General features: G+C 44.3%; 2 protein-coding genes across 5 annotated transcripts in view; both read right to left on the bottom strand.

Annotated features, from left to right (window-relative positions):
- Positions 1 to 6796, bottom strand: part of LOC116896626 (protein argonaute-3) — a 68993-nt gene extending 62197 nt beyond the window's left edge. Inside the window, exon 1 of the mRNA XM_032897913.1 lies at positions 6624 to 6796. Coding sequence (XP_032753804.1) covers positions 6624 to 6642 — 19 coding nt within the window. The 5' untranslated portion in view covers positions 6643 to 6796. The remainder of the gene's footprint in view (positions 1 to 6623) is intronic.
- An 8109-nt stretch (positions 6797 to 14905) lies between these two features.
- LOC116896612 (protein argonaute-1) lies at positions 14906 to 49656 on the bottom strand. Of its 4 annotated transcripts, none has more exons than XM_032897871.1 (19): positions 49376 to 49656; positions 44422 to 44605; positions 42877 to 42997; positions 42306 to 42487; positions 41768 to 41904; positions 41414 to 41548; positions 41193 to 41280; positions 40427 to 40574; positions 36115 to 36234; positions 35607 to 35738; positions 35349 to 35482; positions 30215 to 30399; positions 23542 to 23701; positions 23307 to 23397; positions 22316 to 22510; positions 21529 to 21663; positions 20899 to 21000; positions 19851 to 20050; positions 14906 to 19603 (listed from the first exon to the last, which is right to left on the bottom strand). In XM_032897871.1, exons 1-19 carry the CDS (start codon positions 49398 to 49400, stop codon positions 19495 to 19497), a joined length of 2583 nt encoding a protein of 860 aa, XP_032753762.1. In that variant the 5' UTR covers positions 49401 to 49656; the 3' UTR covers positions 14906 to 19494. The 4 variants fall into 4 exon arrangements, with proteins under 4 accessions (XP_032753762.1, XP_032753770.1, XP_032753778.1 ...); XM_032897879.1 differs by having other exon boundaries at positions 35616 to 35738; positions 49376 to 49655; XM_032897887.1 differs by lacking the exons at positions 42877 to 42997; positions 44422 to 44605; positions 49376 to 49656 and having other exon boundaries at positions 41768 to 41986; positions 42306 to 42410.
- Positions 49657 to 67321: the final 17665 nt, after the last annotated feature.

The following is a 67321-nucleotide window of genomic DNA, read 5'->3' as shown; positions in this document are numbered from 1 at the left end:
TCGGTCCCCAGCTCCAAAAAAAAAAAAAAAAAAAAAAAAAAATGTGCATTAAAAATCCAATAAATAAGTACATAAATAAATAAATAAATAATAAATAAAATAAGAGTAAATATTAAGTAACCCATTTTGCAATCTATTCATTAACTATTTTTAAAATCCAAATAAATACTATACATAACTTATGTTGTCAAATTTAGAAATCAGAAGTATATCAAAATTGTATTATTAAAACTAAAATAGCAAAAACAAACCCAAAATGTTTCATTTATCCATGTTTATATCATATAAATAATTTATGATTTCCCAAGAATTTGAAAATCATAAAAAGAATAAGTATATGATATAAAATGAATACTTCAAGATTATTTTATTAAGCTGATATTCAACAAATGTATGAACCAAACTGCAAAATTGATTTAAATATAAATTAATATATATAAAAATAAACTAATATATTAATACCAACATATCAAGCAAAATTAAAGGAAATGGCATCTATTTCTTTTCATTCATTTTAACTGTTAATCAATCCACAGAAATCCACATTTATAACGTTAAGAGAAAGCATTAGTTGTTTGAATCTCAATAGTCTTTTTTTAAAGCATTGCCTAACCAAAGAAAGTCATTAATATTAACATAGATAATGGCAGAAACCACAGAAACTCCAAACACAGAAAGGCTGTTCATGCATCCTAACAGCATAATCATTATGGTAGAAAAACACACAATATTCTTTCTCACATCTGTTTTGTTAATGAGCCAAGAATGAGGGTCTGTGAGTATTCCAGACAAGTGAATTAGAAAGTAGGAATGTTTGGGAAATGTTGTTCGTCCCGGCACTCTGAAATTAAAAAGCGCTAAAACCAAGTCAGTTGTGAATAAATGTTTAGTTTTACTTTCCTGAAAACAGATCTATAACTTTAGCCTTTTTTCTCGTATGTATTAACTATTTAAAACAAGTTACCTTTTAAGGTTTAAGCACTATAAGAAATGGATTTGTTTCCAGCTTCTGGCTATGACAAATAAGATATCTATATTATAACGTAAAATACTTTTCAGCTAGAATCCAAGAGCTAGACAATTTGGCAAGAATCTCTCTCTGAGCTAGGGCTTTCCATACACCAGAGAGAACACTTCCAGAATCTCTCGCCTTTATAGGGCCCCAGGCCTCTTGGCGTGCTGTTTGGCCAGGCTTACAGAACCAAACGCAGTGTTCCCAATGAAAAATATAAACTGACCTATACGATACCAACTTATTAGGCAAAATTTACCCAAAGAATAAAAGGAAATAACACCTATTTATCTTTTCATCCATTTTAGCTGTTTTTCAAGGCAGCTTTGTTATGGTTGATTAGTTTCTAACTTGATTTTTTTTAAAGTAAAAATTGGTCGTGTCAGAGTGACAGGCTCCCGGGTGTTTTTAAATATTTTCATCATGTTTATAAGACTTCGTTTTGGGGTTGGGGATTTAGCTCAGAGGTAGAGCGCTTGTCTAGGAAGCATAAAGGCCCTGGGTTCGATCCCCAGCTCAAAAAAAAAAAAAAAAAAAGAACCAAAAAAAAAAAAAAAAAAAAAGACTTCGTTTTAAGTTAAATGTTTCATTTTTACCTCTTCTTTAAAGTGTTCTACATTTTTTTTGAGGCAGGATCTCACTCTGTCTATAGTCCTGACAGACCTGAAACTCACGATATGAACCATGCAGCACGAAACCCAGAGAACCTGCCTCTGCCTTCTGAGTACTGGTCACCACACTGGGCCCTAAATTCTCTAAGAGAAAAAAGTGGGTGATTATATTCAAAGCATGTTATATACATATATAAAATGTTACAATATAATCAACTATCTTACATATTACAACATAATTTCTTTAAAAGAAAAAGAAAAGTGATGTTTGTCTCCTTTTAATAGTCTCTCAGGGTACCCTATCCTATCACTCATAGAAAAATTAAATTCTCAAACAATAATCAAAATAGCCTTGTATGGTTTTTGTCATTCAAGCTGACAGTCTTAAGTAGCAAATTCTAAAATGTTATAATGGCCATTTCAGAAAGCAGTAACGAGACAAAATTTTAAGTGATAATACAGTAGGAAAAAAAATGTACTTCCAAATTCACAAACACCACACAAAGGGGCAATATGACATTGTTCCCCTCAAAACAAGCTATAAATATAACATTTTAATAATAATGAATAGTTCCCAAAGTGATAGGTCGTTTTAAATAATAACCTGAGAATCTGATGGCACTGTGCATGTCAGTTATTATGAATCTCTAAGTCTCAACCTCTGCTTCAAATCCTCCCTTTTATTTTGAGATGGAGTCTCACTATGTAGCCCAAGACTTCAAGTGACATTTCTCTCCCAGGCTTTCAGAATGCTGCTGAGACCACAGGAGTACCTATCATGCCAGATTCCGAGTCTCATTCTTGATTTACTTCCAGTTTCCTTTACATCCAGATTTTGTTCTGAAATTTGGTCCCAAATGAGTTTTGTTTCCCCTCCTGACACTGTTTGTTTGTTTGTTTGTTTGTTTGTTTGTTTATTGTGTGTGTGTGTGTGTAGATGGGATGACTTTTAGGGGTCAGTTCTCTCCTTGTATATGAAATTCGGATCAGGCTAAGTTACAAGTGCCTTTACATTTACCCACTAAGCCAGCATCTTGCTGGTTTCTGACTCAAATATGTTTTCATGAATAAAAGAAATACAAGGCTCTAAGACAACTATGTTCAGTTAATTAAAACTTTAACTTAAGGGAGCTGGAGAGATGGGTCAGCAGTTAGAGAACTTCCTGCTCTTCAAGAGGACCAAGGTTTGGTTCCCAGCACTCACACATGGCTACTAACTCCAGCCCCAGGGGACTCAATGCCCTCTTCAGGCCTCTTTGAGCACAAGGCACACACATGGTACAAATGATACATACATGCAATCAAGCACTCACAAGGTAAAAGTAAATAAACCTTAAAAAAAGGAAGTTTCACTAAGAGTCTACTCTTTTTGCAAGGTTGAATAAAACTATCAGCCAGGACAAATCTACTCACGTATGAATAATTTATGATAAGAACAAACTGTTTCCCACCATGAGCCTTTTCCCCTCCAAGGCTGGGGATGGAATTTCGAGTACACTAGGAAAGCAATCCATAACTGAAACATCCAGTCTTCGCATAGATTATTAGAGAATATTTACATTTAAGTATAATTCTGTTCTGAAAAAATGTAAACTAGAGTTCTAGGGTTCAGAAATAGGTAGTGTTTAAACGAACATTACCTGATTCTCCTGTTCTCATTTTATTTAGAAAGAAAGCATAGCCCATATTTTTTAGCTCAGTCGTAATTAGACCAAAAATTAGTTTCATCAGATGTACCCTTAAGGAATCATAGACATAAATGCCAAGTTATTATTTAAAAAGAAATGATCCCAATTTTTTTTTTGTTAAGTCAAAGTTCAGGTGGTACTAAATTAGTGGACTGTGTAGGACAAACTGAAAAGAGCCTTACAGAGAGAGCTAGGCACGATGCATACACATTAATCTACACGAGGAGACCTAGTTTCATGAATAACCCTTGCAATATTTCATGCTAACAGAAAAGGAAGAATAAATACTTTTAGTGAGCAATGTTCCATCATTGAATTATTACATGATATTTGCACTTGATGTCCTTTATTGCACTAAATAAAAGAAAAACAGAATTTGGGAGCCAAAATTTCAGTATTAACCTAATAGACTGTTAGAAAGCATCTATATCTAAATTTTTTTCAAATTTAAGATTTATCTTGTTGTTTTATGTGTATGAGTGTTTGACAAGTCGTGTATGCAAGAACACCATATGCATCCCTGATGGTCAGGAGAGGGCATCAGATCCTCTGGGATTGGAGTTACAGTTTTGAGTCACCTCATGGTGCTAGGATCCAAACCTGGTTCCTCTGCTGGGACAGCAAGGGCTCTTAATTGCCAAGTCATCTCTCCAGCCCACATATCTAAAGGATGTGACACCAAATCCTATGGGTCAAATCTGAATTTAAAATCTAGTTGTCCATTTTCCTAAATATGATTTAATTTCACATTCACTGTAAGGATTACATAAAAGATGCAAGAAACTCTTCTCTCTCTCTCTCTCTCTCTCTCTCTCTCTCTCTCTCTCTCTCTCTCTGAACTCCCCATCTTCAAACACACAGAGATCCTTCCAGGTGCTGGGGTTAAAGGAATGGGTCACCACACCCAGCCAGAGAATCATTTTGATAACAACCTTGAGCCTGATTGTAAACAGCCAGTCACACATTAACTTCACTGAAGAACACATTTTATGTTTTCAAGATGGCCAAGCACGGATGGTTGTTTGTTTGTTTAGACAGGGTCTTACTATGTAGCCCTGGCTGGCCTGGAATGCTCTATGTAGACGAGGCTGGCCTTCAACTTACAGAGATTGAACCATGTCAGCCTCCGAACACTGGGACCAAAGGTGTAAGCCACTGAAGGACCCTAGTACTTACTGAAGTGTAAGAGCTATTAAGAAGTTTGGCCTGGTAGAAAGTAAGTAGGTTACAGGGTTCCTGTGAAAGATCCTAAGGGCCAACCTTCCACCCACCGCCTCAGGTCAAGATTAGGCCATGTACAGCTTCCTGCCTCAAGTCAAGGCTAGGCCAAGTTCCATTCTGCACCCACAGTTCTCTAGAGGAGCAGGGACATTCTTGAAAAACCACAGAATGTACTGATAGTCACCTGACCCTCTGGTCCCAGATAGAGTTTGAATGCATGTCCTATGCTTACTAGCCAATAGATTCAAAGGTCAGTATGCTTAGCCAGTAAGTTTAAACTGTAATCTTGCTCATATAACCTGTACCCCCTTAAAGTATAAAAGCTGCTTGTTATAGCCATTCAGGGTCGCCTTCTAGTCACTCACCATGAGGGGCTGATTAAAGGTTGACCCCAATGAGTCAGAAAATAAATGTCTTGGGTTTGCATCGAACTCCATTCTCATGTCTCATTTGGGGGGGTTTAACGGTAGTAAGACTCATTTCCAGCCTTACCCCACCATTGCCAAGCTAGTTGGTAAATCTTAACTATACCTACCCTGATGTGAAGTCATATCAATTGCTCTATATTTGTCAAAGCAAAATCCCCAAAAGAAAAGGTACATTTTATCTTCTGAATCATGCTTCGCTCATTGTATCAACTGACTAGGTGGCCTGATATCACAAGTAATCAATACATGTCAGTATTTTCATATGAAAAGCCCAAATTGGGGGGGGGGGAATATGGTCAAAAGCTTTTAGTTGATGATTAAGAAAACCTTTAATTTCATATATAGTTTTCCAGGCTTGACAACAGGGTAGCTATGTAAAAGCCAGGCAGCTGGAAATAATCAGATGACTTAATCAAGTAAGAGCAGTACAAATAGAATGTAAAATTTTAAAACATGGAAAACACAGTCTGGAAAAGCACAATGTGATAATGAGAGTCTAAAGCTTCACAGTCTAGACAAATTTCACTGTTAAGAAAATAAGAGGAGGGGTTGGGGATTTAGCTCAGTGGTAGAGCGCTTGCCTAGCAAGCGCAAGGCCCTGCTCGTCCCCAGCTCCAAAAAAAAAAAAAAAAAAAAAAAAAAAGAAAATAAGAAAAAAATGGACCATAAAAAGGAAAAATGGTAGAAATGGAGTAGAAAGAAAGACTATGCAATAAAGGAAATGCCCTTTTGTATTCCTTCCACAATTATGTCCTCAACCTATTTGAAGGCTGTCTACATTGCTAGTTTTAGGGTTTTTTTCCTCATATTTGGGGACCTTTTGAATTGGCAAGATGAGATATGAAATCCAGGGACTTGCTAGAAGAGAATAACAAGACAATTCCCCAAATATATGAAAAGGATACATTACTGGTCTTATGGATGAAGAGAACTTTCAAACTAAAGAACAGAGTGACTGCTGGGTAAGCAGACCATTATGTAACACCTATTTCACATTACTCTATCAATTACTTTAGAGTCGCTGACTACTTTTTCCTTTTTAAAGACAAGCAAGTACTGTCCAGGTTGGCTTTCTTTCTCAAGACCTCCATTTTTTTCCCCCCTCAAAAGACAAATCTTAAATTTCACATTTCCAGGTAGATGGAGACTGCTGTAATAGGGAGTAGAAAACTGGGGGAAACAGTGTCAGCATTTTGAAGATCTGCCTACATAAGCAGTGATCCAGACCATAGGACATCTCCAAGCTCCTCAGAAACTACACACCATACAACCACAAACACTGAGAACCAGGGTGGAAGCAATGGCATCTAAGGGTGATGACTGACTTGTCCTGCATCCATGGGACACACGTCTCGCTTAAAGGACAAGCGCACCCTTTACATTTCCAACAAGAATTACAAAAGCAAGGGCAAACTCCTCTACATCCTCAGGGAACTCACGCTAGGGGGACTTCAACATCTAGATAACCCCAAACGTAATCCCTCCTTGTAGTTTCGCCAATTCAGTGACCCCCAAGAGAGTAGGTGCCGGGCTGTCGGGGAGGCCACCCACGTTGGGCCTGAAAACCAGCAACTGACAGCACCTGAAGTGGAAGGAGCAAGGATGCTCAGGGGACAACCTCGGGGTAACGACCCCACCTGCCCTGTCTAGCAGCTCCACTCACCTGCGGAGCCGATTTCCATTCATGGAGCTGTGGGGAGTGCTTCACAAGAGAAAGGTGCCACCACAGAGGTGAGGAGCGGACGCCCTCTGAAAGCTCCAGGCAGAAGAGGCACTGTCCGGAGACAGTCAGCAGCAAGGTAAGAGCGGCGACAGTCCTGAGGTGAGGACGCTGAAGCCGGGTCCGGAACTTGCGTCGCCTACAGCTGCTGACGCGCGCACCTCCGGGACCCTCCAGCCGCCCCGCCGCCGCCGCTGTTCGCTCTCCCGGGTCGCCCCCGGAAGCCCGTCCGCGTCAGTTCCGCTCTCCGGATCGCGCCCGGCTCTCCCGGTCTGCAGTTCGCCTCAAGCAAAAGCCCTGCGGGAGCAACCTTTAAGGAGCGGTGGGAGGGTGAGCCGGTGCCTGGCCGGGGCGGAGCCGCGGATGCGCGGCCGCCCTGCACCCGCTGTGCCTGACGGTGACAATCCCGAGCGAGAGGCCAGCTTTCCCGGTGCCAGCCACCCGGGTGGGGACTGCTGCCTGAGGCGATGTCGCTGCCAGCCCGCGGAGCTTACCTGAGGTACAACCTACCTGAGAGTGGCGGGTGACCGACCAGCCAAGGGCATCCTCCCTCCCTCCCACCTCCATCTGCCACACCCGCCTGGAGCACAAGCACTAGGCGGTGACTACAAGTTCAATATAGTTTATAAACAGATGAATAAGAAACGGGTATTCATGTTACATGAATACCCGGTGGGTTTATTTTTATGTTTAAACAGCTTCTCAATAGTCTTGAGAAACCTACACGACTTTCTGGTGTTAAAACACCTGCTAAGGGGCCCTAGCCTTTCTCTTCTCGGGACTCCTTAAGACATTTACAACTAAACTGGTCAGCCTCCAGTTTCCCTATACGGTCTTCTGCTGACTTGGAACCTTTGGGAGACTAGATCCATCTCATTATCAGGCAAATAGTACATCCTTTTAAAAACACTTGGCTTCGTGAAACCAGATACTACTAAATGCAGGCTTACCAATGATTCATTATTCATTATTTTTTTGCTGTGTCCCAATGAACCAGTGATGTTTTGACATATATTCCTTTTTTTTTTTTTTTTTTAGAGAAAATCGAGAATGATTTTATTTTCAATGTCCCTTCCCTCGCCATTGTGGGTTTTGGATTAGTCACTTTATCGTTGGACTTTAGTTTTCCTCGTCAGAAAAACTGAAAGGCCATGTACAACGCACAGGAAAAAAAAAAAAAAAACAAAACCTCCCAAACAAATGTTAGTAACAAAAATATTTATAGTTACAATTTTGAAGCACTTAATGAATGTGCTGAGTATATAATAAATGGAAGGGACTCCAAGCCACATCTGACACACCAATTCTGTCTCACTTTCTTTCTGCTGACTGAAAAGAAATATTCGTCCAACTTTAAAATACCAAATCCCCAGATGAATTAGCACATCTTAAAAGTCATGTTCAAACTCTGATTATCTACCATCCGTATCTTGATCTAAGCCCTAAGGGTTAAATCTCAAACTTGTGCAAGGACTTATCATACCCTCATCTCTTGATGATTGAACTAGTTCTTTGAATGAATGCAAAGGTCAGTTAGCTTCCAGAAAACACGGTGTGATGACAAATAGCGTGGTTCTGTTTGTTTTAAAATGTAGGGGGTGGTGTCTGGTCTATGCGTGTGGGAGTTTGGTGTCCACAGAGGCCAGAGGAGGGTGGCAGATCCCTGGACTGGAGTTAAGACAGTTGTGAACAATCATGTGGGTGCTGGGAATCACTTAGGTTCTCTGGAAGAGCAGCCAGGACTCTTAAACCACTGATCCATTACTGCGAAAGGTGCTGTCTTTTTTAACTGGAGGAAGATTTGGGCTCTTAGAATCAATAAAATCCAACAAATGTCTATGATGGGTTGCTATTCAGAACCACACCCTTTTAGAGTAAGCCCACATGAGAAGCTCATGAATTCCCAGCAGAGACGTTGTTCTCTGGTTAAGTCTTCTGAAGAGCATTTTGAGCAAGCACAGCAGGCTTAGAAAGGAAAAATATAAAATATATGGTCAAATATTAAACGAGCCCCAGGAAGTGAAATGGAACTGAATCCTATGTTCTAGGAAATAACAGATTAAGGGAGTGGGGCTTTTCAGGAAGATCCTACTCAGCTAAATTTAGATCCAGGCATGGTGGTACACATCTTTAATCCCAGCAGATAAAGCTGAGGAGGTCTCTGAGTTCAAAGCCAGCCCCGGACAGATCAAGTTCTAGGTGAAGAAAAGCTTAAGTCCAGGTGTGGTAGTACACACCTTTAATCCCAGGACAGCAAAGCTTAGGCAGTGGGATTGGAAAACAGGAGCTAGTGATAATGTACTAGAACAAGGGGGCCAATTTTTAGTTCCTGCAAGCAGCAGAACTCGGCAGTTTTGGCCACATGCTCTGGCTCTAGAGTCCAGAATAGAAGGGATGACTGGGACAATTGATGCTGGTTAGCTGGAGCTAAGAAATTAGTGGTGATTAAGAAGATGCCACCAGGGTTTGGGGATTTAGCTCAGTGGTAGCGCTTGCCTGGAAGTGCAAGGCCCTGGGTTGGTCCCCAGCTTCGAAAAAAGAACCAAAAAAAAAAAAAAAAAAAAAAAAGATACCACCATCACTGAGGTGAAATCTTCTGAGAAGTGTTTTCTGAGAGCACAAAGAAGCTGTGTTCCAGAGATAGCCAAATCTCCTGCAGCAGCTGTATTTGATAATGTGTAAGAGTCACCCAGGTGACTCTTTGACGGCATGAAGGCATCATGAAGAACAGCTAAGGCTTGGCACTGTAAGAAGCTATGGAAGGCCATTGGTGAAGGTGCAGTCCCAGTTGTAGTTGACAGCCCAGGACTGAAGGGGTCATGCAAAGGATTTGAGGCTTGCCACCACGAAAGAGCCTATTGGTGAAGCCTAGTTGCAGTGGAAGACCCCAGTGTATTGGAGATGCCAGAACCATGGGATCAACACCAAGAACAGTAGCAGCAGTGGAGTGGATCGACCTGAGCTTAGAGTGCTACAGAGGGCAGAGCTGGAGAAGTGACGATAGCCTTTAGTATGAGCCCAGAGATTATGTGGAATCCCAGACATTGAAACATGAAGCTGTAACATTGAAATTGCCTTGAAGACCCAAAGATGTTAAAGATGCCAGAGTGGTGAGGAAAGCAGCTAACAGGGAGTGGAGGAGAAAGAAGTTTGTTGCAGTCAACAAAGATGAGAAAGGAGTAGAGATCTGAAGACCACTTTGATATCAGACACGGAGATGTTTGGAGTTTGCCCAGCTGGTTTCCTGTCTTGCTTTGGGGATTACAGTTAAGTGATTGGATGAATCTGAGAGGAGACTTTAACTTTGGACTTTTAACATTGTTGAGATTGCTGTATTCTAAGGGGACTTTGGAAGTTGGACTAAATGTGATTTTTTTATTATGCTACGTTTAGGTATGGCCCCATATACTCATGTGTTTGAACAAGCCTGTGAGGGCCAGGGAATGGAATGTGATGGTTTGTTTATGCTCGGCCCAGGGAGTGGCACTATTAGAAGGTGTGGTCCGGTTAGAGTAGGTGTGTCGCTGTGGGTGTGGGCTATAAGACCCTCACCCTAGTTGCCTGGAAGTCAGTCTTCCACTAGCAGCCTTCAGATGAAGATGCAGAACTCTCAGCTCCTCCTGCACCATGCCTGCCTGGATGCTGCTATGTTCCTGCCTTGATGATAATGGACTGAACATCTGAACCTATAAGACAACCCCAATTAAATGTTGTCATTGATAAGAGTTGCCTTGGTATTGGTGTCTGTTCACAGCACTAAAACCCTAAGTCAGGGGTGACGGTTGAGAAGATTTGAGGCTTAGCAAAAATCAAAGATTCAGGGGAAACCCTAGGATTTTGTCTCAGTCACTTTTCAATTGCTGGAGCACTACTCCATGACTAAGGCGACTTATAGAAGAATTTATTGGGGCTTACATTTCAGGGAATAAGTCCATGACCATCATGTCTGGGAGCATGGCTGCAAGCAGGCAGGCAGGCATGATGCTAGATCATTAGCTAAGAGCTTACATCCTTATCCATAAACATGAGGCAAGAAAGAGCTAACTGGGAATAGCCTGGGATTTTGAAACCTTACAGCTCACCCCCAGTGTCACACCTCCTCCAACAAAGACACACCTCCTAATCTTTCCCAAATGGTTGTACCAACTAGAAACTGAGCATTCAGATACAAACCTGTGAGAGCCATTCTTATTCAAACCATTACAGGGTTTTAGTCCAGAGCTAAACTATATCATGCTATAACTTTTAGTTCTCCCCACCTTTATTATAAATATTAAACATTCGAAAAATAAGAAAAAAAAGCTCATGAATTAAAAAAGTCGGGAGGCAAAAATGTCTAGAAGACTCTTGCCAATGAAAAGTTGTATCAGGCTTTCTCCTGACCAAATACTGTTTGGTGTAACTGATTTCCAAATGGGTCTAATCCTCAGGACATAAAGTATATTTTGTTATCTGCCACACTTTCAGTACCCAGAGTAATGCTTGTTGCTGTCTTGTAAGAGCACATTAAGTAACTATTTGTTGAACGGATAGATGGATGGATGGATGGATGGATGGATGGATGGATGGATGGATGGATGGTTTTCAAGAACAGGGCTCAAGAAGTAGGATAAAACTCTGCCCTTATCCCTGATGGTTTTGCTTGTTCTCAGAAGGAAGAACTATAAATTAGTACAAAATCTCAGGTGCAGAGGAATGAGTGTGCACTGAGCGCTGAGCACCCCAGCAGCCATCTCAGCCAGACAATGCAAATTTTCTTTAAATACTACAAAAAAAGGCATGAACTAGAAAAGTCAGAAAGGCAATAAATTTAATTTTAATAAATTGGACATAACAATGAAAGTTTTTTCCTACTTAAAATGAAGAGGTAAGCCATGGGTTAGGAAAAATTATTTTATACACACATGTGTGTATGTGCATATATACACATCTCTCCAACAAAGAACTTATTTCTTGAACTTTATATGCTTTTATAGCTCATTAAGACAACCAGATTTTAAAATGAGTAAACTATATGAGCAACTTAATGAAAATATCAGGAGAGCAAATAGGTACATGGATACATGACACAAAGAGCAAAGCACGTTAAAATAGCAAGTACTCTGTATTCCAAGGATAGAACGCTAAACTTCCTACTTGAACGTGGTAAGACCTTGAGGCCTACAAGTGAGACCCGGGGGATTTAAGAGTGCTCACTTTCCTTCCCAATTGCCACTATCATTCTATGGCCCTTAGTGGTTCTGTCATCTACTTCCTGTGTTAGGTAAGACACATCACTAAAAAATGACAGCCCCCACCAGTCGTTTCTGCAATGACTTGTACTTGCAGCATTTGCAAGGAACACCATAGAAAACAGAGGGGGTTGGGCATTTAGCTCAATGGTAGAGCGCTTGCCTAGCAAGCGCAAGGCCCTGGGTTCGATCCTCAGCTCCGGGGGGTGGGGGGAATGCTAGTCATAGCAATATAAGAAAACAGGGCATATAAGCACACATGGAGCCAAGACTGCCGGCCCTCTGCTACTCACCGGAAGCCAGGGTATCCAAGCAGCAGCCTTTACCTGCTTCTGACTTGTTAGGCACAATTAGCCTTCCTTGTCCTTATGATTCAGAGGATCAAGTCTTACAAAAGCTGACTTTGCATTGCCAGTGGTGTGAGAACATGAGCCAATGACACATGAAGCCTGAATGGCAAGGGCCTCCAGAGGGAGATTTCCTTGTTTTAGAATGAAACACTGCAGGGGCTTGTGTGTGTGTGTGTGTGTGTGTGTGTGTGTGTGTGTGTGTGTGTGTGTGTGTGTTCCTTCTAACTTCTGACGTGGCTGCTTTGAAGGATTGCTTCTTTCATGTTTTCTGCATTTCTTCCCAAGCTTGTGAGCCTTCCTCAGCCTATAGCCAAAAGAATGTCTGAGAAAAGAGAAACAGTATAGTATTCTAATGAACTAATACTGGAGTGATCCTTACAGCAGCCTGGTAAAGCATGGCCGAGGCTTAGAACTTCTCAGTAATGTCTTTCACCATAACCTTAGCCTCCAAACCTTAACTGCTGGAAGATTCCAAGACAGGACATAGCCACAATATCCTTCCTTCCTTTGCCTCACGGTACATCATATGCCACATCATATTTTTACTAATAAGGCAAGAGGGAAGGTTGTTCAACTAGTACTGAAAAGACTTTAGTCACAACGTGGGGCTCCAGGGTATGACAGTTAAGTCATGTTAGGTGTGTCTGAGAAGGAACCAACTTAGTCTTTCAAAATAGAAAAACAAAATAGCAAAAACAAAAAAACAAAACAAAAAAATTTGTCACCGGGTGGTGGTGGTGCACACCTTTAATCTCAGCGCAGAGTTCAGAATTCAAGGCCAAGGTGGTCTACAAAGCCAGTCCAGGACAGTTAGGAATCTGGTACACAGAGAAACCCTATCTCAAAAAACCCAAATAAAATAAGTCTATCTTATTTCAACCAGGACTATGTTGTTCAACCAATTTCCTTTAAGCTTTGCAGCTGGAAGGATCACAGTGTCTAGGTGGCCACATCCCAAAGGAATTTGACAGGTGGTAGCCACAGGCTTAGTGTTATAATTTGCAAAGTCATAATACTTGGCCTCCAGAGGACTACTAGACCTATTATATGTACACTGTCTACCAGCGATAATTCCTCCGTGGGCTCTTTGCCAGAATCCTCTGAACTATCTTCCCCAGGGTTGAGGAATCAGTGTGCTAGCAGAACTGGGAAGATACAAGATCCTTCAAGCTGAACAACTATGCCCCCAGCTTAAGGTACAAACCCAAGAAACCCCTGAAGTTGGGAGTGAAAATATTTGAAAAGATAATATGCTAACACCAAGAGATCTGTTCCTACTCTGCTTACCTGAAGATGGAGGAACATTCTATTTTGGCTTACATAAAGTTCAGGATTAGACTCCATCCATTGGGGATTTTTGTGTGTTTGTTTTTGAGATAGGGTCTTACTATGCTGCTCTGACTGACCTGGAACTCACCCTATGCATCAGGCAGGCCTTGAATCAGAGATAACCAGTCTCTGCCTCCCAAATGCTGGGGTTAAAGGTATTTACCACCAAACCAGTCTCAGTATCACTTCTTGATTTGCCCACTCCACACCCATGTTATCTCTAGCTCATTTCACTCATTCTCAAATATCTCCCTCCTGGTATCTGCCGTTGTCTTGAGATGACAGAATAGAATGTAGTTTCTGGTCCTAGGGGTTCACAGTCCGTGGAGAAGACAAGTTTTAGCAGGAAGCATGGCGAGCTAGGTTCTGTCTGGTGTACTGGCACACAATCCATAACACTTGTTAGGGACAAAATCAGAACACTTTTTTCTCCTAAGAACAAGAGAAATTTGAAAGTGGTGGTGTTACTTGATGGACAATTTGGAAGACCTAAATTCCTTTTCTGTTCTATTTTTTCTCCACTTTATTTATACCAGCCCAAAATAAGTTAGCAGTTTACCTAGTGGTGACTTGGCTGTTAGCTAGCTTCTGCCTCCCCCCCATCCACAAGGCTGGCTACACCGTGTATTTCTTTTGGTAAGCTGTTTCCCTTGCACCTGAGGCCTTAGCTACCTTTTACCCAGGGTGAATCCTGTACTTCTACCAGTAGTTTCCTGTCTTGCCTAAGCACCAAGGCTGTGTTTATTGGAAACGGTATTCCCCTCTGGAATCTCAAGATGCTTAAAGCTGGCAGGTAGGCATAGGCCTCCAATTCCAGTACATGGGAGGTAGAACTCAGAAGATTGTGAATTTGAGGGTCACCAGAACCCCTCAAAGAAAACTTTGTATCTGAGGTTAATTATCCTTGGTCAGGAGATGTACTACACACCTTCTATAGTCTCACTGATCCCATCTTGGTAAGAATGTCCCAGTACACTCACGTTCAAGTAGAGACATACACTCTACATTCTACTGCTGTCAGTCTTGATGTCTTGGTAATGTTCTATCCTGCTTCTCAAGTCTGCCCTTTCTGTTCAGCCTTCACAGCTACTGCTTCAGCTCAGTCACTTGGAATCCTTTGTACTGGAGTGACTCAGTGACCAATGATCTCCAAGAAACTTTAAAGACATTCTGTTTTTCTCATTTTTGAATTGTACCTACTTTCTCCTCCCACAATACCACGACAGTGTTTTGCATGTTTGTGAAGAGTACACAGAGACCACGTGCGGTGTGACTGCACGACAATCTATTACTACATCCTAAAACCTATCAGATATGTAATTAATACACCGCTTATTTTGTGACAGGGAAAAAAAAAAGCCAGAGACCACACTTTAGAAATAAAAGCCACTGTTGTCTTTATAAAACACAGGATTGTGCTGCTGTTGCTTGCTTGAGAAGGGAACTGTACATTACAGCTGCTGGGATAATTTCACAATGGACGGGACAGGGTACAGCTCAAAGCAGGACACAAACACAAGTCTCAATGGGAAACAAATGCAAACAAGTACACAGCTGCGGGGCTCCAGGAACATTTCCCCATCCATGCTGGACTTGAGAGGAATAAGAAGTTTAGAAAATAAAGTGAAACCCAGAGTTGTCACACGTGCCCACCACATGGCTGCTAAGTGCAACATCATACACCAATCAGGTTGGACTGTGTGCACAGGAAGTCAATTCATTTTTCCTTATTGCTATGACACCAGAGGACTCAGTGCATTCAGACATTGTCTTACTTACAGAATTCTTGGAGAGTTTCTGATTTCCCTTTTTAAGGAAGGGAATCACCTTCCTCACATTACTGTTTTGAGCCCATTCTTTCCATTCCCTTTCCTGGGCTATCGTACAGCAGCCAGAGGTTCTAAGTCAGTAGGAGCAGAGTAAGGGGAGAGCACCAACCCAGCCTCTCTCGTGGCTCAGGGAGAAGGCAAGTCCTAGTAAGTGGGGAGAAAGAGAAAACCAGAGAATCCCCCTTTCCCAGTCTGCTTAGAAGGCTAAGTATTAGAGTGCCTTGCATATCCCTGCCATGATCCCTGCCCAAGGAAGGCATAATTAACTACCATCCTGGGTTATCTAAAGCCCAGTAAAACAAAACAAAACAAAAAACAAAAACAAACAAACAAAAAAACCAAACAAAACGAAATCCTTCCTCCCGACATGAGTTCCCAAAACTGCCTTTTGACTAGGTCTGAGGTGACTCTTCCACCCTGAAAGGGAAGAAATTCCATCCTCCTTTGTGATGCCCGATGCCAGGTCTGAGCAGCCTTGTAGACTTCCCATGGGCCAGCTAAGAAAACTATGTCCCTGGCATCATTCACAGAATTCTGGTTAAAAAGAAAACTGTTCAAAAACACTGCTGCCCAGTCACAGAGGAGCCATGTTGCAATTGAGAACTAGATTTTTAGAGCAGTTTCCTACCTATGTTCGACTTTAGTCAGAGTCCAAGAGTAAGATCCCAGCAACAGCAGCTCCAGGCTGGCCCTGCAGGCTGGCACTAGCACCTCAACCACTGGGTTACACTGGGCTGAACTCAGAGCTGCACTCTCCATCACCACCTCTTTTCCAAAACCTCTCCACAGAATGGAAAGGTGTTGGGACTGCCAGAAACCTCCCTGATTTTGTCAGTTAGGCAGGCCCGCTGCTCTGACCTAGTGTAAGCTTGAGGACAGTGCAGCCCAGGGCTAACACCACTGGGCACGAGGAACAGGTTTTTGGTCTTCTGTAGTCAATGAGCTAAGCCTGACCTTGCCAACGAACAGCGGGATCATTGCAGCCATGCAGAGAATTCATTATCACACAGGCAGACAAGCAGGCAGGCCAGCCAGCAAGCAAGCTGAGGGAAGAGGGAGAAGGAAAAGGAAGCCAGGGGAGGCGAAAAGAGGAAAGGGAAAGCCAAACAGGGGGACGGGGGGCAGTGGGAGTGGGGGTGGGGGTGAGGAGAAAGCTCTGTCTAAGATGAGGTTGGAATCCTCCCAGAGCTTGGTACAATGCACCACTTAAACCAAATCCAAACAAGCTGAGGCTTGGCGACACTGTTTTTAATGTGTTCATACCACCTTAAATGAGAAGAACCTACAGGGTCAGTAGTTAAATCTCAAAGAATTGTTTAAACATCACAGCAAGATGTATTCCCCAAGTCATTTTTCTCATTCCTTTCTATGGACACATGGTCTTGCTACATGATGCACACTGGCCACACTCAGCAGCCCAGGTGGACTCAAACTTGCAAATCTCCTGCTTCAGCCTTAGTGCTGAGATAACAGAACTACAGACATGGCCATCACGCCCAGCACTCTCTGGCTTTTATTTCTTGGATGGCACGTAAATACCAAAGGGCTGAAGCTGCTTTTCATTCTAGCTGAAAACCCAACTGGAGAGAGTGAGGCAAAGAAAGAAAGAACAAAAACTTGTTGCTGGGAGTTGTGACAGCCACCTGTTCCCCATGGGCATCTGCAAATGCTGGTGAATGACGGGACCCTCCTGGAGTAGTGCCCTTAATCCAAGCCCTCAAATGTACCCAAGTTGACAGCACACTGTCTGCGAAGAGCTCCCTCCCGAAAGGGTGACGGAACAGGAAGTAGACTGTCTATGAAGGCGATGGGCAGGGCAGATGGAGTGTTGGCATCACTCTGTTTAGGCACTTGTGTAAGGAATGTAGGCTCTCCAGTGAGCTGCCTCCTCCCAGAGCCCTCCATTCTGTTCTTCAGCTGGGCCTGTGCCCACGGGGCACTCCATACTGTAGCCAGCAGAAAAGAAGTACAGGAGGAACTACTGAACAGTCCTGGGCTTTTCCCATAAGGAATGTTTGTGCTACCTGTTGGGAAGTTACTGAACAATGTAGCCAGCCACAACGGAACCTGGACTATTTGCATAGCAAACCTGGGTCTGTACAAGGGCTCCTGGGGAAAGGTTGTGACTCCATAGGCCAGGGTTCAGACTTTCCTTTCTCCAGCTGGCCTCTATGCCTGGGCTAGATCTAAATATCATGGCTTCACCACCAGAGCAGGGCAATCCTAAGCTCAGGCTCCTCAGAAGGGGAACCTGTACACAGAGGTTCAAATTCCCCATCCCAAGCAATAATGCAGGAAGAAAAAAAGAACAGTCGAGGAAAGAGGGGGCCTCGCTTCAAGGTCAGCAAGGACAAAGCTAGAACCCACTTCTTTTCCAGTCCTGCAAGACAGCTCAACCCCGTATCTCAAGAGAGGGGTAGAAAAAGAAAAGCCCATGCCACCCACTCACATGCCCTAGTGGGAAACAGGAAAATTTCATTTGTGTAAACAGAAGCAAAAGGGAGCAGCAAAATTCTCCAGCCTGTCCAGAGGCCATGCTAGAGTCTCGGTTAGTCAAGGAATCAAAGGACAGTCCAGTCCAGAAAAAGGGAAGATGCACTTACAAGGCAGAGTGCGGGACAGACAGCGCCGTGGAGGAAGGCCGTCTCGACAACAAGGTATTATCTGCACAGAGGGAAGATAGAGGCTAAGCCCCACCTTGGGGAGACAACCACCCCCCACCTTGGCCAGGTCAGAATACAAGTCAGGTCCACAGTTCCTTCTGATGGCTCCATGTTTCTGGGATGCAGAGTCATCAGGTTTGGGAGGGATTTCCAGATTTTGGCAATAGACTCAAGTTATGGTATAAAAATAACATTTAGTTTTCTGTTTTCTTATTTTAGTCCTTAAGATCTTCTATTGTAAGACACCCCAGGTTAAGAAATATTGAAACAAAAGAGTCTTTACCATCAGGGGGGAAAGAAGCCAAGAATGAGAAATACTAGGACAGTAGCTCTAGACCTGGCATGGTAGGGATGCGGTGGGGGTGGAGGTGGGGGCAGGGAAGAGGGGAAAGGCCAAGGGCCAGTCATCTCAGCAGCTCGGAGACTAGTCATGTCTGAAAGTGCAAATGTCAATGGATTTTAACCATCTGAGGTTGTGATTTTTTTTTTTTTAAGAAGCTCAATGATTATGGAAGCAAATTCCTTCAAATGAAAATTACCTGGCATTCTGGCTGTAGGCTTGCTGGCATTGGGATAGCTCGTCCCTCCCTCCCTACCTCCTCTCCCACCCACACCCCATCCCACAGAGAAAGGTACAAAAGGTTGCAGTTCTGCAGCATTACCCTTACGGGAAGGCACTGGTTACCCACCAGCAGGCGGAAGGAAGACAGGGTCGTGTCACCTCAGAGCTAAGTGCCATAGTGCCTTAAGTGTTACTAGGGCTGGATGTCTGTCAGGGAGAGGCGAGTGGGGGTAGAGAACATGGAGAGGAATATTGGGAGGGGTGGCAGCTGGGGCGGAGCAACCCAAACCGTTAGCATTAAAAATCTTCCTACAAACTGGATTCTGAACCCATGAAAACATCTAGTATCCTAAAATATTGATCTGAGTCTGTTTTCATTTTTCTTCAACAAATCTAGACCTTTTCTGATTAAGGCTCCTAAAAATTCCTTCCCTCTTCCCACCCACTTTCTCATCTAGAATATCAAACCCAAACATACCAGCATTTGACCACAGGGCTGCAGACCTGACCCTAGCAAGCTGTCGAGCATGAGTCTTTAGCACTGTGAGTCACATGAGACAACTGTGTGTATGGTGGGCACTAGTAATGCCCCTTTTGGTCCAGGGGGGTCGGATGTGACAAGATGGGGAGAAGGGTGGAGGACATGAGGTTGCTATCAGAGATTTCTGGCTGGTAATCTGTCTTGGTGGTCCTCTTCCCACCCTCATACCCCCTCTGTAGATAGAAACAAGGCCTCCTATGTTCCATCTGACCCCAGCTCCCTCTGCCTTGCTTCCTCTGGATTTGGGTGGCACAGCTCCCAGGGCTTGGAAAGCTTTCTTCTGTCCAGTGAGGTAACAGCGTTCTGCCTTCAAGCGAAGTACATGGTGCGTAGAGTGTCCTGGTGAACCTGCACGGCTTTGGCCAGGGCCTGGGGGTCTCGCCCATTGCTCTGCCCAGATATGTGGCTCCCCTCTCCACTGGAAAAAAAAAAAAAAAACAAAAAACATAAAATAAAAGTCCTTCCTGGTGAACTGAACTGCTGCTAATCCGTCAGCCATCCCTACAGTGCCAACTCACATCCAAATTAAGAGAAAACACCAACCCAGGTTTAGATAGAGGAGCCCAAGGGCATCAAATTGAATAACATCCACTTTGTTCAACCAACGAAAAAGTCCAAAGGGTTGGTACAAAAAGCTGAAGCAAAAGCAAACAGCTAGCCCTTACCTGTCATGCTCCTTGTCCACCAGGTGGTATCGGGCCCGGAAAGCCACCAAGCGGGCATAGTAGGCAGGTGCTGGGATAGAGACAGAACGTGTGCATCGTACATAAGTGTGGCACAGCTGGTATGTCAAGATCTGGAGCTCATCTGCTGTGAAACGGTTGTCATCCCAAAGGACATAATAATGGGATGGTCGGCTGGTGCCCTAGGTAAAAGATGGTAAGTGGTTGTTACAGTTTGTATATGCTTGGCCTAGGGAGTGGCACTATTAGAAGGTGTAGGTAGCCCTCTTGGGGTAGGTGTGGCACTGTGGAGGTGGCTATAAGACCCTCCCTCACCCTAGCTGCCTGGAAGTCAGCCTTCCACTAGCAGCCTTCAGATGAAGATGCAGAACTCTCAGCTCTCTCATGCCCGTGTGGATGCTGCTATGCTCCCGCCTTGATGATAATGGACTGAATGTCTGAGCCTGTAAGCCAACCCCAATTAAATGTGGTCTTTTTATAAGCCTTGCCTTGGTCATGGTGTCTGTTCACAGCAGTAAAACACTAAGTCAGGGGTGATGGTTGAGAAGATTTGAGGCTTAGCAAAAATCAAAGATTCAGGGGAAACCCTAGGGTTTTGTCTCAGTCACTTTTCAATTGCTGTGGTACTACTCCATGACTAAGGCGACTTATAGAAGAATTTACTGGGGCTTACACTTTCAGGGAATAAGTCCATGATTGTCTTTTATAGGTCATGGTGTGTGTTCACAGCAGTAAAACCCTAACTAAGACAGTGGTCCCTGACTGAACAGAGTCGATAGTTGCTGACAAAAAATAAAAACAAACAATTACAAAAACAAATAACTCTCCCCCAAAACATTACTAAGAATGTGCTTAGGCTGCATGAAGAGGCATATTACACAAAATCAAATATTATAAAGCAACTTACAAGTATACTTTGGGGCTAACTGTCATTTTATATACTCAGCTACAATCGACATATTTTAAATGCAGTAGGGATAACCAACTAATCCTTGACCCACTAAGAAGCCCAGGAGATGGCCCCACCTACCTGGATGCCTGCATGGCTGCACAGGTAGAAGTCAAACTCAAATGGGTGAGTGATGTTGGTGTCCACAGTGGTCCCAGCTGGGATGTTACCACTCTTCCCAATCTGTAGAGACAAACACAACCAAGATCCCAAGACCTGCCTGGCCCTGACTAGCACCTTTACTGGATTCTACTCTTAACTCTCCCAGAAATCCGAGAACAGAAGAGTTTATTCTCAGAGGGAACTAAGTCTTGAAATCATGAGCTAATGTCAAGTGTCTGAATCCTGGTTTCCCCATTTACTAGTTGTGTGATCCTAGCAATCCATTTAACCTTCCCGAGGTCAAATGGAGAGATCAATAGAACCTACCTCACAGAGCTGCTGTGAGGAAGACTCCTTGAACAGTATGTTCTGGGAGCTGGTCTATATATGGGGTTTAGGCCAGGAAGCTAGGAGGAGGAGAGGAAGTATGAGGGAAGGAAGGGAGGAGGAAGCAGTGAGGGAGGAGAAGTGGTCGAGGACTGGCCACACAGCCCAGGACAACAGCCAGGGAGGACGCACAGGAAAAAGCTAAATTCCCAGACTGTATCTCAAGACTTCTCTGTCAAGGTACAGGAGACAGGATGAGGGCCTCAGTGCTTCCTCACTCACCCGCTCATTCTTGTCAGCACAAAAGAGGCGGGTGTGATGTCGCTTCTGTACCACGATGTACGTGATCCCAGGCTGGTAGTCTCTTTCCAGTTTGATGCAGGCATCTCGAATAGCAAGCAGCTCATAGTGAAGGATCTAGGAACGGGGTGAACAGGGAGAAAAAAAAAAGGCACATGGCCCCTTCTTAATTCAAAGGCCTTACTGAACTAAAAACATCCAACATGTACGTGGCTTTTGGCACATAACCTCTATAAGCTGATGCTCAATAATTAGAAACGATGGGTCCTGGGGCCCTGGGTGTTTAAAAAAAAAGAAAGAAAGAAAGGAAGGAAGAAAGAAAGAGAGAAATGGTCCTGATACTCAGTATATTTGATATTGTCCTAGAAAACCTTTGCTAGGAATCTTGGCTTCAGGAGACAGCACCTATCAGCTCTCCATGCAAAAAGAGACCTTACATCAAGACACAGAACTAGAAAGGTGTGGTGGTACACACCTTCAATCCCAGTGCTCAGGGGAAAGGACAGGGAATCCTTGTTAAGTCAAGGCCAGCCTGCTCTACATAGTGAGTTCCAGGCCAGGCAGAGCTATGTAGTGAGACCGTGTCTCAAAGGAAAGGAAAAGACCCACTAAATAGTCTCAAAATAACTACCCAGGAACACGGAGAACTGTGTGCTGAGACAGAAAGGCCTGAGGTACTTGCTACCCGCTTCTTAGTAGTGCTATCTGGCCTTTCCCAGCACCAAAGGCTTTGGAAAGGTAGTCCTGTACCAGCCACAGGGAACCATACCTGAGGCAGCTGGCCCTCAGGGACCCCATCTCGGTAGAAGATGATTCGGGTGGGCTTGAATCGGGTGGACTTGTAGAACTGGATGAGCAGCTCCCGCACCATATAGGACAAGTCCTCAATGATCTCCTGCCGTGGACGCTGTACACGCACAGTGGCACAGTATCGGCTGGGGTGTGCATCCATACTGCCTACCACCTAAGGACAAAGAGAAGGCATCAGCCTTTAGAATGGCCCCTCCCTTCGCTCTGAAGTAATGGGCCTGAGGGAGGAATTCTGAGTAAGAATGCTCAACAACTACTGGATAAGGTCACTCACTGTACTCCTAGAAAACGCTGACATCAGAAGACAGCCTCTCTGGCTGCCGTGCAAAAGGGATGATGGGAATTAGGATCCAATAAGCACTGGCTTCAACCTGTTCTGCCACGCCCAGAGGATTTACTTAATATGCGATCAGAAGGTTTGCTTCCCTTGTTCTTGCAGGAAAGCACTCACATGCAGTCTATGGCTAGCAGAAGGACATGAGTATTAAGAGTGACCTTGAACTCCTGATCCACTCTCACACAGCTTCAAGGTATATTGTTTTTCTTTTTTATTTTTCCTGTTAAATTAAGTGCCCTAGGGGCTGAGACTTTAAAAACTTAAGTGCTCCAGATATCATAGAGAGAGTGGAGACAGCTTCTCTACTAGACAGATCAATGGTCATGGTGAAGTAGAAGAAAGACCAATCCTGCAATCATGTAATTCCTTTAGAAGAGGTTTCAGAAAAGAGACACAAAGTCACCTCCTTACCACTCTCAAAACTGGAGCTAAAATGAAAATGAATGCAGAGAAAGAGCGATTGTTAAGACAGTTTCTGGCCAAAGGCTGGCTACACTCTCAGCACCCCAGCCCACACAGAGCTGTGTGTGCAGAGGGGTGCACGGAAAGAGCAGGGCTTAGAGCTGAATGAACATGCACTCTTAAGGACTTAGAGCTAAGAGGAATCACTCACTGCTGTGATAGATGGTTTCTTCCCATCCCCAGCCGGGGGGTGTGTAACGTCTGCTCCCAGAAAAATCACTGGCTGTTGGAAAACAGCAGAGCTGAGCAAGGAGAGAAAACAAAATGGTGAGGAACCGAGTGTTCTCTGGCTGGCACCACCTAGTGCCCATTCTAGTGTCTTCTGCCTCTGTCATTCTGCCTGGAAAGGGGGTTCTCCTGACAGAGCAATAAGTAAGAGTTCATACCGCTGGTGTGGGACAAGGATGTTGTTGATGCCACCGAGCTTGACATTGATCTTGAGGCAGAGGTTGGACAGAGTCTGAGGTGAGGTCTTGACCACATTCTTCACCTGCACACACTGTGTCGCCATTCCCAAGAGCGTATCTCCAACACGCTTCACTTCAGCTGTGGGAAGAGAGAAAACTGATCGGCGCATTTGGCATTTTGCTGAAAGTATGTCACACGGTCTAAAAAATAACAGTGGCAAAACAACGCTGTAAGAACGTATAATAAGGGGCTGGAGAGATAGTTCAGAGGTTAAGAACACTTGACTGCTTTTCCTGATTTCAATTCCAGCAACCACATGCTGGCTCACAACTGTCTGTAATGGGATCTGATGCCCCTCTTCTGTGTGTGTCTGAAGACAGCGACAGTGCACTCACACACATAAATCTTAAAAAAAAAAAAAGTATAATACGGGGTAATACCCTAGTCAGGGGTGTACAATTATTCAACTAAAATCTGGAAAGGAGGAGATTCACAGAGAGAGAGAGAGAGAGAGAGAGAGAGAGAGAGAGAGAGAGAGAGAGAGAGAGAGAGCGCTCACTCGCTTGCACGAGAACGCACGCATTCCAAGCAGAAGGGAAACATGCAAAAACACAGCCTGAGCTAGACAGGATGTTTCACACCTAAAACGCCAGAAACTGGAAGATAAGCAGGAAGAGCATGACTTTAATGGCAACCTGAGTTAAACCATAAGATTCTCACAACAAAAAGAGCAAGCAGCACTCTATCTGGGAAGAGCAAGGTATTTTTGAGAAATTAATTTAGACAGGCGGTTGAGGGGCTGGTGTGGAATGAACATTACAGCACATGTTTAACATACATGAGTGCCCGGGTTCAGTCCCCAGCACACAATAAGGCAGCTGAGCTGTCAGCATGGAAACGAATGGGTTCAAGAGACCGGGAGGGGGGCTGGAGAGATGGCTCAGTGGTTAAGAGCACTGACTGCTCTTCCAAAGGTCCTGAGTTCAAATCCCAGTAACCACATGGTGGCTCACAACCATCTGTAATGAGATCGGATACTCTCTTCTGGTGTGTCTGAAGACAGCTACAGTGTACTTATATAATAAATAAATAAATCTTAAAAAAAAAAAAAAGAGACCGGGAGGACCCTAGGCATAGATGCTACGTAAGGGAAATGGCTTTTATGGATAATTGTATTAATAATTTTCCAGTTAGTACAGAGTAATGGGCTACATTACGATGTTTTTCACGAATGTTCCTTGTTTATGGATTGCTTTCAAGGCTTTGGTTTTCCTAACAGAAATCGATGGCACACACTTCTGAGTGAGTGTAGTAAGAGTATAACTAGGCAAATGGGCATGGCAGTTGGAGGCTTTCTTTTATGTCCTGTGCAAGATTTGTGCAAATATTGAAGTACAAGTAGTAACTGAAGGTGTGCTTTTGATGGAGTCACTAACAGAGAGAGAGTTTTAAGCGACTCCCTAGGATGGGGGGCGCTGAAAACTGAAAAACAAGGCTGGATCTGAATCTAGAAAAAAAAAAAAAAAAAAAACAAACAAACAAAAAAAACCTCAGTATTTGCAGAACAAGCTAAAGAAGACACGTCTGCAAAGGAGGGAGCGCAGCAGAACTTGGAAGAAGCCAAGACAGTGTAGTATCGTGAATTCCAAAGGAAAAGAAGGAACAAGTAATTGACAAAGTCAAATATGGCTGACAGATCAGGTAAGATGAGAACTGTAAATAGTCATTGTATTTAGTAAGATTGAAAACCAAAAAAGTCAGTGTGTAGAAATGAAATACAAGGAAGACAACATGAGATTGAGGAAGAGTTTGGTATATTTTCTATGGGAGCATATTTAAAAGGCTAAAGAAATCCTTTTAGCTTATAAAAGACTGAGTAGTTGTTGTAAATCTGTTTTTTGGAAATCAACATTCAGAAAAGTCAGACAAAATATCCCTCTGAAGACAGCAGAGACATGCTAACCAAAACTCAGGGGACTGGAACATCAGAGAGGGAGGAAAGCCCACAGCCACGAGTTATCTGCTGTGGATAACGGTCCAGGAGTCTGCAGAGGGCCGAGATTCTGACCTCTGCAACAGTAGTAGGCAACTGCCGGGGGACAGCAAAGCGAGAGAATGCTTACTGCCTTTACAGATAGATTGCTAATATGAAACATGCAAAAAAAAAAAAATTAAAGAAAACATTAAAACAGCATCTTCAAGCTGGACATGGTGATCGATCTATCTATCTATCTATCTATCTATCTATCTATCTATCTATCTATCTATCCATATAGATAGATATCATTTAGAAGGCTAATGCAAGTGAATTGCCAAGTCAGGGATCTCAAAAAAAAAAAAGAAAGAAAAAGAGGAAAGAAGAGCAAGCTACAGAGCAAAGATGGTATGTATGATATAAATGTATATATTCAATATAGAAATTATAAAGAATACCTATAATTCAGTAGTTAGTAAAAGGCAGCAAAGTAAATAAAAATTGCTGTGAATAAGCACTTTATAAAACAGGCTAATCAAGCAGAAAAGACAGGAACATGTAGAGCTACTGAACACTGACGCTCCGTGATGGAACGGAGTAAAGCCTGATACATTAAAACCCATTCCTAGACCTAGCTCTACATGAACAGGCACAACTCTACATGAACAGGCACAAGTGCTCAAAGGATACACTCGACCATTATTTATAACAGCTGGAAACCAGGAAGAAACCAAATAATCTCAACTGTGAAACGAAAGGAAGCATCAGATAGCTTATCTTCACACAATGGAGACACAAGAACTTACAGCCATATACAATGTGCACAAATCGTACAAACAGAATGTTAAATCAAATAAACCAGACACATTTAAAAAATGCATACATTATAATTACATTTGTATGAAGTCAAAAAATAGGCAAAATTAATCTACAGTGTTTGAGATGAGAACCACAGACACCAGTTGAGGGAGGGGTTGTAGTGAGGGACCCCAAGGATAGCAATGTTCTACTAGGTATACTTGTTACAATGTTGCGATACTTGTGAAGAAAAAATCATTAGGTTGATTACTTAAGGAAGGGGAAGCCCTTGGTCCTGCCAAGGTTGGACCCCCAGTGTAGGGGAATGGGGGCGGGTAGGGAGATGGGGAGGGGAACACCCTTATAGAAGGGGAGCAGGATGGGATAGGGGGCTTATGTCCGGAGAACCGGGAAAGGGAATAACATTTGAAATGTAAATAAAAAAAACCTAAAAAAAAAAAAAAAAAAAAAAGGAGTAAAAATGCATTCTTGTGAGGAGAAAAGCATGGATCTTCCTTCGTTATCCAGTAGCAATTCACTGATTCACCCTTTTAGATGCTGTACTATATATACCTCAATGTCTACACTAATGACCAAGGGCTAACACATGAATCTTTGGAGCCTCAAACAATATCCAAAGCTGTATGATAATTTTTCTTATAATGTTCATCATAAAAATTGTCAGATGGAGTTTCAATAGAACATATAAAATACGTATGGAATTTTCTCTGGTAAATTAATATAAATTCAAGTTATATTTCAATATTCTATTATATTATTTTGTAGCAGTTACATTATTTAGTGTTCTATTTCTCTATAACAAGGTCAGGCCCTTAATTTAAAACTTAAGGGCCTGTATTTGTTAACATATTAATTAAATAACATGTCTGAAAAAAAAGGATTTATTTATAGGGCTGGAGAGATATCTGAGCAGTTAAAAGCACTGTTTCTAATATTTTTAGATCCTTTTTCTCTATTAAATCGATACTATTAACTTTTAAAAAAACCTATAAGCGTTCTAATTTGTTATAAGTCTTATGAGAATTTTTAAGTCTTTAAATTTTTTAAACAAATTTTGTTCATGGGTGTTTGCCTACATGTATTTCTGTGTACTATGTGCATACCTAGTGCCCAGGGAAGCCAGAACAAGGTGTCAGCACTCCTAGAACTACTTACAGATGGTTTTAAGCTGCCATGTGGGTGCTGCGAATCAAACTCAGGCCCTCTGGAAGAGCAGTGTGTAGGACCGAATCAAGGTGACATTGTATGTTTTCCCAAAAACCACGATGCCAACAGAACCTTGACATGAACATCATAGATAGGGACAGTGTGTCATTTTTATTCACCCCAACCCCAGGCGGGGAGGTAAAAAACCATCTTTTTCTTCCATCTAAGGGGGACATGAGTTATAACCAACTTCCCTCTGTAAGGACTTACTGAAATTATTGTCATCAGTGAAAGATTCCACTTTATACATGTGTGTCAGAGAGCAGAGTTAGATCTACTTCAGGCTCCAAATAAAATCAAGCAGCCGGGTTGGGGTAGGGCTGGTCTCTAATCTTGGTAATCAGTAAACAGAAGCAGGTGGGTATCTATAAAATTTTGCCTACAGAGTTCCAGACAACCAGGACTACACAGAGAAACTCTGTTTCAAAAAAAAAAAAAAATCAATCAAGGCCACAATTGATGAGATTTCTAATAAACTAACGGAATTCAAAAGCGTTAGAGTGGGGCTGGAGAGAACATCCGGGAGTTAACAGTACCTGCTGCTCTTACAGAGTACCTAAGCGTAGTTACAGCACCCTTGCTGGGCAGCTCCCAACGCTCTGTAACTGCAGTGCCAGGGAGCCTGGCACATTCTTCTGTACTCACATGCACACACACACACACACACACACACACACACACACACACACACACACACACACACTTTAAAATAAAATAAATCTTAAAAAAAATAAAATAAAAACACAAAGAAGCCAGACATGAAGACACATGTCTTCAATCTCAGAAGAAACAGAGCCAGGCAGATCTTTGAATAAAAAGCCATAGTGAGACCCTGTCTCAAACAAAGGACATATTTATCCTCTGGGGAAAAAGGACCAAAATATAAAATAAGTATAAATTAACCTAGGTTTTGGGAGGTGGAGAGAATTTAAGGGGAAGAATGGCAAAAGGAACGTTTGGACATTGCAGCCAAGGGAAAGCAATGTGGGCAGAACACAGCCAGCAAGGAAGGCAGACAGGAGTAGCGTTCAAACGTCTCCTCCCTGCCGAGGACTAGATGCTGCGTGTTAAACAATCAACTCACGAGGCTCAGAGCTTGGCAATTTGCCCACATTGGTTGACTGGTGGAGGAAGGACTGGGGTTGGGTTCTGTTTCAGGACAAGCAATTGTGTAGAAAGCTTATTAAGTGAACCATATAGGGCAGAGCCCATACTGAATGAGACAGTGAAGTTATGTTGCTTTTTAAAAGTCCGATTATCAACCTATTCACTAAAGATTTGGGACTGGTGATGGCTCAGGAGAGTGTACAGAGGAGGGTGCTTTCACAAAGCCCGACAACTTGGTCCTACCCCCAGAACTCATTCGTCTTAGAAGACAACAATCTATTCCTCAAGTTATCTTCCAACTGCCACTCACATACGATGGCGCAAGTGCACACATACACACGGAGTAAATTAAACATCTTTAAAACTCCTTGAGAAGGAAGACTAGAGATAATCAAGGCTCCCGCAGAAGGGAGAGGACAAACAAATGGGCGGCGCTGCAGAGACGTCGAGGACAGGTTTCAGACTTATTCCTATCACAATAATGGGGGATGGCCAAGGCAACCAGAGTGAGTGGAAAATATTAACAAAGACACACAGACAGAAGAGGACAGAAAATCTTAAGACTATCAGGCATCCCTGGTAATGAGAAATGTGAGAGGAGAAACGTGTCTGGAAGTCAAAGGAAGAGACACAGGTCCGCAGTCTGAGAACTGGCGGAGGAGAAAAGTAGACAAGACAGAGGGAGACAGGCTAAGCTGTAAGCGCGCATACAGAAAATGAAAAAAAGGGCTGGAGAGATGGCTCAGTGGTTAAGAGCACCCGACTGCTCTTCCAGAGGTCTTGAGTTCAATTCCAGCAACCACATGGTGGCTCACAACCATCTGTAAAGAGATCTGATGCCCTCTTCTGGTGTATCTGAAGACAGCTACAGTGTACTTATATGTAATAAATGAATAAATCTTTAAAAAAAAAAAAAAAAAAAAAAATGAAAAAAAAAAAAAAAAAAACAATGGAAAAAAATGCTTAGGGACATTGCAAAATGGTTGCAGTGGGCTTTAGGACAGTTCATCTGAAGATGCTCAAAGGCAGCAGGACTGGATGGGAACAGAAGCAGAGCAGGGAATCAAAGGACCAGCACAGTCTGAGGCAGGCAGAGGAAGGGAGGAGAATGAGAAAGAGACTTACAGCCATTCATAAAATAAAAAAATAGGAAGTGGGGAATGTTGCAAGAGTCCACACTACTTAGCAGAATCACCTCAGCTTAGCTCATAACGTCCTAATAAATAACACTCGCCCAAATGACAGCCATCTGGCCTGGCTCTTCTCTGGGTGCAGCTACCTTAGCCTGCCAGAAAGACACAGGGGATCCTGGAAAATGTGATGGCGTGTGAACAGGTAAGCAAAGCTGAATGACTCAATAGCTCACACGGAATATTTCTCTGATTTAAGAACACAAACAACAAACAAACAAACCCCTGACATTAATGACCATCTCTGGGGAAAGCCAGATTTCTCCGCTGACTCCACCCTAGAGGCCCCAAGACAGCAAGGGCTACCATGAACTGAATCCTATCATTATAGTCATTGTCCCAGGAGAACTGTACCATACACCGGCGTCTTCCCGGGCAGGATGACGATAATGAGCTGCAGTCCTGAGTAGGTGTTCTTGAGATGCCGGAACATGGGCTCCACGCTGTCCGCCCCCTGTGCGTATTTGCAGAAACATGGCTGACCCTGGATGGGCATCCCTGCATCCTTGGAGATCTTCCGAAGCTGGTCTGTGAAGTTCCTGTAGCACAAACATGGTCATGGCAGGATGAAATAAATCCCACTGAATCCAATGGACCTGATGTCATGGCAGGACATAATGAATCCCACTAAGTCTGATGGACCTGGTGCCTCCATCTTGAGTGTTCACATTGGGAGATTCTAACATGAGGTGGGTACCCAACCACAGCTGATGCGAAAAGTACATTTACAGTAGAGTCAAAACAAGGCAGAGTTTGCTCAACTGAAAAGAGTCTAGACACGGGGCTTGTGGGAATTCTCAGTGAAGAGAACCTAGACACAACAAGCCCCTTGTCTAGGCTGAGACCTGTGGATACCTGTACTCCACGTCCAAAGGGTGAGAAAAAACAGGCAGATGCCCAAAGTAAATGAGGCTCTACTAGTGGTGAAAGCAGAGATGCTCAGGGAAAGTCACGATCCTCCCCACACTGGCTCACTAAGGAAAGAGCCAATTATTAAGTATGCTTCTTTCCTGACTTTAGGTTTTACCCTGAGAAAAGCAACAGCATGGTAAAGAGGGACGTAATACAGTAAAAGTAACCAAGCTACCATATATACAAAAGTGGGTGGCAAACAGTAGAATTTGTAAAAATCTTATTACTTAAAGTGAATGCAATCATCAGTGGAGTGCATGCCTAGTGTGGACAGGTCTTGGTTTCACGCTTGGCACTGACAAACTTAATTGATAAAAGAAAGCAGTGATGCGCAAAATGAAGAGAAATGAGTGTTTCAAAAATATATACCATATACATATCGATGACAGTCCAGGAAGTGTTTTTTCACATATTTAAAAATTAGGTAAGGCAGAAAAATTGAAAGTTGTAATATCATGAAATTACAATCATATATACATCCATGAAAAAATTAGACAAAAAAGATTACAATTCGGTCTGGAGAGATGGCTCAGTGGTTAAGAGCACTGGCTGCAGGGGTTGGGAATTTAGCTCAGTGGTAGAGCAGTTGCCTAGCAAGCGCAAGGCCCTGGGTTCGGTCCCCAGCTCCAGAAAAAAAAAAAAAAAGAGCACTGGCTGCTGTTCTAGAGATCCTGAGTTCAAATCCCAGCAGCCACATGGTGGCTGTAATGAGATCTGATACCCTCTTCTGCTATGCCTGAAGACAGCGACAGTGTACTTATATAGATAAAATAAAAATGTGTGTGTGTGTGTGCGTGTGTGTGCGTGTGTATCTGTGTGTGCGCATGTGCCCCACCATGCCTGGCCTGGGCTTCTAATAAGAAAAAAAAAAAAAGCTTACAATTCATGCAGCAACCGTACCAGAAAAGAAGAGTATGAAGGACACCAAATAATGTCAAGCTTTTTCTTAGTTGTTTGTTTGAGACAAGGTTTCTCTGTATACCAGTCCTGGCTGTCCTGAAACTTGCTTTGTAGACTGGACTGGACTCAAACTCATAGAAATCCTTCTGTCTCTGCTTCCTGTATGCTGAGTTTGAAAGTGTGCCCCACCATGCCCAGCTAACTTACCATTTTTAAAAGAGAGGTAAATATGATAAAACTCTGAATGTTGACTGTGGACGTGGTCTACATATTATTATCTCTGCTGTCATCATCATTATTACTATCATGCTGGCTAACTTTTCATCAGCTTAACAAAAAGCTAGAGCCATTTAAGAGAAGGGATGCTCAACTGAGAAAATGTCTCCTTAAGATACATCTGCAGAAAAGCCTGTAAGGCATTTTCTCAATTAGTAATTGATGAGACGAGGGCCCAGCCCAAGTGGGTAGCACTACCCTCAAGCAGTATGATCCTCTGGTGCATAAAAAAGCAGGCTGAGCAAGCCAAAAAGAGCAGCCATTAAGCAGCACCCCTCCAAGGTTTCTACTTCAGTCCCTGCCTCCAGGCTGCTGCCTTGAATTCCTGTCCTGACTCCCTCAGGGATGGACTGTGGGGTGGAAGTGTAAATAAAATAAACCCTTTCCTTCCTGTGGTCATGGTGCTGTATCACAGCAACAGAAACCCTAAGACTGGGGCTGGAGAGATGGCTCAGAGGTTAAGAGCACTGTACTGCTCTTCCAGAGGTCCTGAGTTCAATTCCTAGCAACCACATGGTGGCTCACAGCCATCTACTCTGGTGTGTTTGGAGACAGCTACAGTGTACTCATATCAGAAAATAAAGATATAATTAAAAAAGAAAGAAAGAAAGAAAGAAACCCTAAGACTATTATTTTGGTTTTTAGAGACACTATGTAGGCCTGACTGGCTTGGAATTCACAGTATGCAGCCCCAGATGACTTCAGAGAGGAGGCGATTTCTGCATTTTGAGTGTTGAGGTTGTAGGTATGAGCCATCATGTCAGTCTAGCTACATTATTATTTTAAAAAAATATTTGTTAAACAAACAAATAACATTTAAGAACTACAACCTGCAGGTCTCAAGGCACACATGTACTCATAAGCCCAACATGGAGACTGAGGCAGGACCACGAGTTCGAAGCTGGCCTGAGACACTCTATCCCAACGATGCTGTGTCAACGTTCTCACTCAAAAATTAAATGAAAGCAAACAAAGAGTGAATAAATATCACTACAAGCTAACCACTGCCTCCGATAAAGAGACGGGGCTTTGATGGACTGCTAAAGACATTTCTTCCTTTCCTGTTTCTTATACAGTTGTAGCTACCAAACATCAATCAAATTTGGTTTCACCAGACTTCATTAATGGGTCTTTCCTTCAGGAAATGGCTATTCCCTCTCTTCCCTCCACTACCACACTATGATTGGGATACTATGTCTGGTGCTAGGAACCAAAAATTATCAAGCTATCTAGAATGTGCAAAGCCGTATCCCAACAGACACAGCTACAGTGATAAAGACAGACAAAAATTAATAGGACTGAATTAGTTCATTCATCACGGACTAATTTTTTTCCATCCCCACAGTGGCCTCCGTCTCCTGCCATGTTCTTTGTGAAAAGGAGGCTTTCTGTATGCGCTGAGTCCTATGTCCTCCTCTATACTCCTCTAGGAGTTCTTGTTTCATTTACTTTCCAATTCTTCTAAGTTGTGTTTTTAACTTCTACTTTCTATGCATGGTCCCTACAAAGTCTCCTCTACATGCCATGGCTCAAAACTCAGGAATCTTTAGCTCTGATCCAGACCCACGCGTTAAGTTAGTTCCTACTCATGACACAATAGCCACCTTTTTTTTTTTTTTTTATTTCCCTATTTGTAGTGGTCACTAAGAAGAAAAAAAAGGTGCCTGATGCATTGAACTTCTCCAAACCTGAGAGAATAGTTCTATCAGTTCCTGGTAAACCCCAAAGGCCAAAGTTATAGATTATTAAGACAAAAACAAAGCCAGTGCCAACTCCTTCCCCCCCCCTTCCCCTCCCCGCAAAGGAACAAACAAAGTAGACAAGGGCAGGACAAAGAAGGGAGAAAAGATCAGGCTCTCAGTGAGGTGACAGGCTGTGTGAGGGCAGAGCTGGGACCTCTTCAGGACTGTTAGGGACTATCCACACAAGGCCAGACCAGACACAGAAACAGCCTAGCCTGAATCTAAAGAATTCAAGAAAGGAGACCAAAGAACAAACAAGGAAACAAACTACAATGATGATGGTGGTCCCTACATAAGAGAAGGGAGGACGTGGGCCTGCACAGGGGTGCTGATGAAGTGATTCTTATACAGACATCAAAGGCACAAATCTCCATTACCTTGGTCAAAACCAAACCAGTCAGCTCCACTAACTTCCGCATTACAGAATACAACAATACAGATCATATCCACAGAACCCCCACTTAAAAAGACAGCAAGAACGGAACTGTGTCTTTTATGTGTGTGCACTTTTTGGTGTTTTAAGATAAATCAATAAAATGTTTAAAGAAGAAAGACTATAGGAAAAGTGTCAAGTGACTTTTCTATTTATTTACTCACTCAGGCTGCTACTTCTTTAATCTGTTTCATTAAGCTACTGGCAATATCTTTTGCTTCTTGCTGCCACCTACTCCTAGCCTCTCGGTGATCAGATTACTTTGATCTGATTTAATTATGCTGCTGACCACAGCTCAAAGGACCAGCTGCTGGTGCTTTACAGAAACACGCAAACACGCACACACGCACACACACACACACAAATTCTAATTAGAAATATAAAAGTTTTGGAGCTGATTTGATCTTAACTCTGAACCTTCTTGATCTGTACACTTTGGACAAGTTATTTAACTTCTTTCAGCCTTAGTCTCCTAAAATATTACCACATATGATGGTCTGGATGAGAATTGCCCCCATAGGCTCATATATGAGCCTATGCTTGGTCTCCAACTGGTGAAGCTCTTTGGGAAGGAATAGAAGGGGTAATCTTGATGGAGGAGGGGTGTCTGTGGAGGTGCGCTCTGAGGTTTCTAAAGACCACTGCACTCTCAGTGTCTCTGTCTCATGCTTGTGGACCAGAAGCAAACTCACAGCTACTGCTTCCTGCTGCCAACCTGCTGCCACACTGCTGTCATGATGGTCACGGACACACCATCTGGAGCTCTAAGGCCCAATAAACCTTTTATTTTCTTAGTTACCTTGGTTGTGGTGTTTTATTATGGCTATAGAAAAGCAACGAAAACACCACCTACTTACTATCAGGATGAAATAAAGTACATTAGTCACTTAAGTGTAGTGTTAGCATAAATATTATAGTTATTACTACTGCTATTTATTACCAATTATGATAATTAGAACAATAAGATGACTCAGGCCTGCCTTAGGAGAGTCATACCCTAAAATTCATTCCTGAAGTGCCTATGGCTCCTGAACTCATCTGACCACAGATGGACAGAAAAGACTAGGCGGACATGTAAGTCAGAAGCGACAATGTAGAATGAGTTCAAAGAGAAAGGGCAAATCGCAGGTCAGTTCTGGCACCTAGAGATTGTGGGATTCACAGCTCTAGGATCCTTCCCACCCACCCAACCCCAACCCCAACCCCAACCCTCTACCATCCTTACTTGAGCACCTCTTCTCGACATTGTTTTTGGGGTGCGAAGCAGGCGATGGCCCAGACTTTGATCTCAATTCCATTGTAGAACTGTTTCCCACGCATGTCCCAGACACCTTGGTTGGGTGTAGCAATGGCTCGGTTCTAGGGATAGGCAGAGGGGGGCGCCCAGGTGAGCCTCAGTAGAGTCATGTGAGGGGAACAAAATCCCCTGAGCTATGCAGCCCAACTACCCCCATATGCCCCAGAGACTTTGTCTGGCCCTGACCCTGCTCACCCGGCCGCCGTACTGCAAGATGGGCGCCGGCAGCACTCGCCCCGTCACCTCCGTCATGTCATCCTTCACTTTGATTCCAAATTCCTGGATGTAGGGATCCAAGTTGTAGCTGGCGTTCTTCATCTGCAGAGCAAGATAAGGCGACCTCAGGACACAGGCAGCTTGGGAACACTGTTCACCTTCTGGGTCCCAAGGAGAGGGCCCTGAAGAGAAGCTGAGGCTGACACACACACACACACACAAAAGCCCTAAAAAGGGGGTGGGAGAACTAGAAGATGAAGGGAGGAGGAGTGGAAATGGGAGTTGTTATAAAGGAGGGGAAAAGAGAAGGAGCTAAAGGCTCAAGAAACAAGAAACAGCCCTGCAAAGTCCCAGACAATAAACCAGACTTGGGTTTTTCTGAAGGAAGGTCTTACTGGACCGACCATTAAAGCGTCTATTCTACCAAGGGCCCCAGAGGCTCAGGGAACAGCATGTACTGTTCAGCAGTCCCACTGACCAGGCGACTGATCTCCTCCTGTCTGTCTGGGGCCGACCTAGCTGTAGCCTTTATCATGGTTGAAGTCTGGTTGTCAGTCAGCTTCTTAATGCACCGCTGCCCAGCCACAATGTTACAGACCTGAGGAAACAAGGCAGAGGAGTAGTTACGGCCTGAGAACAGCCTATACCTCTAAGGTATCTTAGCTATCAATCATGGGAAGAGAACTGCAGAACCCTCTATGTAAAGATACATTGTGACCAAAAGTTTAAAATCCAGGGTGGATCTGGGATCAGGTTTCATGTGTTAAATGAGAATAACTACAATCCTATAGGGTGTCTAGAACACTGCACTCAGATTTACCCCAGGACTAAGCACACAGATCTTTTGAGTGTTAAAATCCCAATAAGCAAATCAGACTCCTACGGCAGCTCTTCCGGGCAGGAGGAAGGTAGTTGCTCCATTTCCAACCAATCGGGAGGAATAGAAATGGCTGAAAATTCTTGAGCCCTGAGATATAAAAGCACACAAATCACGACTTCCTTTTGTCTGTGTGTGTTTGGGAGGATGGGTGTGTACAGCGGTGTGTTCAGAGACTGAACTCAGGGCCTCATGCATCCTAGGCAAGCAATCTACCAACTGAGCAGTATCTCCAGGCACAGACACCACCGTTTCTATTGGTTGGCAGTGTTCTTTGTTAGTTTGATGAATATCCTGCTACCTGTCTCCTGTCCTGCGCGCAAGATGAAGATCAGAAATAATGACAACCAAGACTGGCTTCCAGTAAAGCGTACACCAGAGGGAAAGCCAAGTGCCTTCAGAAGGCCTAGGTTTGGAGTGCAGCTTTAATTTTAAATGATGGTACCTTGGACTGGCTAGTGTGTGTCTGTTTTGTCTCTCTCTGTCTCTCTCTGTCTGTCTCTGTCTCTCGATCTTTTTGGAGAGAGGGTTTCTCTTGTAGCCCTGGATGTCCTGAAACTCACTTTGTAGCTGTAGCCCAGGCTGGTCTTGAACTCTCAGAGAGCCGGTGGGCTAGGCTCTTAACTGGCTCTGAGATTCAACCCTTTCTCCTCAGCAAATTAATTAAAAGCAAATAAAAACACTGCCTGAGGATGTTGTGATATCAAGAAAACAGGGCTCTGCATGCACTGGCTTTTAAGTTCTAGCTCCCAGGGTTCAGAGTAAACAATGGGAAGGAAAGCCAGGCCAAGGTCACCTGCTTTCGAATTCCACATTTCAAAGAATTCCCATGCGTACCCAGACCTGAGGAGCTGCACTCAAACAGTGGCACTCCGGGGCTTAGCTTCAGACCTAGCACTGACAGAACACTAAGAGGGATGCTGAGAAACCGGAACTCTACACATTGCTGGTGGGAATACACGCTGGTGAAGCAGCTGTGGAAAATGGCACTGTGATTCCTCACTACATCACATGTATAATTACCACACGAGCCAGCAACTCCACTTCTGGCAATGGACTCAAGAGAAGAGAGTTTGCACAGACTGGTTCACAGCAGTGTTAGTTACATAGCTGCTAGTCACGTGTCCATCGGCATTAGAAAATATAAACCAAATGTGGAATACACATGGAGATGTGTATTATGCTTTAAAAAGGAGAGAATCCCAACACGCCCCACCCTCAGTGACCTTGAGGACATCATGCTAAGTGAAATAAGCCAGTCAAAAGGGGTAAAGCTATGCTTATACTGCATGGTGAGCCTAGAGAAGTAGTCAGTCCCTAGGAGGAGAAAGCCGAGCAGAGAGCGCCAAGGCTGGAGGTGGGAGGTTGGCTTTAATGCTTCAGTTCTGGATGAGGAAAACTTTCTGGTGAGAGTCACACAACAGTGCAAAAACAATGTCACAGAACCTGCCACTCAATGTTTACAACAGCAACTTTCATGTCATACACAGACGGCTGCAATGTCGAAAAGAAAAGGTTAATGCAGGAACGAACTGACTTGAACATGAAAGATTTTGCTGTGTCTCTCCGTGGCCTGAATGACTACAAGAAATTCAAAGACCTAGGTTGGTGGCACTGGCTGTTTTAGTTCCTATCTGAGAAGCTTCAAATAATCCTTATTCTCTTACTTAAACACAGATTCCCACGTGGATTCCAGTATAATTAAAGTAAATCCACCTGACTAGAAACCAGAACCTTCATTCACTGCTGACAGGACAGTAAAACGGGAGATGGGAGATGAGTTCACAGTTTTAATGTCACTCTTACACATGTATGCAAGACAAATTAAACTGTGTTCAGGGAACCAAGGAAGTGAATGATAACGGCACTATTTTTTTTCTATCACCCAAGAAGTGTAACAGAAATGTCCATCAATGTTGAAGACATAAAATGATGTAGGTACAGATAAAAACACCACCCTCAAAGCAACGAAGAGGAACCTTGGAATAATTATGCTAAGTGAAAGAAGCCAGTCACAGCCAGGTCTGGTGCATCTTTAATCCCACCACTCCAGAGACAGAGGCAGGTGGATCTCTGTGAGCTCAAGGCCAGCCTGGTCTACAAAGCAAGCTCCAGGGCTGTTGTTACACAGAGAAACCCATCTCAAAAAGCCAAACGGATGGGCTGAAGAGACGGCTCTAAGAGCACTGGTTGCTCTTCCAAGGTCCAAGGTGCAATTCCCAGCACCCACATGGCAACTCTTAACTGTCTGTAATTACAGTTCCATGGGATCTGACACCCTCATACTCACGCACACTAAATAAATTAAAAAGGGAAAAAGGAAAGGAAGGAAGCCATTTATAAAAATGTGCGATTTTGTTTACATAACTTGTCCAAAGCAGGCGCTGGAAAATAACTTAATGGTTACTAGGGGAAAAGTACAGGCTTTCATCTGGAGGGGATAAGACATACTGGAATTAAACACTGGTGATGTCTGAATAACTGTGCAAATACACTAACAGCTACTGAATTATACATGGTCATATTTTTATAATGTCAATTATATCTTGATAAAGCCATTATTTTTTTTAAATCCTCCACAAGAGTCGTTGTAATCTGACCCTCCAGCCCATCCACCACTGTCACCTATTACTCACTCACCCCTCACATACTACAGCCCTCAGTCTGTCTGTCCCTCAGAAAGATCCAGATGTCTCGCTTTAGAAGCTGTTCCTCTTGCCAGGGAAGTGTGTCCCTTGTCCCTGCTATTAGTACAAGGATGGTGGCCATAATTTGGAATTCAGATCAAATGTCTCCTAAAAGAGTCCACCCTTGACCCCATACCCTTACTTCTATCCCTGTAAAAGTTCCATGAGAGAGGAGGGACCCCCACCCCCCTCCTTAATCTGTCCTGAGTATCACTATCCTCTTGCTGATGGCTGCATTCTGCATTTCAAAGGTCTGTCTGTGAATTACAAAGGCATGAAAATCTCTGGAGATTTAAAACTTTCCCAGAAGACAGCACATCAACCACTGGGGTAATGGGATTTACATCACAGGTAATGTTTGTCTCGGGGTTTTTTTTTTTTTTTTTTTTTTTTTTCCTGTAGAATAAGATATAAAAATTCTCAGGTTACTCATTACCCCTAACTGCAGACCGCAGGAAAGAGAAATTAAGAGATAGCATGTATGTGAGTATCTGAAATCTCTGCCCTGACCATGTGCAAAAAACCCCAATACTATATAATAACGCTGGGGATGTAGCTCAGTTGGCAAAGGGCTTGCCTAGCATGCATAAAACTTCGGGTTCAATCCCCAATACCCCATAAATGCACGTGGTAGTGTATGCCTACAATCTCTAACCCTGGAAGGAGACAGGAGGATCAGAAGTTCAATGTTATCCCTGTCTAAATTTGAGTTCAAGGCCAGCCTGGGCTGGAGACATGTCTCAACCAACCAGTCAGCCAGCCAGCCAGCCAGCCAGCCAGCCAGCTAGCCAGCCAGTCAGTCAGTCAGTCCCACCCACCAGTCACCCAGCCAGCCAGTCAGCCAGCCAGCCAGCCAGCCAGTCAGTCAGTCAGTCAGCCAGCCAGCCAGCCAGCCAGTCAGTCAGTCAGTCAGTCAGTCAGTCAGTCAGTCAGCCAGTCAGTCAGCCAACCAAACAACCAACCACCCACCCACCCAAACAAACAAACAAACAAACAAACACAGCTTGCCCTTTTGCCTAGGAGTCCTGGAAGAAGATAAAAATAAAGGCAGGGATAAGAACAGAATTTAGCAAGTAGGAAGTCTAGACTTCATACAAAAACAACCTTAAAACTTCCTAGAACATCAACTTCTCAAACTTGAAAACGAGGAAAGGAGACTGTGACCGGCTCAAGAGACGTCCAGGACCAGTGTCAGCCAAGCCGTACTCTCTGGCAGGCAGCCTTACCTCGAGGGGCAAATAGGTATGCTTCTGCTCTTGCCCAACCTGCAGGCAGGGCAGGTGAGGATACTTGAGCTGAAGGTTGTATTTCTGCTTGAAATACTGTGCCACGGTGCACTCCACGGTCTGTCCGCTCTCCAGCTGCAAGGGAAACCTGTTTGGAGGAAGGGAAGGAAGCATCATAATTCAGTGTCAACCCCACCTCTCCACAGCCACAACCAAAGACCGCCTCAGGCCTCTTTCATCATGGCTGCTCTCGGAAAGGCAATCGCTACAAGGCTTCACTGGAAAGCCCGAAGACAACAGAGCCGTTCCACAAAGGCCAACCCATCTCCCTCCTCTGTACTTCTAAAGCCCGAGTGGATGCCTACTAAAGGTAAGAGTCCAGCACAGCCTGGGATGAAGAAAGGGGACCACAGTATTTCATCAGGACAGACCCAACAGTAGTCGGTGGACCACTCACTCGTGTTTTACAGTAAAGGTCCAAGGAAGAAACTAAGAGATTAAGAAGGGAAAAGGGGTTGGGGATTTAGCTCAGTGGTAGAGCACTTGCCTAGCAAGCACAAGGCCCTGGGTTCGGTCCCCAGCTCCGAGAAAAAAAAAAAAAGAAAAAAAAAAGTCATGGGGAGACACGATCTGGGGAGGTCGAGGAAAGGATGTTTATCTCAGAGATAGACTAGAAAAGTCTCATTCTGACATCACAGACGTTGAGTGGGTCAGACAGCTTAGCCGTGTGCTAGGCTGACCCTGCGTAGTGGTGCTGCCGACTTACGTCTGATGGCTAGCAGGGCGGCGGGTCACATTACACACGCGGTATTTCCTCTTCATCTGTCCACAGTGGGTCACTTCCACCTTCAGGCCTGAGACACACACACTGCTTGTTAAGGCGGGAACAGACTGCTCAGTTCCCTCACTGGCCTTCCCCAGAGGGATCCCTCTTAGGGTTAGAGAAAGCGGCGCTTTCTCTTCCCCGTTTGGGTGGTGGGTCCTCACCCTTTATCTCCTTGGTAAACCGAACGCGCTGGGAATCCGTGAGGGGCTTGGGCTGTTCATCTATGTTCCTGATGTCCAGGACCTCACACATGAACTCAATCACTGGCTGTGCTTTGTAGAAGGCAGTGGCTGAGACTGTAGGGACAGGGGAGGGACAGCTTGGCTCAGATTCTTTCAGGAAAGAATAAATGGAGGCATTACGACTTGTACTCTCCTCTTTGCAGGGCACCGGGACAGGGACAGGGCGCCAGGGCTACAGGAATTAGACTGTGGTTGCAGAGCTGGGAGGGATGAGGCTGGGAGTGTGGTCACTGGATTTAGGGTGCCCCTGGCTCCATAGCTCTCCCCACTCACCATCAATGTTGAGCATCATCTTCCACATGGCAGGGCGCACAGACTGGTGAAAGCCGAACCAGACCTCGCGCCCACCCCCCAGCGGGTGGTAGTAGCCCTCAGGCGGTGAGAAGAAGGAGCGGCCCACAGGGGTGTACCTGGCAGGGACAGGCAGAGAACTGGTCCCTCGGGCACAGGCCCCCACCCTGTGAGGCATCCTGGGCACGGAGGAGCCCTGGCCTGGAAGGCAGGACACCAGGGCTTTAATGCCAGCTCTGTTCTTGGGCCAATAGTTAAGACTGACCTTGTTTAAGTTTCTACCTTTCTCTCTGCCCTGTAGGGATAGATGGAGTGAGGCCAAAATGGTATCTAAGGATGGGGCCAGGGGTCTAACCATCTAAACATGTGTATATATACTTGCCTCACACATGCATGGTAGGCCTTCAGTTCTTTTTTTTCCCAAGGACACACTGAGGGACCTTAAGACACACTCACTCCCTCCTCCCCCAACAGCAGTTTTACCAACACTTGTAGCTTAGATAATAACTATACTCAGTACCTCATAGATGCCAGATGCCTCATGGCCACATCCAGGGCTTGCACGGACTCCAAGGGCACAGGGATCTGGCCACTGACCAAGGCTTCATGCAGCATGCGCCAGCTCACGATGGCTAGCCACTTGATGGAGACCTTAAAAATTCTATCCTTCCCTTCCCCGGGGATGGTCACCTCAAAGTCAACCTTCAAGATGGGAAGAAGGAAAGGGTGACGATCACACTCCTACAGATTTAGTCTTCCTGCCCTACTCACTGTCTCCCACTCCACAATCTGCCAAAACCAAGCCAACAGGGGCTCACACTAAAAACCCCCGAATAAAGACCCACACCCTGATTTCCACAGATGATGCTGCAGTGCTTCCGGCCCCCTTAATCTAGAAGGAAATCCTTTGGGTCTTTTTTTTTTGAAGTCTAATCTAATTTCATTATTGGGGACAGGCACACAGTACACTAAGTGTCTACCCTGATTCATTATGGCCCCAAAGTATACTTTTCAGCACAAAATAAAAGGATCTCTGGACCACTAGGTGGGCCTCCCTGGGCTTATAGGGCTAGCCTCAGCCCTGGCCTTACCCTCTCATTGCCAATAGGCAGTGCTGTAACTGTGTAAATGTTCTTCTTTCCATCGTACACAGGCTTGCGATCCCCAAAGATCTGCGGTTTGAAATGCTGGACCATGTATTCCACCACCTCCCTGCAAAGCACAGACGTGGCACGTGAAGCTGAGACTATCACTTCTGGCTTTTGGAAACAGCTCAAAATTGAGGCAACATCCCATGTACCACACTCATGTCTAATGTCTACTCCGTGGCAATACACCTCAAGCTTCCAACATTCCTATGAATCGTCAGGTTTCATTAAAGTCATCTTCTGATTTGAACCCACACTTAGAACCCACACTTCCAAAATCCTACAGTGACACTGTTGGTCCTCAGATCATAAGACCCCCACAGACCTTCTGAGGGGGAAGGGCCTGTTCCCAGGTCTATCCTGTCTGCCAAACAAAGACAGAAAGGAAAGAAAGGAACGGATCTGAACTGGCCTAGAAATAATAAAATACAGGGTAGGAGTCCTCTCTCCAGCTTTTGGAAGTTTTACCACTGTTTTCTCTCCTGTATCATCTTTTCCTCTGTCTTACTCCTGAGTTCTTCTGACACTGCCTCAGGAATGGACAATGTCTCAATTTAAACTGCCTTGTGGCAGTCATTCCACTCCTAGGACTTCTATCTTACAGATACACTCACACATCTGTGAAAATATGTATCTTTATATAATACTTAACAGTTTCAATCTTGTTGCAAAGTTTAGACTCTACCTAAATATCCCACAATAGATCAAGCAAATTATGTGGTCATTTCAAGGACTATCTAGGGCTCTACACAAAAGAATAAGGCAGATTTATATATACTAATATATACTATTTTCCAAAATATATGGTTAAACAGAAAAATGGACAATATTGAACAAAGTATATAGGATTTTACATTATTATATATGCTCATACATTACATATGTACACATATTAATGCACATATATTGTATTATATGTAATACTTGTATAAAACCAATGTGTATATGTATGCACATGTTTGTGTATGCGCATATACAATAATATGTAATAATGTAATATTATATATGGTCATTAATAATATAATTAATAAGTAATAACAGTAATTGTTGGGAATATATTACTATAAATGTATTATATATTCATGTCCATATTATAATGAATGTATACACAGAAAAATATCTGAAAATATACTCAAGACTGTTGAAAAGAATTCCTAGTTTTTAATTGTGAATATGGTTTTCCAGTAATAATAAACCAATTTAATCTGCTTCTTCTATGATTAATCTCTCCAACTATGCATCCCGGAACATCCCCTGTAAGCAAGAACACCATCCATCTTGCTCTTACCCCCGCCATTTTAGCCTTGCCTTTTAACTTCTCCTTCTCTACCAGGCTCCTTACCTAAGTCTCATTCTTAAAATCTCTAGAGTCACCTATCTCAGCAAGTGCTAGAATGTGCTCTGTTCTTACAGAGTCCTCCGGCCGACATGTTTCCTCTTTCCCTGTTTAATAAATTGGACTCGGTGCCACCCACAGGCATCACTCACCGGTTGACTCTGCGAGGACACTTGTCCGGCTTGATGTCCACCTCGTAATGGTAGACGTCAATCTTAGGAATGTCCACCTCAAAGTAATTGGCCAGAAGCTTGATCGGTTTGCCCACAGTGCCGATGCCAGGCCGGCGAGGGGCCTGGAACACCTGCTGCAGGGGAGGCAGGTAGGCACCTGCAGCTATGAAGACAAAGAAGCCAGTGAGGACGGAGTCTGGCCATCTTCTAACTGCTGTGATCAGACAAGGCCTCTCAGACCAAGACCGTGGGTCTCGTTCCTCTTTCCTAACCCAGCAGGGGCTTCCACCAGCTTGGACATTCCCAAGCTCACTGGATTTTCCAATGGCTTATTTTACTTTTATTTTTGTTTTAAACCTTTCTTCAGTTAGGAAAATGTGTGTCTACAACTTCAACAAGTAAATGTGTAATGAGTTCAAGAAAAGTAGCTAAGTTCCTAGTTCACAACGCTTTCCTCCATCTCTACTAGATTGAGACACCTGTCTCTACCAGGTAGGTATACGCCAGATTAAGAACGATCGATTGATTCTGTGCTACTCGAGAAGCTCATTTCACTCATTAGCATCCAGAACACAAAATGGCACCAGAACTTTGGGATGATATCCTCTGTTAATGTGGACAGGTGAACAACCTCAAGAAAGGCAGGCTGGGAAGGGCAGGGCCTGAGACAGGACCGATACAGGGAATGCTGGCTCTGGGGAGACAGAAAAAAAAGGGTAGAAGGACAGCATCTGCAGGCTAAGAAGAGGCTGCCAGGGCGGGGAGAAGGTCGGATCTGGAGGTCACAAGAGAAAATGCCTTGAATTAGGTAGAAAAAGGAAGGAAGGGTACAGGTAGGGCAAGGTTGGGGTACAGAGAAAAAACTATCAAGATGCAGAATGAAGAAACGGAAGAAAATAAAAGCTCACATGAAGAAAGCTAAAGGCTCGGGAAGGAGGAAGAACAGTAAGAGGGGAGACGCCAGGTCAGAAAGGGAATATAAGACACTTTCCATTCTTCACAAATCTCTCCACACTGAGGGAGGGTCCAGACAGCAGAAAGGATCGATTTCAGAACAGAAGGGGGCCCTTGGGGAAGGAAGGGCTAGGATAGGCCAGCATGACTGCTCCTCAGTCTCCCTCTCCCTCCCCCTGTGTCCGTGCGTGCGTGTGTGTGTGTGTGTGTGTGTGTGTGTGTGTGTGTGTGTGTGTGTGTGTGTGTGTACACTAAGTAGAGCCTTTGTCCTCTGCTACTATTGTTCTTTCCAGCAGAGAGAGGACCAGCACAGGTGGAAGAGGGACAAACGCCCTCTTTACCAGAGCTCTGCTTTCATAGACACACAGGACTGGGGGATGGGACAGGGGTGGGAGGGTATGGAGCATATCTTAGGCAGGGGGGTCAGGAAGAGGTGGGTCATTTGTGGGAGGTGCACACTTTCCAAAGCTGAAGGACTTGACTCCCTCTAAACCACCTGTCAAATCAGCCCCAGTCCCTTTCTGCAGAGGAAAATGCCAAGTCCCTCAGAACTCAGCTACAAGGGAACTAATAAACTAGTCCCACCTATCCCAGAAAGGGCTGAATGGATACTGCATACGAGCCCCACTGACAAACACGCACCCCTCTCACATGCAAGCGCTCTAAAGCCTACCGTTCTACATACGCTCCTCACCATCAGTGAGGACTCAGTGTTTCAAAAGAAGGGACCATACTTGACTTCATCACAGCTCAAGCTAGTGCTGGGCATAAAGACAGGTACTTCATATGCTCATATGACATAAATGAACAAACAAACCGATAGGCACACCACAAGAGTGCACAGCCACACAACCATGCTTGCAACTGTCCCAAACAAACATAAACTCTGGGCAGAAGCATTTGTCCCCTTTCAGATATATCTTTCCCTTTCCCAAGTTCTAGGATTCCATTCACTTTTTGCCTCCTAGTCTGAATAATCAGTTGAAATTCTGAGAGACATCCCTCTAGAAGAACCAAGGGCAAAGCAGAAATTACAGGGATGAGGTGAGACAGACACTCCCCTTGGAGCTCTCTCCATCCCAGAGCTGGACAGCACACCAGTGCCTGAGAGCACCCTCCTGGTCAGGGTTCAGAGAAAATGGAGAACATCTCTCCACTTCATCCCCAAACGAGGGAAGGAGGCAGGGGGAAACAACTACCTCTTTGCCATTCTATCTATCCCCAGGAAAGCGCCACAGCTGTACAGAGTCTCTCCTCCCCAACCTCGCCCTGCCCCCAGCTTTTAGTCTGAGAAAGGAAGACACTTCCCCTCAGACCCAGACAGGGACAGACGGCCACTTTGTGATGCAGATGAGGGCCCCAGCACAGAGGACAAAGCTCCAGCCTAGGGGGAAAGGGGCGGGGCCCTTCCCTGCAGACAAAAGCAAGAAGGGAGGGGCCCTGAAAATGACACTCCCCCTCCCCCATCCCCAACCAGCACGCAGAAGGAAAAGTAACAGAGCTCAAGGCCTGGGCTCAGGATGCCTTCCCAGCAACTCAGAGGCTCACACGTCTCCTAAAGAACCCAACAGACTACTAGAGGGTGTGTACCCTTGGTAAATCAGGTGGTGAGTAAGAAAGGACTAAGAGACCAATCTCTCCAAAAATATTTGTCCATAAACATTAAAACACCCACATGCATAGACACAAATTACAGAATATGCACAGAGTTTAACCATATGCTCACATTTGAATGATCTGAGTCAATTAATAAACATGCACTCTGTGTCAGGGCCTCCAGACACCAGGCAACTGCTGCTGCCACAGATAAGTTGGACAGCACCTCTACCCTCACGGCGCTCCCAGGCCAGTCCCCATGCCTGAACACACCAGCACACTGAAGGCACATCTGGACATGAGCCTCCTCAGAACAATACTCCAACATCTCCCAAGAGAGCAGCAGTCCAGCCCCAGAAGGAACCAGTTGTGGGGGTCTCTCCATCAGAGTTTCCAGCCTGAATTTTAATTATGTCTTTTGATGAGGCAAACCCCAAGCCACTAGCATTTTGTCCAAGACACAGCTGACTCCAGTGCTCCAGCCCTTCATCTAGAAACTTCTTTCCTGTAACAAACAAGCCCCTTTCTTCATCACCCCACAACCCTGCCCCACATTCATCAGGATAAAATCATTAGCAATTCAGGACAATGGGCCTTCATCAGTCTGTCTGGACATGGGTCCTACTCTGGTCTCCAACCTAGAGAACTGGGATTTACACTCTACTTAGTGAGGCTGTTTGTGTTTGGGGAATACAATCAGTACCCCTCACAGATCATTGAATCAAAGACTTGGGAGAGTTTTAAGATCAATTCCAGTGGCCTGAAAAACAAAGATACTTCCCAAAAATCTTTGGAAAGTGAACAAAAATCCTGTTGTTATCCCCACACCAAATGGAGGTAGTGAGAGGTAACAGAAAGGATTCCGGGTTCAGATTGTTTTTTCTACCACAAGGTATGAGCTCCAGGAATGACACAAAAGGTATCCTAAGTCTACAGCCCATCACGAGGACTCCAGTTGCCTCTGGGCAGCCCTGCCCCAGCTTTTTCTCCAATATATATATTACATGTGTGTGAGTGTGTGTGTGTGTGTATTTCCTCTAAATAGGAAAGTCTGGGCTATTATTATCAGGGTCAATGCTACCTCACCTCCAACATCTCTCTCTCTCTCTCTCTCTCTCTCTCTCTCTCTCTCTCTCTCTCTCTCTCTCTCTCTCTCTCTTTTTTGAGACAGGGTTTCTCTGTGTAGCTTCTGACCTTGAATTCATTCATCTGCCTGCCTCTGCCTCCCTGGCACTGGGATTAAAGGTGTGTGCCACCAGTATCTGCCTAACAACTTGTTTCTGTCAGACAGACAAGCTTGGCAGCTTTGAGTCTAATGACATGCCCCTGCCATGGGAAAAGATCCACCAGGAAACAGGAGCCACAGGTCTATATAGACATTATACTGTAACATAAGGAGTTAATTCAAGGAAAAGGACAATATCCTTAGCTCCTGTCTCTCCTCAGTAGTAGTCCAGAAACTTGAAAACCTTGTAGGCCTGGTTTCTCAGTGACCAACACTTTCCTAAGGCCTATCTTCAGGGAGAAGTAGCTATAAAGCATGGCTTTGGTCTCCGTCTCTTCTCATGTAGCAGAAAAAGGCACACGGTCAGTTTATCTGGACCCTTTCTTTGGCAAACTGCTACACCAGGGTTTAAGGACCAAGTATTAGAGACCCTCCCAACCCCCAAGAGAGAAGAAGGCAATTTCCATCCGTACACTGCCATCAGAATCTGAGAGACTGCACCCATCAGTGCACTCCTTCTCCTAAGCCCAGGGGCACAGGAGGGGTACTCAAACAGCCACGCCCCCACCACATGGGGCAGCCCTTCAGGCTGGTACCTCCGCGCATGCTCCCGCGCCACCACTCAAGTCCCCAGCCAAAGGGGGAAATCCCTGGGCTAAATCCCCACCCACCGCCCCCTGACCCTCACCCCCGCTTCAGGCCCAGCTGGGCGGAGCACAGAGGCCAGCCCTGGCGCCTACTCCCCAGAGGCATTAGCTTAGCCCAGCCCAGCACGGCCGAGCCCCCGCCCCCCGACAGGCGGTAGTTCCAGGCCCATCTGTGTCGCCCCCCTCCTCTCCTGGACACCTGGAGCCCGCCCCCCTGCCACCTGCCGGGCCTCCCCATAGGCCTCCCTAGACCTCACGGAAGGACTCCCGTGCATTCAGGCCCTTCTACCAGGTTACTTCCCACCCTCAGGACAGTATACTGCTTCCTAGGACAAACAGCTCAGGTCTCAGATCTTCACATGGTTCTCAGCCGGAACTGCACACAACCCCCTTCAAAATGGGCCCCCCATCCCCTGAGAGCCCCTCTCCTCACTCTGGAACCATGCTCTATCCCGCGAGAGCCTCCAGGGCTTTGGAACACATACTGCTCCCGGTTCCCGAGGGCCCTTACCTGCTCCCGAGGGTCCCGCTTCCATCCCATATACCCGTGCGGAGGACAGGCGGCCGGGAGACTGAGGAGTCCAGCGTGAGGGGCCTAGGTACCTCGCACTTGCACTGCTCGGGCTCCCGGGCCGGGCTCGGCTCCCCCCCGAAGCCCGGCCGCTCGCGCTGTCGCCCCCGCAGCCTCCGTTGCCGCCGCCGCGGAGCCTGCAGCAGCTCCCCCTGCTAGCGCCCAAGTAGCTGCCAGTGCGCAGGCGCGACCGATGGGCCCAGGGGGCGGACGGGAACGAGTCAAGCGGGGCGCTCGACGGCAACAAAGGCCAATGGAGAGGGGCGGGGGCGCGGGGACCATGCAGCGGCCCCTGGCGGCCACTCGTGGCCGTGCAGCCTGGCGGGAGGGCTCCAGTGGCGGAACCGTGCAGTGGCGTAAGAGGGGAGGGGCTGGGCGACACCCCTTCCCCGGCTGCAGCCCGGAGCCCTGTCTTTTCCCTAAACAGATCCCTGGTAACCTACCCACAGCCCCCGCCATCAACACAGAGCCTGGCTCCCACCTCATTCCCCGACCCTATTCCCCTCCAACACCCAATCACCCAAGAGCCCTGCCTCCCGCCTCTACCAATCACTCTCATTCTTAAGTCTTGGCCGCCTCTGCTAAGTCAGTCTTTCTGAGTCCCTAGTTGCTGATCTCATTAATGCCACCCTCCCTTCCAGGCTGTGGGGCCAGGCGCTGAGACCACAAATGTGTTAGAGACCTGGCCTATTCTGGACGATGTATCAATTTCGACACCAGTGTGGAGACAGAGCTCTCTATCTGCAGGAAGCACCTGCCTCCACTTCTTCATCTGCAGTGGAGCAGATTTTCTTTGGCTCCTACTAAATCGCTTAATGTGTCCAAACCCAAAGGCTAACTTTCCATTATCTCTCTGCAACATCTGACACTATGTCTCTTAAAAAAAAAGAAAGAAAGAAAGAAAGAAAAGACTTTCCTTGGCTTTCACATTTTCTTAAGTCTCCTAACGTCTGTCCTGTTCAGCTTTCATCAATGGCCCCTCTTGTTTTGTTCACTGTAGTTCTAACCTGAATTTTATATTCTACTCTCCCCTCTACTCTTCACAGCTTCATGCACTCTTAAAGCCCAAATATCTATACATAACCATGTGGCAGCTTCGTATTTCCGACTGCTGGACAGCTCCAGTTGGATCTAACACTTCGAATTTAAGTCCAAACCTAACCCTTTCTTTTCCCCTACAAAATACATATATTTGTCCTGTCTCAAGGAACTGCAAATACATGCCAAAAAAATATCGGATCCTGTCCTCCTTTGTCCACTTGCCATTTTCAACTGTGTCTTGATATGCTTACCTTGCTCGTGAAGCACTCTCAAAATTATTGTCATTCTCATAGTTCCTTGTACCCTCTTCATCATAACTTGCCAGAACCATCACAGCTACTTCCTTGATAGTCTCACATAACTTTCCCATTTGGTCTGCACTGACAGGGTAATTATAGTGAGACCTGGTTCAAACATCACACTCACTCTCTCTCTCTCTCTCTCTCTCTCTCTCTCTCTCTCTCTATATATATATATATATATATATATATATATATATATATATATTCATATATAATATGAAATGCTAGGATGAAAGCTGCCTTCCACCACACCCAGCTGCTATGTGACTTCAATGTCCTCCTTGCATCAGATGCTATACAAAGTCTAGGAGTCTAGGAGATGGACAATGCTCACACCCTACCAGTGAGATGAACTTAGGACACACAGTTTAGCATGCCTAGCTTCCCTTCAGCAGAGTTTATCAAAAAGCAATCATCACAATTACCTGGAGGGCTTGTTAAAACACTGACTACAGAGCCCTGCCTTCGGAGTGAGTCATAGGCCTTATGCAGAATTAAAGGATGTATGGCTCAGTTGGGTGGGGTGACAATGCCTTTAACCCAGCACTGGGGAGGCAGAGACAGGCAGATCTCTTGTGAGTTCAAGGCCAGTCTGGTTTACTTAGTGAGTTCTGGCACAGCCAGCACTGCACAGTGAGACTCTGTCTCAAACGAATGAACCAACAAACAGAGTGTGTGTGTGTGTGTGGGGGGGGGGATCAACTTTGCAGACGATGCAGATGTGGCTAAGCTAGGGACCACACTAAGGACCAGTGCTCTCCAGGGGTTAAGAAGAAAGCTAGCTCTAGAGCTGGCTTGTCTTGGCTTCAATCCTTACCCTGCCATTCACTAGCAATGTAACATTAGACAAACCATTTCCTTTCTCTGTCTCTTGTTTTTCTCTTGTGTAAAATGCTGGTGCTGTAGGAGCTACATCATTAGCTGTTGCGAACATTTAAAGAATTTATACCTTTAGAACAGGGCCCAAAGGGATGGGAGCACAGGAGCGGCTGCTATCAGTCACTATCTGCCTCCACACAATAAGTTCCTAAAAGGTGGATCATATCAGATATGTTTCTGTTAAGCAACTATGTGCCTATGATAATTAGTAAATTTGGGTTTAGCTGAATTAAATAGAGCAAAAAATACAGAAAAAGAACAAAAACAAAAAAACAACTTTTAGACACAGCAAAACCTTTCCCTGGGTTAAGACCTTTGCCTGGTTTAAGTGAGTTGGAAGGACAGCGTTCCCTAAGAGCCCGTCAAGACTCAGCCTTATGCTTATTTTGAGGAAAGGAACTGGTCACTATTTTGATCTCGAAAGTGTACAGTGGTGTCACACTCCGGCCCAGCTGTCAGAGTTTCTCCACAGACTGCCCTCATCCTTAGGAGTTCTACTCTCAGCTAGGAAAAGCAGTAAAAGGAAATTCAGATAGCATTTGGTTTTTTCAGGCTGACAAACTCAGGGCCTCTGGTTTTTAATTATTAAATTATATTTTGTTGTGTGTGTGTTCACACCATCGCCACACACGTGGAAGTCAGAGGACAATATAGGTCACAGTTATCAACCTCAGGTCATGAAACTCAGCTGTGGGTCTTCTGCCCCACTGGGCCATCTTGCTGGCCACTCAGTAACTCTTAATATACATTCCTGGAAATCTACTGGGTCACTCTCTTTCTCGTTCAACCCTTGCTTTTTAGTCCACTGCTAACACACAGAGGGCCTCCCATCTGTGTGTATCGGGCTAATCACCTTTCCCCTCACTTCTTAGAACTGAAACAGGAAGAATGACAAAAACAAAAAACAAACAAACAAAAAAAACAAAAAAAAAAAACAAAAAACTGTATCCCCATCTGTACTTTCATCTTCCAAACATTGGAAACACTGTAGAATATAGGCACAGTGGTATATGACCATACTCTCCGCACTCATGAGGCTGAGGAGATGAGCATCTGTCGAGCCCAAGAGTTTGCTACTATCTTGGGCAACACAGTGTTGAAACCCCTGGGTGGTGGGGAGGGAGAGGGAGGGAGGGGAAAAGAGAGAGAGAGAGAGAGAGAGAGAGAGAGAGAGAGAGAGAGAGAGAGAGAAAGAGAGAGAGAGAGAAGGAGAAGAATGAGAACAAAGAAACTATGGTAAGTAAATGGAAAACTTCAAGGAAATGAGTAGTAATTGACTAGTAATAACTAATTAAGAACAATGGCAAGAAATAAATAGGGAGATGTTTGTGATTTGTATTAGAAAGTGCATCTGATCTAATAAGAAGCCATATCAAAAAACTGAGTAAAGGAGAGAGACCAAGTTCCTCAAACTAAAGCAGTAATGGCTGCTGGTCTTGGTACTGCAGCCAAGCTTAAGCATCAGTCCCCCCTCCCCCGAGATCTTTATACTCCAGACGAAGAGAGATACAGACGAACAAAGATACAAGGATAGATTTGAGCTAACTCTACAATTCCGGAAAAACAACACAGATGGTAATTTCAATGAAGCCTTCAGTATAATGACAGAAGCGCATGCATGTGTCATAAGAACTGTAAAATGATCTAATCCAGCCTAGGATAGTCAGGCTAAGTTCCCTAGAGGCAAGGGAGAAATGAGCAGAAATCAACCAGGCAAGAGAGGGACAAGAGAAAGGTGTTCGCAGAGGGTGCAAAGGTCAGAATCAGCACATATCATAGGAACCATCATGTTACCGATGCTCTAACATAAAACATAAGCAAAGCAGTGAGAATACCCCTTAGCCCCTAGCCCCGGCCAGGGGAGGGGCTGCGACGGCAACAGGAGCTGTCCCTGGTTCTGACACTCAGGCTGGAAATCACAGAACTTTATGGCTTCTGCAACATATCTGCCCCCAAACCCTGAACTCAGCCTGTCAAGATAGGATAATCTAGAAGCTTTGGGAAGGTCACTTCTGGAAAAGAATGGTTAAATCCAGGAACATTTTAGTCTAAGAATGCTAACTCTGCTACTGAAATTTAGGGTCATCCTTCACATCTGACTTCTCAGTAACAGTACCGTGATGTCTCTGAAGGCCCCAGGGCCCAGCATCCCCACCTTTGAAATGCTCCAATCTGAGGAAACTCACAGCACAGATCAGTATATGTTCAGTATATGAAAACCACAAGTTGGTTAGGTCAGACACCAGCACAAACAATTAGTTACCATACCAAAGAATGGGCTATGGCAAAAGGAGACAAGATGGAAATCACTTAGGGTAAGCTGTAGAAAAGCCAGACAAGTCATCTACCCTACAACAGATGCAGATGTACAGCTGTGTTGTATCAAATGAATCCCAAACAGAGTAGCCAACGACAGGCTACCTTAACCCTTTAGGAGACGTGAACTAACAACTTAACTTCCTTTCCTGCTGCTCGAGCTCGCTCTCTCTCTCTCTCTCTCTCTCTCTCTCTCTCTCTCTCTCTCTCTCTCTTTCTTTTTTCTTTTTTTGGAGCTGGGGACCAAACCCAGGACCTTGTGCTTGCTAGGCAAGCGCTCTACCACTGAGCTAAATACCAACCCCCGTTGTCTCTTCTATCCTGACCCATCTCCTCTGCTTTTGCACCAGGGACTGAATCTAAAAGGCTTCCCACTTGCAAGCACTAAAGCACCAATCTGTGTCACAATCTTATAACAACCCAACCCTCAACCTGGAATCTACCTGAGTGCTATCATGCTGTTGACTGGTGGTAAGGTTAGATGCAAAATGAATTCCTACTATTGTCCATTATTACATGAAGGAAGCTCAGTGGGAAAATATTGACAATAACTATGGCCTCGGAATACTAATGGGACAAGGAAAAGTGCAGTCTACATAAACAGAATCACATAGTTATCAATGACACATAAGAAAGTATGGAATAATTATTATATACTCAATTATTTCAAATACATTGGCATTGATATCAGTATAATACTCTAGAAAGCAATTCGATAACATTTATCAGTAGTCAATTTTTCTACTCCTTGACTTAAAAGCCCATCTAGTACGTACTGAAACACAAATGTAAGTGTGTGTATAAAGGTAAACATAGGTAAAATCTCAGACCTACTTCATACACGGACATGTGGCCCTGGGAAAACCACAGTACTACCAAAAATATTAATTTGCATAGGTAACAAGTATCAAGAAATACAATTGAAAAAATAAAAATACAATAAGGAAAATAGAAACACACTAGAAAATAGATATAAAAGAGTTTTCAAACCATATGGTGACTAAAGAAATTGAGTCAGTAGGCAAGAATACACACACACACACACACACACACACACACACACAATGTTGCAGGTGAGAAGTGTTGGAAAAAATGAGAGATCACTATACAGACATTTGGGTAAAACTGTGTCAAAAAACAGTATAATAGTCCCTACATCCATATAACCATCTTACCCAAACCATAGAGGATTGTACAAGAAAGGAATATTGCAGGCCAGTCTCATTCACCACATAAGGTTGCAAAAGAACGGAAGCCAAGTCTGGTACTGTATTCTGATTTTGGTTTTAAACCAGGGTCCACTAGGTAGCCCAGGTTAGTTCCAAACTTGCAATCTTCCTGACATCCTCCAAGAGGTGGGACTACACATATAACAAAAGCCAAATCATAACTGAGTGTAACGACCTAAGCCTGTGACATCGGCCCTCAGCAGGCAGAGGCACGCCCATGCCTGTGACAGCAACACTTGGCAGGCACAGACAGGATTATAGCAAGTTGATAACAGTCTGGTTTAAATAGCAAGTTTTAGGCCAGCTGGGGCTATAAAGCAAGTCCCTGATTTTAAAAAATTAAATTTAATTTAATAGAACTTTATCAAATTTGCTTTAACCCAAGAATATAAGGTGATCCAATATTAGGCCATCTATAACGGGCTCAATGACAGACAACAGGACCCACTCATATAGGAGAATCACTTAATAAAATTCAATACCTATTCACAAACAGAAACTAAAAGTCTCTAAGCAAACTAGGAATGTGAGAGTTTCTTAAACAGCATAGTTATCAAAGCCCTATAGCAAATACCTAATATCATAGGTAATAAAAAATGAAACACAAATGAAATAAAATTAACATTATACTGCAGAACTTGTCCAAGCCTGCATAACTGGTAAAATCAACTCTCAGATGTTCATCATCTAGATATCAGAATAATAAAATAGAAATTCCTGATTTTTGTTTAGAAACAAGGCTGTTCTTGAATTCATTATAGCCCAGGCTGGCCTTGAAGCAATCCTCCTGTCTCAATTATTGAAGTGCTAAGATTACCGGTGTGAGCCACCATATCTGAATTAAATGGTTTGTTTTTTAAAGATTTATTTATTTATTTTATGTGTATGAGTACACTGTCACTGTCTTCAAACACACCAGAAGAGGGCATCAGATCCCATTACAGAGGGTTGTGAGCCACCATGTGGTTGCTGGGAATTGAACTCAGGACCTCTAGAAGAACATCCAGTGATGTAAGTCACCTGCTGTACTGTTTGCCTAACATGCACAAAACCCTAGTTACAACACCCGTCTGTTCCTAAACCAGTAATCCTAGCACTCAGGAGGCAGAGGCCAAATGATCAGGGATTCAAATCCAGCATGCATTACATGAGACCCTGTCTCCCAAAAAAGTAAATTAATAAAAGACAGGTACAAGCTCCAGTAGCTCAGGCCTCTATTTCTAAGTATTTGAGAAACTGAGGCAGAAAGGTCAGAAGTTTAAGACCTGGAAACAATGATTTCAAGACCACCCTGAGCAATTTAGTGAAACCCGTGGCTCAAAAATTATTTAAAAATCTTTAGAAGGGAAGAAGACTGGCAATGTGGCAGAGGACTTGAGTGAGGGCGCAGAGCTGTACTGTTTAATATTTCCCCATATTTGGGTGGGGTGGGGTGTGGAGACACCATGAAAGCTGAGGAAGGGTTATCTGGGAAGAGGACTAGCAGAAGTGTCTTAGATCTCTGTCGCTGCAATACATGCATGGCCAAATGTACCTTGAGGAGGAAAGGGTTTATTTCATCTTAGAGTCCTCACGTGCAGGCATAAATTTTTCCCAACCTACTTTAATAAGGGTTCAACCTTCGCTCTAGCCCACCACCCACCAGAGGTAGTGGAAAAATGAAAGTTATTAGAACACAGGGGAAGTAGATCTGTCTAGAAATACTTCTTCAGGGCTGGAGAGGTAGCTCAGTGGTTAAGAGCACTGACTGCCCTTCCAGAGGTTCTGAGTTCAAATCCTAGCAACAACATGGTGGCTCACAACCATCTGTAATAAATAAATAAATATATATATATCATACATATATACATACATATGTTATATATGTATGTATGTATATGTATGTATATATATATACACATATATATATATATAAATAGTTCTTCAGAGGTAAGCCCAATCTTCATTGGCAGGATATCAGCAGTCCTCTAACAAAACACCAAACATGAATCAGCAGCGGCAGGCCAGTCCACTCGGCAGACACCACACAGGAATCAGCAAGAGCACTTTAATCCAGAACAAACGGTGAGGCTCACCAACCAGCCCGGATCTACCATGGAAGCAGCAAAAAGCCGCAGGAACCTCCTGAAAAGTTCTTTGGTGAGTTTCTGTCTAGGGCATCACCACAAGTGCAGCTCAGCAACACAATGTCAGGATACGAATACATGCTGCCATCAGCGAAGACTATCGAGGTGGAGCAGGGCAAACCAATGCCTGAGCTCCCAGTCTGTGGGGTCATGTTTATATTCCTTCTAATGTCACCTATCCTCTCACGTGTCTGCTGTAGCAAAACATCCTTTCACCTGTGTGCTCCAGAAAAAAACCATCGTCTGACATAACTGACTTCCCAAAGCAAACGGAAGTTTCCACTTCAGGAAACTTAGGGCAAAAACCTGGAGGCAGAACTGAAGAGAAGCCATGGAACAGTGCTGCTGCCTATTGGGTTGTTTCTCATTGTCTTCTTTGCCTGCTTGCTTTTTCTCTTCATTTTGGTTTTTCGAGGCACAGTTTCTCTGTGTAACTGGCTATCCTGGACTTGCTTTGTAGACCACACTGGCCTTGAACTCCCAGAGATCTGCCTGCCTCTGCCTCTTGAGTGCTGGGATTAAAGGGGTACGCTATCACACCCAGCAGTGTCCTGCTTTCTTACACCCCAAAGAACCAGCTGCCCATGGAGGGCACAGCCCCACCCCATGAAATGGGCCCCGCCCACAGCAATAGTCAGTCAGGACAATACCTCACCGACTTGCTTACAAGGCCAGCTTGTGGAGGCATTTTCCTCAATTAAAATTCCCCCTTCCCGGGTTGGGGATTTAGCTCAGTGGTAGAGCGCTTGCCTAGCAAACGCAATGCCCTGGGTTCGGTCCCCAGCTCCGAAAAAAAGAAAAAGAAAAAAAAAAAAAAAGAAAAAAAAATTCCCCCTTCCCAAATATAGCTAGGTTTGTGTCAGGTTGATAAAAATCAACCAGCGCAAGGGACGACGTAAGTATATAACATGCACGTGTGACAATCTCATTTTGGGGCCCAAAGAGAAAAGTAAGTGGCTAAGATCACTGGGTGCTCTTGCAGAGGGCCTGTGTTCAACTCACAACACCTACATGGCCGCTCAGCACCCTTAACTCCAGCTCCAGGGGCTCCAACACACTCTGCTCTCTGAGGGCACCAAGCACACAGGTGGAGTACAAACATACACGCAGGCCAAACACTTACACACCTAAAATAAGTAAATAAATGAAAACCTCATTATGAAATACATTAGTCTACACAGTTAATACATGCTAATCGAATGTCTCTAAAGGGCCAAAGAGATAAATATGATAAAAGTTTTGTAATGATTACATAAGAAATACTTATAGAAAATGTATTGGAAAACATTAAGTAAGTGGTGAGGAAAGGAGACAACTTGTCAGTGCATTGTAAACCTGGTTTACAGTTAGGAGAGTAATAAAGCCCCTTTGTGTTTATGCATGCATGGTGAGACAAGCTTCTTTATTTCCATGTGGATGGAGCAGTTGCGACTCCAGGCATCTGCCACTGCGCCTGGCTGACAAACTTATTTTAAAAGGTTTGCAAATGAGGCTCAGGAGATGGCTCAATGGCTAAGAACATTTGCCGCTCTTCCAGGGAACCCAAGTTTGGTTCCCAGCACCGACGTGAGGCAGTTTACAGCTGCCTGTAACTGCATCTCCAGGGCATCCACTGCCCTCTTCTAACGTCCCTGGGCACACACAAACAAAAGTAAAACAGAAATGAGCCAGCCACAGTGGCTCGTGTCTGCGATCCAAGTAACTCAGGAAAACCAGTTACGAGTTCAAGGACAGCATGAACTGCGTGAGGGAGTTCCAAACCAGCCTGGGTTGCAAATGGTGAGACTAGTCTGTCAGAAGTCAAAACCAAGAAACCCTAAAATAATGCATATACAATGCAAAACAGTAGATACATAAAAAGAGTAAGGGAGAAAAACTGGTCTACTAGGTATCAAATCTTATTATATAACTGTAGTATTAAGACATGGGGTGGGAGCCTAAAATCACATAAGATGGCTAGTAATACATCAACTATCTCTCGACCATATGAGAAACCTTCCATCCATGAATGCCCGAAAATGCCCACAGAATTGATATCCATACATATTGTTTACACGCACACATGCCCACGCTGTGGATGACAGGTTAACCTACACCATGTTAGATAAGACGGGAGATAAGGGGCTGGAGAGATGGCTCAGCAGTTAAGAGCACCTGACTGCTCTTCCAGAGGTCATGAGTTCAATTCCCAGCAACCACATGGTGGCTCACAACCATCTGTAAAGAGATCCGATGCCCTCTTCTGGTGTATCTGAAGACAGCTACAGTGTACTTATATATAATAAATAAAATAAATCTTTAAAAAAAAAAAAAAAAAAGACGGGAGATAAGGGAGACAACAGATCAAAGTCGAGAAACAGAACTTTTATGAATAAAAGGAATACTGGTGTGGCCAAAGTGGCAATGCAGACACCAGGCCCAATATCAGAACCAGGCAACCAACTGTTTATCGATACAGAAATCATTAAATTAGAGCCCTGCCTTACTCCACACACAAAAACCAGAACAATGTGTAAAGAAAAATGTGTAAGGCACTTGAGGTGAGGAAGAATTCCTAAGCACAGGGAGATACTAACCATTCAAAAAGACAGCAAGAGTCTGGGAAGGTTAAGAGCATTCACTTGCTGTTCTCCAAGGGACAGTTTTCCAGCGCTCATCGAGGGGCCCATAAGTGCCTACAACTCAAGTCCAGGGGATCTGATGCCTCACATACACACACACACTCACACACACACACACACACACACACACATACACACACACACACACATACACACACATACACACACATACACACTCATACACACACACTGACACACACATACACATACACACATACACATACACACACACACAATTAGAAATAAATATCTTTAAAGTCTTAAAAAAGACTATTAATAGGGGTTGGGGATTTAGCTCAGTGGTAGAGCGCTTGCCTAGCAAGCACAAGGCCCTGGGTTCAGTCCTCAGCTCCGGGGGGAAAGAAAAAGACTATTAATACAACTAAATTAAAATTTGGAGTTCAAATTTATTAACAAATACCAAAAATAAAGGGAAGACAAGGTAAAAATGGGGAACATTTACAATATATTAAATGAACAAATACTGTACGAAGATACATAGATGGACAGACAGACAGGTAGATATAGGTAGGTAGATAAAATAGATAGATATTGAGAATTATAGGGACTGGAGAAGTGGCTCAGCAATTAAGAGCAGTTAGTGCTCTTTCAGAGGACTCGGGTTCAATTCCCAGCACCCAAATGGCAGCTCACAACTGTCTGACCCTCCAGTTCCAAGGGATCTGACAGACTCAGACAGACAGGCATGCAGGCAAAACACCAAATGCACATAAAATTAAAACAAATATTTTTTAAAAAGAGTTACAAACCAGTAGAAGGCAACTGTGTTGTTTTAAGGAAGCAAATGACTACAAGTGGCGGTTTCATGGAGAAGGAACTACGAAGAACGAACGTAGAAAGTTCAAAGGGTTGGGAGGCAGTCTGTAGGTACAGCACACAAGCATGAAGTCCACAATTTGGATACCCAGAACCTGTGCAAATGCCTGCCTGGCAGCCACCTGTAATTTCAGTACTTAAAAGGCAAGAGCAGAGACTTTCCAGAGCAAACTGGCTGGCGAGCCTAGGCGCATCAGACTCCTGGAGTCCAGGACAGTCAGTGCTCTTCAACACGTGGCCCATTTCTCCAGCCCAATAAACAAAGTACATCTCTCTTTAGGATACAAATGTCTATATTCAATAAGACAGATCAGTAAAGAGGAGGCCAGAGAGTTCGTTCAGCTGTCAAGATTACTTGTTGATCTTGCAGAAGACCCAGGTTTAGTTCCTAGTAACTGTATATAATGGGGTCATAATCCTCTGTCACTCCAGTTTTAGGGATCTGATGCCCTCTTCTGACCTCTGGAGGCACCGGACACGCACATGCATGTGGGTAAAACATTCATACACATACAATAAAAGGTATAAATGTAAGAAGAAAATCAGGAAGCTAGAGGCGTGGCACAGCAGCTGTGAGAGTGATCACTGCCCTGGAAGAGGATCCCAGGCCAGGTTCCAGCACCCACGTCATCGGGGCAGCTCACAGCCACCTGTAACTCCAACTCCGGGGCATCCAATCCCCTCCTTAGGCCTCTACAGACACCAACATGCGCATCAAACACCCAGAGATACAAATACATAGACGAATCAAAAATATTGAAAAGCGAGGAAATGGGAAGCTGAAATTCAAGATTATAGTTACAATGGCAAGAGAGTGGAACCAGACTAGCAATGAATCCACACGATACTTTAAAAGGTAAAGGCATAAAATGTAACAAAAAAAATAATGTTCGCTTTCCTTCTCTCCACTGGGAAAGCAGAATTGTGGTTAATAATTCTTACTTTATTTTACTTTATAATATATATGAGGTAAATATTCTTTGGCTTGACTTTAGACAACTAAATTGATCTCCCTAAACCTTTATTTTCTGTAAGGGGGAAAAATGGTTCCTATATTTATAGAGTTGATGAAAAAAGACTGCATTTATTAAATAAGACTTCAAGAATGGGAAGAAATTTTAAAGAGAACAGAATAAATACAGGATTTGTAAAAAGGCATCCACTAGACTCCATCCGACCAACAGAAGATCCACTTCAGGAGAGAAGAGGGGTTTAAAAAAAAAAAAGCAAGAAGAAACAAAAAGTCTTTCTCAGATTTTTACCCCCCAAGTTTGGGCTTCTCTGTGTAAACAGAGCCCTGGCTCTGTAGATTCGCTTTGTAGACCAGGCCAGCCTCAAACTTACAAAGGCTGCCTCTGCCTCCAGAGTGCTAGGATTACAGGCGAGCATCACCATGCCCAGCTTTCTCAGATATTTCTAATGAAGAAGCGCTCTGCACTCTGCACATTGAGAAAAAGCACGGATCAAAGAGACGGTAGAACCGATCTGGACTAGTCCTCCACCCGCCCACGGGGTCTTTCCCATCCTCAGGAGCCCACTTTCCAACAGCCTGAGCACTTCAAATAGAAGAGTTTAAGTCACTTGCCTGTCTGTGTCCTTGAGTGGATGGCTTGAGAGAAAGCTACCGAGTTCTGATGGTCCAATGAGAGAACTCATTAGCGTCGGGGATTGGGGGTGCTGTGGGGGAGAGAGCCTTTCCACACCACATGCCTTTCCCCAGGCTTACATTCCCCACCAGGCATTTGATTGGTGAGTTGGGGGGTGGGAGGCGGGAATGGGGAAATGAGCATGCGCCATCTAGCCCTGCCCTTCCTAATCAGAGCTCTTTGACTGTGTGAGAACCAGTGTTCCTAACAGTGAAGTCTCTTCCTGCTTAATTGCCATTCAGCAGACTTGTATTTAAAATGTATAATGCTTTAATTAGTCGCTTAATAAATTAATTACATTAAATAAAAGCAAGGGGGTTGGAAAGTGGTTGTGTTTGTTGAATGAGCATGAGGACCTGAATTTCATCCACATTACCCACAAGGACACTGGTCTCTTCTTAATCTCAGCTGATTCCTCAGACTCAGCTAACATACATCAATTTGTCCCAATAAAACAAAGGTTTCACTTCAATGGTGCTGACCCCTTCTTAATCACAGTTGATTCTTTAGCCTCAGCTGATTAGAAGAAACCAGGAGTTTTTAATATAAAGTACCATAGAAGCAATCGGAGGGAGTATTTCTTCCCTCTGAAACTTCCCAAGCCAGGCCTGTCATCCACGTTTCTTTCAGCATTCTGATCTTCCAAGCTCCCACAGAACAGCCCACTAAGTACTCAACAGGTTTTCCAACTCAAAGTTTCAAAGTCCTTCCAAAATCTCCATCCCCACCCCCAAATAAAAGGTCTGTCAAGCAATGTTCTCTGAACCTGCTACCAATTTTCATCCCAGTTTGCTTTCCATTGCTGCGATAAAGATTTGGGCAAAAAGCAGCTTGGGAAAGGACCAGATCACAATCTACCATTGAAAGGGGGCAAGGCAAGAGCTCAAGAGAGCAGGGCAGGAACCTGGAGGCAGGAACTGATGCAGAAACCATGGAGAAACGCTGCTTAGTGACTTGCTCTCATGGCTTGCTCAGTTTGCGTCCTTACACAACCCAGGGCCACCTGCCCAGAGGTGGGTGACACTGCCCACAGTAGGCTGGTCCCTCCCCGGTCAATCATAAATCAAGAAAAGGGCTCCCGAGCATGGTTACAAGTCAATCTGACGGAGGCAATTTCTCAAAGTTCCCTCTTCCCAGACCACACTAGCCTGAGACTAACCAGCACAGCAGCACTGTACACACGAAGCTATAAAGTAAAAATAAGTCACTAAAATCTTGTTAGTGCAATATCGTGCATGGTCTAGCACACTGTAATGAAGATGAGCACATTTCAGTTACATGCAACACCATAGGCAAACAACACAAACATAACCATCGAGGGAACGAGCCAAAACCAATAGGCTCCATTTATATATACTTCAAAACAAGCAAAATGCCTACGAGTGCCACCAAGTCAAGGTAGCTTGACTATTGTGGGCTGGAGAGATGGCTTAGCAGGTAAGAGTGCTTATTGCTCTTACAGAGAAACCAGGATCAGCTCCAAGCGCCCACATGATGGATCATAACCGCCTGTAACTCTAGTCTCAAAGAGGATCTGATGACCTTTTTCTGACCTCCACAGGCACATGCATGCACATGGTACACATAAACTCAGGCAGGTACACACACACACACACACGTTAATACATTAAATATTAAATATTTTATAATATAATACCTATTTTGGTTTGTTGACAGCTTAGGCTGTCCTTAAACTCAGCACGTGTGCCACCGTGCAAGCTTATGTGTATGTATGCTCACATATAAATGAATACATGTAATAATTTTTTTAAGATCTAGGAGTTAGAGTGTGATTCAGTCATTGAGCACTTGCCTACCATGTGTAAAGTCAGCCAGGGGTTCAAACCCCAGTACGATGAAGAAATTAACACAAAACCTGCAGGCGTCTGTCTGTTGGAATTTGCAGCAAGGGAGTTAGGTATTGTGAGGAAAGCACTCTCTGAGGCTGGAGGGAGAGGATCACGACGGAAGAGATCTAAGGGGTCTCTAGGACAGACCCAGCTAGAGAATCAGATGTAAAGGGAAATGGTGAGATCTGAGATTGAATGAGGTTGCAAGTAAGTGGGCTCCTGCCTGCAGGATGGGAGAGGTCTGAGCACCTGTGTGCACTGGAGAAGGGGTGCGGAGACCAGGAACGTTGGAAATACGGAAGGACAGAAGTAAAGTTTGTGGTAGAGGAAGACTGTAAAGGAAGTGGAGGGAAAGATTCCACATGAAAGCAAAAAATGGAGAAAGAGAAGAGACTACTTATAGCTCTAACTTAATATTTTTACATCTGTCTACTTAGCTACCTGTGTGTGTGTGTGTGTGTGTGTGTGTCTGTGTGTCTGTGTGTCTGTGTAGGCAGAGGTTAGAGGACAATTTACAAGTTACAGGAACTGGTTCTTTCCTCCCACTATTAGGTTCCTGAGCTGCAACTTACTACATAGACCAGGCTGGACTTAACCTTGTGGTGATCTTTCTACAGATACTTGGATTTTTAGTGTGCAACACACCTAGCAAGTAATTCTTTTCTCTCTTTCAGTTTTTAGGGCAACTGGCTGTATCTCTGTCTCCTCCTTACTCTTCCTTTGTCTTCCTTTAAACATCTGTCTCATCTGCACAGACCTTTGAATGGTTTAATAAGCACTGACACACGGATGTGTCCAGTCCCTTTCTCCTGTCCAAATGACTGGCCCCCAAGTCCACGTTGCCTGAAACTAAATTTACCCTCTTCCTCCCTCCCATAAGCCTGTTGTTTCCCTATGACCTTCCTCTTAGTGGCACTATTGTTCACCATCTACCCATCCCAGAGGCTGGGATCCTCCTAATGCGTCTACCCACCTCCCTTCCCTTTCTATATCTGCTCAGCCACCAAGGGTTTTTTCTATTTTCTATCTCATCTCTATTCCTTCTAACTGTAGCTCAAGTCCGTTTTTGCTTGCAAAAAATTACAAAAACCTTGACCTTCTCTTAGCAGAATGTTAGCTTCCAGCTGCCACAATATTCTTGCCAGCAAAACTAGCACAGAACAGAATGTGTTTGTATAAGACCTCATCTAAACTCCTTAAAATGCCATTCAAGTCTTGTCCTAAGAAGAACCGATACCTGACTATTGTTGTAAAAATATAAAAAATAAAAGTGCTGTCTTTATCCCCACTAGGTCTATACTGCAGTGCCCCAAGATATCTGCTAGATATCTTAATTCTCAGTCAGCAAAGCCTCTCACCCACTCTGCTCCATCTCATATCACACTACCGAAGGCCTCTCTCTGAGCCTGGCAGCAATCTCTTTACCTATCTAGGTCCCAAGGCAGGTTTCCATGCCAGAAACACACATCCCAACTCCGCGACGGTCCAGTGTCTCCTGCTGCTGCACACTTTCCTACACTCAAACCGTCACATAAAAGAACACAACACAATAACTTTTGACCCAATTGATAAGATATAATTGCCCACCTAAACATACAAAGCCCAGTACACATCCATCCCTTAAGAACATTCATAACAACCTGTAAATTCACGGAGCGGAATCTTAACGTCAGCTTCCATTTTCTCTCCGCCGCAGCTACCCTCTCTGTCTCTCTTGTCTCTCCTCCTTCTGTTCCAGTCTCCTCCTCTTCCTTCAAACTTTTCTCCCACCCATCTGTCCTTCTCATCCAATGACAGGCCTCATTCTATCTTGTACCTGCCTCACCTGTGACATCATCCCCCTTGTCCAACCTTATCACCTCCAACCCTTAAAATGGAAGACTACTAGGCTGAGGTTATAGCTTAGGTGGTACAGTGCTTGAAGAGCATGAGAAGGCCATAAGTTCAATTGTTTGCAGTATGGTAAAAAAAAAAAAAATGGTGATTGCGGGGGACGTATGATTCCAATGTTAAGAGTATATGCTGCTCCTACAGAGAATCTGCGTTCCACTCCCAAGTGCCCTCATTAGGCCTCTCACAACCCTCCTGTAACTGCAGCTCCAAGGGACTTTGGAGCCCTCTTCTGGCTTCCAGCATCTTTCTGGTAAGAATGCTTAAAGGTCAACTTTCAAGAAGAAGCCAACACCCACCATGCTAGACAATAGAGCTCCTGTGCTAACTGCAGACACCTGAAACTCTGTACCTGGTGATAGTCACCCAACCTGCTCCTAGTAGCCACCATTCCACTCTACTTACAGACTAACTACTTTACGTTCTGCACACAGGTGAGGTTATGCAATGCTTACCTTTCTATGCCCGGCTTGTTTAAAGTATCAACCATCATTCCCAACCACATTGTCAACAAGACAGGATTTCACCCATTTTAAAAAAATCATGTGCATGTCTACATGTGTGTCTGTGCACCAAGTATATGTGTATGTTTGTGCACCAAGTGTATGTGTATGTCTGGAGCCCATACTAGTCAGAGAGGAGCAAAGGATCCCCTAGAACTGGAGTTACAGATGACGTGAGCCACTTTGTGGTTGCTGGGAACCGAACCTGGATTTTTCTGGAAGAACAGTCAGTGCTCTTAAACACTGAGCCATCTCTCCAGTCCTCAGCCATTCTTTCCATTTATATGAAGGTTCTCTGACCAAGTCAGCTCAGTCAGTCAACAGGTTCTCCATTACAGGAGCCAGGATTAAAAAGAAAAAAGACAATTAGACAGCACTGTAGCATGACCCCAGCAGGTTCTGAGGCTGAGGTGGGTTTATTATTTCCTAGTCTGCTTCTATGCCACTTTAATTACATGCAAATAATAAAGTCAGTTCTAGGTTAAGGAACATGCAAGACAATAAACACAATTAGTCAAGGAACAAGCAAAGTCCTGAGATCACTGTTTCTAGGGGCTTATGTGGATGACCAAGATACCTGAGCCCACTTCCCTGTCCTAGCCCAAAGTCATATTCTTGCCTGAAGCATACTTCTTTGTTCTATCGT

The sequence above is a fragment of the Rattus rattus genome, chromosome 1 (assembly GCF_011064425.1).
Source record: "Rattus rattus isolate New Zealand chromosome 1, Rrattus_CSIRO_v1, whole genome shotgun sequence".
NCBI classification, from domain to species: domain Eukaryota; kingdom Metazoa; phylum Chordata; class Mammalia; order Rodentia; family Muridae; genus Rattus; species Rattus rattus.
This window is presented reverse-complemented; position numbering and strand designations above follow the sequence as displayed.

Coding starts and splice junctions, on each gene's coding strand:
- LOC116896612 (XM_032897871.1), bottom strand. CDS start 49,400: ATGGAAGCGGGACCCTCGGGAGCAG. Junction 42,488..42,876: donor TGCCTATTGGCAATGAGAGG/GTAAGGCCAGGG, acceptor CCCATCTTGAAG/GTTGACTTTGAGGTGACCAT. Junction 41,905..42,305: donor AGGCATCTGGCATCTATGAG/GTACTGAGTATA, acceptor TGTCCCTGCCAG/GTACACCCCTGTGGGCCGCT.